Below are 72,089 nucleotides of genomic sequence, written 5' to 3' on the forward strand. Positions count from 1 at the left end.
GTTATAATAGCAAATAATAAAGGCTGGATGGAAGAAGTTTTGATGGTATTGGGAAAGATGCTGAAGGATGGTAGGTTGGAGTTCAGTAAAGAAAAGTGTAAATGTTTGAAGGATGTAATGAGAATAGTGGGAGTTTATTTTCTAGGCCAGTAACATCCACCCAATGGATTCAATTTAGGAAAAGGTAAGTAATGCAAAAACAATGGAAATAAGTATTGGAAAAGTTAAGATAGATAGAAAGAAACATAGATAAATATAGCTATAGATAGGAAAACATTTAGGATGAGTTTCAAAAAGAAGGTGAAGTTAATAAATTCCTTTGTTTTAAGTAAGATATTATATTTGGCAAATGTAAGTATGTTGTCTGGGGGCATTGAAAAATAAATTATGAACATAGTGTTTCATATAAAATGGAAGCTTGGGTTATATCCTGTTAAGAAGAAAGTATTATATTTAAAAGAAAAGGAAATGGGGTTGGGTTTAATAAATCTGGTAATACATGCTGTATTATTACACTTTGCTTTGGGTGTTGAAGGTGAGGGGGTGGTACATATCCTTAGAACAAAATATGAAATGTTTTGGGACAAAATAAACATTCATAAATGGGTGAAAACTTCAGAATTATATCAAGAAATATTTTAACATGGAAAATAAATATATGGAAAGTTAAAATGGCTAGAAAAAATGGTATGAGGAGATTTTAGATAAATTTTATATTGCAAATCCATGGGAAGGTTTAGATAAAAAATATAAAAAATCACATTAAAATAGTGTTTCCAGGAAGTGCTACAAAACAGAGAGATCAAGTGACTACAAGAAATGAAGAGATGGAAGCTCACTGAAAAGATGTATTCTGAGGAAATGAAGTTGAACAGAATTTTAAAATTTCTTTCAAGCTAAGACATAAAGCACTAGAAATGAATAAATCTAAGTAACAGCTGTGTGTTGAATAGGAGAAATATATCAATAAGAAAGACTTCACTCGGCTAGTTAAAGAGGGAGAAGCAGTATCTCAGAGATCTAACATAATTTCTTTTCAGTGCAAAAGAGTAACCTCAAAGGGAAGAGTCTAGGCAGCCAGTATCCATAAGTAAGTAAAAATACAATTGAAGACAAATGCTTTGCAAAGAGAGTAAAATAAAGAGATAGACAAAGAAAACAATCTGGGACAGATAAAGAAATCAAAAGTGTGATGTTCATTTCCCCTAAAATAGGAGAAGATCAACAGAGTCAACAAGAGAAAGGAGGAAGTAGTGTATACTAACCACCAAAATAACCTTAGAAAGTCACAAAGATAGTCCTGCGTAGCAAAAATACAGGGCATTTAATCAAAACGAATAGGGTTAAATGTGCCAGGTTTAAAAAGAAAGGAAGCAACATAAATTATATAAATTATTGACATCAGCTGACACTAAACAATACTGGTATGAGTTGACATTTCTTGGAGAAGAACTAGACACTGAGATTTCAGTGTGTATGTGGGTAGGGGAAGAAGCAATGCCTTCTACTTCTTAACAGGCTGGCCTTGAGGAAAAGACAGAGTTAGCTAACCTTCAGGTAAGCCAGTGACATTTTAAAAAGACACGCTGGAAGGTGACATTTTCAGCAGACCAAGGGAAAACACAGTGAAATTTGTAGATGAAGAAGCTGTACAAGATGTTACAAATTCTTACCTATATGATGAATTAAAAAGTGACTTGTTATACAGAACTGAGTTAAAAACTGACTTGTTATACAGAATAAGTAAGGAAAGAGAGGAAATGGTTTACCAACTGTTGGTGCCCAAGCCTGGGGACAGGATTATCACTAGCTATATGCAAAGGAGGCACAGAAATTGACAAGACTAAAACACAGTTTCTAACAAAGTTTTACTCTTCAGGAATTATGAGCGAAATTGAGAATTTTTATGCTGGGCACCATGAGTGCCAGAAGACAGCCCCTCATCCAGGATTTAAAATTCCTTTGATTTCATTGTCTATCATACAGGTATCATTCAAACACATTGTGATGGATATTGTTGAACCGTTAGTAAAATTAAGCAATGGATTGCAATATATTTTGGTAATTTTGGACTATGCAACACTTAGTACCCTAAAGCTATCCCACTAGGGAAAGTTAATGATAAACCTATAGGCAGGGAGCTATTACATTCCAGGTTAGGCATGCTAAAGAAAATACTAACTGATCAGGGACTTCCTTTATGTCCAAAAAAAATGCATCAACTGTGTCAATGTTTTAAGGCTATATAACTAAAATCTAAAACCCCTAGTGTACCATGTCCAGAATAATGGATCAATGGAGTGTTTTAATCAAACACTGAAGTCCAGGATAAGAAGAGTTATTGAGAAAGACAGCAAGATATTAGACCGGTTAATACCACACTTCCTATTTGCCATTACAGTGCCAGGTTTAGCCCTTTTGAGTTATTATGGCAGGCAATCTCATAAACTATTAGATATTCTAAAGAAGTTTGAAAAGAAGAGAAAAAGCATTTAAAGGTGTCACAGAACAACTTGCAAGATGTGTGTGTGTGTGTGTGTGTGTGTGTGTGTGTGTGTGTGTGTGTGTGTGTGTGTGTGTGTATGTGTATATATACGTGTGTATACACGTATGGATGTGTATATGTGCATGTATGTATGTATATATATATTCATGTGTCTGTGTGCACGTGTGTGCATGCATGTGTGTATGCATGTTTGTGTGTGTGCATGTGTGTATACATGTATAGGTGTGTATGTATGTGCATATATGTGTATACATTTGTGCACACATGTATGTGTATAAATGTATATGTGTGTGTGTGTGTGTGTGTGTGTGTGTGTGTGTGTGTGTGTGTGTGTGTGTGTGTATGCATATGGATGTATATATGTGCATGTGTGTGTATATATAAGGATGGGCAGTCTAAGAAATACAAATAAACCTCATTACATCAAACATCAGAAGGATCAGTCGTAAAGATTATATCAAAGTGTTCATTTTAATGAGGCTTCCTGCTTCAGACACTGAGCTGTCAAATGATCACCATTTAGTGATAAGTTGGATCAGATGGCTTGGGAATGCAGCTGGACAGAACTGTGAAACCCAAAAATGCAGTAATGCCATCATGGGAGCACTTTGCTGATGTTTTGCTGTGTGATGAGTTCAACTCCCATCTCCAGAACACTTTCTCCCTTATACCTGGAGGGGTTGGGTGATTGGATTCCGAATGGATACTGTTCAAGATTTCAACAACAGAGACAGAAGCAAGGAGCTATGGAAAAAGAGTCACTGTGTATAATGAAAGTAGTCCTAACAATCACTGGTAGACACCATCTTTCATATTAAAGATGCCTTTCACGCAGTGCTAGATGGGGGAGTGTTCAGGTCTGGCTGACAAGTACCAGTAAGCCAGGCCTGGGTGTTGAAGGAGTTTGGAGAGGTCTTGTTAAAAAAAGAAAAAACTTCCAGATGACCTCAAAGATGCTATGTGCAATTATCCATTAGCACAGGAGAGGGAGCAAGTATACTGCCCAGGCAGTTGTCAGAAATGTTAGCTTTGACCCAGAGAAGTATAAAGACTACCTTGAGAAACTCCTGAATTCAGTGGATGTGCCTTTCTCTGAGGAAGCATTACTTAAACCTGGCAGTGGAACTGGATCCATTTCAGGAGATGAGGTCAGTGTGATATTAAAAGTGTTCCACTGTAGGATTAAGTGAGATCTAGCCAGAAATGTTAAATAAATGTGCATGCCTGTTCAATGCTATGTCGAAGGCTGGGACAGTACTTCTGGAATAGCAAACTAGGGTAGTGGTCCCCATTTTCAAAAGGATGGCAGACGTTTATGGTACAGATATACTAGAATCACACTCCTTAGCCTTCATAAGAAAACATATGCAAGGGTGAAGGAAAGAAGACTTCATTCAATAGTCAAACTGCTGATTCAGAAGGAATGTAGATTCTATCCTGGCCTGGAACAGTGCTGCAATTCTTTGCCCTTTCACAGGCATTAAATGGTTCATGTCTATATACGTTTTGCTGATTTGAAGAAGGCATATGGCTGTATTTTTGAAATGTCTTGTGGAAAATGTTACAACAGGACAGGGTCCATAGATCAATGTTGCATGCTTTGTGGTCTCTCTATTTGAGAAATAAAAGTCCTTATTCTTAGCATAAGGATGAACATTTTCAAGGTAAATAGGAGACTACTAAGAGATTGAATTGTTTCTCTTCCTGGTTACCACTTTCACTGAAATGATGTCAAAGCGCAGGCAAGGTTTAAAGATGTCTATTTTGGGGAATGTGATGGCTGCATCTGTGCTGCTTAAACACAATGTTTTTTTCTGTTTGTTTCACTTTTAAGTGAAATGCAAATGATATGAAAGTCAATATTTCTCAGTCAGAGGTCATGGTTCTCTCCCAGAAAGAATAGATTGTTCTCTTTAGGTGAGGGGAATCAGACACCTCAGGTAAGGAGATGAAGTGTCTTGGAATCTTGCTCACATCTGAAAGTAAAGGAGATCAGAGGATTGACCAGTGGATGGGTGCAGTTGTAGCAATATTGCAATCATTGCACTGCAATATGGTGGTGAAGAGAAAACTGTTTCATAAGACAAAGCTCCCGAGTTTTATTTCAGTCCATGTGACTATCCTCAACTATGGCCATGAGTTAGTGACTGAATGGATAAGATTATGGACATAAGCAGCAGAAATGAAATTCTTTTGCAAGGAAGTTGGACTATCTATGAAACAGGGAAGAAATGGAAATCACGGATGCTCTCTTTGTGTAGAGAAGAATCAGTTGAGGTGGTCTAGACATCTTGTGAGGGCTACCCCAGACATGTTTCACACGTGTATCAGGCATGACCCACAGCAAGGAGACTCTGGTGTGACCCAGGATGTATTAGTGGATTATAATGATGCACAGTTAAACAGAATTTAATGAGGCACAGAGAGTGCGATGGCAAAGAGGGATAAAGTCCGATCTACTGCCTATGTTAACCAGGTTTGATTAGTGACTCAGGCATCTGAGGCACTGGTAGGGAGGGATAGGCATGCCCATCCAGGGTGGAGGGCATTTGCCAAAGGCACTCCCTGAGGGGAGGTGTGGTTCACAAAGGGAACTAGCCCTCAGATATTGTTGATGGATGGGGGGGACAAGGAAACAAGGGTAGGTCATGAAAACCACTCCTCAGCAGCAGAAATAGTTTCCAGCACTGCCTCCAAAGATGCCCTTAAGATCCAGCTCAGACAGAGAAGGTCGAGGAAGGAGGAGGATCAGGTAGACTTGGTTTTGGACAGAGGCACTGAGATGGCCAGAATGAATGAAGCAGAGGGGGGGGGAGAATTCAGTGATGCACATTGGAGTGTTTCTTTTTTTGGGTCTCCACTGCCTGACAGCCATCACTGTTTCTTGCAATCTATTGGTCCATTCCTTCTTCACACACTGACAGCCATTCCTGGCTAAGTCATTTCCTGTGAGGTGAGTGTTGATTGCAGAAGCTGTCATTCAAATGCCAACAGTGCTTTTCTGATCATCACTAGCCCCTCCCCCAACAGCTGTCATGAGCATCTGTGTCACCACAGGAGCCTCCTGCACCTTCCCCCAGTGTGTGTGTACTCCCACATGCATGCCTACAAAAGCTACTGTCAGCAAATTGGAGCAACAAGCCCAAAATCCACCAGTTTATAGCCTTTGCAACATGCAAGCCTGTACTTGCACAGAAGCAATCAGTTGAATGGGAAAATTGACATTTCTTCACCACTAGGATGAACAAACTGACACAAGTCTCTCATTCATTCCCTCCCCCACCCAGCTCACCCAGCACCTGAGCTGCTATTTGAATTCTGGTCATCTGGATCACGGACAGGGGTTTATCGCCCTGCACCAAAGATCTGAGCAGGAACACTACTGTGTCTAGACAGGGAGTGTATAAATTATAATTAGAAGGGCTGCCATTGAAACTAAGTCAATTCCCAGTTTTTGCAGCAGTTATTTTCCTTTCTCCCTCCATGTCCTAACATTGATATCCCTGTTGCAATGATGGAGATATGTTTTGTGTGCAGTAACTGTACACATCAAGTTTTCAACTGATGTGTAGTTTACACTTGGTCAGTGAAACTTTTCCCAATCATAGCACAAAAATCTAACACTACTAATTTGGAAGAGCAAGGAACAGGAAGCATAGAGAATGAAGTGGATAGGCCTTATGCCTTAAAGCATGTCTACTTTGACTTATCATCACACAGTTTTTACTCCCAGTGTACTGACAACAATCCCACCACCCAGTGTTCCATCCCAGGATACTTTGAAATGAATCTTAGCAGTCATTTTTTATTGTGGGTACTGTATTCCCTGTACCCACAAATGTGGAGGCACTGTTCTAGTATAATTGTGTTTCCTTTTTCTCTAAGTAAATGTGACCTTTGAAGTAGTCTACATATACACTGGGAGAGTGGAGCAGAGTCTCCACTCTGAATAATGCAACCCCCCCTGCAAAAATACCTTTACATTTCTTTTTGCATTTATAATTGTGGCAGTCCAGTGAGAAGGTAGGACAGTGAGGTCACTGATGTTGGAAACAAAAAGAAAAAAACAGCTATTATTGAGAAGTATATCCCTTAAAACTATAGTAATTCATGCAATTCACACAATCTCCCATGTCTAAATAAAATAAGTGAACAAGCCATCGTTTCATAGCAGGCATATCTTTCCTGTGACTTTACAGGGAATTATTGCTTGTCAGAGACTATTGACTGTTTAAATTATTTTATTTGTTTAACTTTAACATTACCTCTCAAGTTCATAGTGGAAAATATGCCATGCAAATTTAAGGAACCGATTTATAAAGCATAATAATGTGCTTTCAAAAATATATCGCTGAAATAACTCTAAAAAAATAAACTTTCAAGACCGGAAAAACAAACTAGTGAAAACCACCGCTAATTCAAAAGCCAGTCCAAACGTAAAAAACATGAAAAACAACAAATTTTATTAAGCCACTATAAAAGCTTTTCATTAGTACCTTGCACTAACTTCTTCAGACAAGCAAAACATTGACATTGACATTGACATTTTAGCCAAGGGCTTAACTTTTATACCCTCTAGACGTGCTACTGTTGATAAGGCAATTTTAGACCTCAAACTCTTTGTGAGAAAGTTGAACTTGGCCCTTTTATTGGGAGAGTCGGTCCAACCAAGGCCTATGTATCACATTCCAAGTACATATAATCCACCTTTGGCCCCTTGCTTGGGAGTGTTTGAACACATGTATGATGTGGACATTAGGAATTTGCTTAAGTGTAAATGACAGACCCACTTCAACATTTCCAAGATTGAATTGGACTCATTGGAAGCTCTCAGTTCTTCTTCTATCAGAATAATGAAACCTGACAAGGGAGGTGGATTAGTAGCTATGGAACAGGATGAATATACAGATAGACTTTTAGCGATACTTTCTACAGAGACCTATAGAGAAGTATCTAAGAATGAATTGAATATTAGTATGAACCGTGTGCGGTCATACTTTGAAGACATGTTCATTAGCGGGTCTCTGGATATGGACATTTACAATTTTATTTCAGTACCCTCACCACGCATTCCAGCATTATTTGGGAATCCTAAGATTCATAAACGTATTGGTGATCCCCCTATGCGCCAATTAGTGAACGCGAGGGGTAGTATTACCTATGCAGCAGCGAAGGTAGTAGACACAATCCTCAAACAATATGTATCGCAGGTACCACACATAGCCAGAGATTCTTGGTCCTTTTTGGAAAAAGTTAGACTAGCTACCTTTGAAGGAAATGCCTATTTTCTGACCATTGACGTCATTGATTTATATTCTTCAATTCCCAATGAGGTAGCACTTGAAGGGATTCAATTGGAGATGATTTATTACCAAGCTCCACCCAAAGAGATATCTATGGTGAGCGAATTGTTGAATATTATTTTGACATGTAACTATTTCACATTCAATAACAGATGGTTCCATCAGCTGATTGGTGTTCCTATGGGGTCTCCGTGTGGCGCCAGTGTAGCTAATTTGGTCATGACTCATTGGGAAAGAACGTTTGCCTTTCCCAATAATATTATTCAAGAGAAAGTCGCTCTGTATATAAGATTCTTGGACGACATTTTTATCTTGTTTAATGGCTCACTGGAAGAAGCCCAAGACCTAGTGATCGGCTTCAATAATTCGTCTGACTTTTTGAAATTTACTTGTACAATAGACATGGAGAAGATATCCTATTTGGATGTGGAACTTTACAAAGACAGAAGTCTAGGTCAGTTTGGAGCCAGAATCCATCAGAAATCAACTTTCTCAACTTTCTCTAATTCTTATCTACATTATGATAGTGACCATCTGCTTCATCAGAAAAAGGCTATAGTCAAAGGACAACTTGTAAGAGCAGCTAGGATGGTGTCAAGGGATAGTGAATTTTTGGAAGAGTGTGATTTCATAGCCAATTTATTTATGGATTGAGGTTATCCGGAAACCTTGATTGATGAGTTGTGTCTTGAAGTTAAGACCAAGAGAGCTAATGGCTATTTTTCTTCTATCTTGAGTCATGTTGTTTCTGAATTGAGTCATTCACCATCACCTGTATGCCCTGATTTCCAGGGAAACATGTCCAGGTCCAATTTTATTTTAACTTTTAATACAGATGCCAATGACATAGTTACTATAATTAAGAGGAACTGGCGATTACTATCCCCTGAGTTACTTGGAGGTCCAATTTTTGATAAAGCCCCATTGATAACATACAGAAGGGGCCCTAACATCAAAGATATTCTGGAATCTACGCGAAATTTAGTAACACCAAGATCAGGGATGTATAAATGTAATATGTGCAAGTATTGCAGATTTGTTCAGGCAGGTACAGCCTTTACAGTTAAGAACAGGAAATTTCTCATCAGGGGACGTTTCACTTGTTCCAGTACCCAAGTGGTATACCTTGCTCAATGTTCATCATGTCCCAGTTTTTACATTGGCAAGACTGAGAGAAAACTCCAGGAAAGAATGTACGAGCATTTGTATGCCATAAGAAGAATGAAAATGGACAATGCTTTAGCTATGCACATCCAGAACAACCCAAACCATGAGTTTACATTTATGACTATAGATCAACTGTATAATACTAATTCTTATGGACCTGAGACATATAGATTAGAATGTAAAGAGCTTCTTTGGCAATTAAGATTGGAAGCATATCGCCCCCCTGGTCTTAACAGCTTGTTATCCATTAGTTGTTTTTTAAAACTTAAAAGTTTGAAGAGGTGGCAAGCTGTTTATTCTCACAATTTTTTTAAAATGAGAGTCAAAAAATGAAAAATGAGAGTCGACAAATTAACAGTTTTATAACTCTTTATTAGTCGACAGTGGTGGAGGGTTAATAGTCATTAGTTATTGTTATGATTATACATCATGATTATTATTTTACAATATATATTATTGATTTATATTTTATTATTTAATAATTTTAGGTCTATATACGCCAACTTTTAGACCTGTTTTATTTAATGACAGTTTTAAACCTATACCGAGTAGCCTAAATTTATGTTATATTTTATGTTATATGTCATATTTTATATTTTTATATTTTATTATTTTTATTATTTAGCGAGATATGATTAATATTATTTTTCTTGGGTAGCTGTTCTAGTTATTTAGATGCTTAGGACAGTATGCATTAATTTCATTATATTTATTTTATTCATTATATTAGTTATTTTATTTGAAAGCAGGCAAGATACAATGTATGCATAGGTAATTTTTGATTAGGAAGCGTCGCGCTTCCATTATTAGTATTTATGCTATAGGTTGAACACTGTCATTATTTTTATGTTATTTTATATATTTAACACATTTATCTACTTTATACAAGTTTAATAATCAAAATATTGGGCTTTTTTCTTTCAGTTTCAAAGCCTGCTACTATTACAGTCTCGGTGTATGAATTTTTTATTATGTTAATAGAGAATTGCAAATGCACCTTAGTTAGTTAGCTGTGATCTGTACCTTTAAGGAGCTAAAGGGAGAGCAAGGGGCGTGGTTAAGTGTTTCAATGCTGGTATTTAAACTCACTTGTAATGGTGTGACTGTTTTGCTTGTCTGAAGAAGTTAGTGCAAGGTACTAACGAAAAGCTTTTATAGTGGCTTAATAAAATTTGTTGTTTTTCATGTTTTTTACGTTTGGACTGGCCTGAGTCGAGTTCTTGGCTTTTGAATTAGCGGTGGTTTTCACTGAAATAACTCTGGCATAACTTTTTTTTCTTAGAGAAAACTGACTAAATATTGTATTTCTTATTTCTTATGCACAGTGAGACACTCCAGACTGCTCAATAGGTATTTTGCATTCTTGGAAAAGAACATAAAGGCACAGTCTTCTACTTCGTGTCTAGCTATGCAAACAGTCTTACAAAGAAACTGGCTAATGATCAGCCAGTTGTGTTATTTTACTTACCTTTTTGAGCAAAATCAACCCTTATTAACTATTCTTGCCTTAATACACATACATAGTTTAGCCACCAAGGAAGTAATACACTAATCCAAAATACATCATTTATTTTAAAAATATTTTTTCAATGTGTTTTTCTGCCTTCTAGCCTGCTTTTCGTCAAACCTTCATACCATATGTCTCACTCCCCTTGTACTGAGTGGTAGCTAACTGGAGGGAATGTCATCCATGCAGCCATAAAGGAATTATGCCCCTGCCATCATGAAAAGGCCCCCTTGTCCTCCAGCCCAGGGTTTGGCCTAACCCTTCCTGGGTGAAGCCATAGGGAGACCACATTCTTAGTTCCCTAGATCAGAGAATTACTTGGCACTCATCTCCCCCTTCTGGCGACCTGCATCGCACCATATGAAGGTCCTGAAAATATTTTTACAGTAGATCTCTAACATCACCCTCAGGAGGCTGAGTGAACACCTGCATCACCAAAGAGGCATGTTACCCCTTCACTTTTGCATGCATAATCATCAGACAGAAGAAGTGTGCATGTTTTTAATGAATACAAGTACATACTTGTATTGTTTTTATAACTGGTATTATTCAAAGGTTCCTATAGTATGACACCTTTTTCTATATTTATTTTTTTAAGCCAAGTAAAGGCAATGAAAATATAAAAGTTAAACAACAGAATATAGAATTATCAATAATGATGAAGATAATGATGATAATAATATTATTATTATTAATATTATTAATATTATTGATGAAGATAATGATGATAATAATATTATTATTATTAATATTATTAATATTATTGATGAAGATAATGATGATAATAATATTATTATTATTAATATTATTAATATTATTGATGAAGATAATGATAATAATAATATGTAGAGTATACAACTGAAGTCCATTAAATAAGTAACAACAATTAGCTGAAACTTGTATATGCCCTATATAAAAGGTATTAGAAGATGATTAGATAAATAAAACATGGTCAGGAACAACAAAGGGAATGCACAGAATAACAAGTAATAATAATAATAATAATCATAATAACATGTCATTACTTCATGGCTTTTTGAGCTAGATATAAATTAATATATCTGAAGCTAATCATGCAGCCCAATGGAATAATAAGCCAAACATTTAAATATTGATTTAAAACATGACCCAAACCAATTTCGTTTCGTCAAGGCAGGTTCTGCCTCCTCAACCTGATGGACTTCTTTGAGAAGGTCACCAAAGCAATGGATGAGATCAAAAAGTTCACACTGCCTACCTTGACCTGATTAAGGCATTTGACACAATACCCCACTTAGGCATTGTTGACAAACTCAGAAAGTTAGGTATAAACCCTTATGTCACCCAGTGGATAGCTAGCTTGCTTAAAGACAGGACCTAGGAATTTAGAATTGGGGAGTCCACCTCCACAAAGAGACCAGTCACAACTGGAGTTCCTCAGGGATCAGTCCTGGAACTGCTTCTTTTTGACATTTACTTCTCTAAAGTCAAGACCAATATCAAGAGCCTCTGGCTGACCAAATTTGCAGATGATTGCAAATTAAGAGCAGTCACAGAATCACCCACCATCAGTAATGTTCTCCAGGAAGAGCTGACACAGACAAATAACTTGTGTCACAGCCATGGACTACAGCTAAATGCCAAGAAATGCATAACAGTATCCTGTGGGAAGTCACTCATCCCTAGTAACTTTCATATTTGCAACACATACCTAAGAGTCAACCCAGTAGTCAGGAACTTAGGGACACTCTTAAACTGTAATCTAACCTTTGACCATCACATGTCTACAGTAGTGAGGAAATCATTCTATGCTGCACAACTTACAAACAAATGTATGTCATCTAGGTCCTAGGAGGTCTTTGTTCCACTGTATTTTGCATTCATCAGACCTGTCATTTAGTGCAATGCCCCCTTTGGTATGTACTTAACCAGGCACATCCAACAACTGGAATGCCCACAAAGGTTCTTCACTAAAATAATACAGGGAGTAAGTAACACATCCTTTGCTGATCACCTCAAATCCCTCTCCCTGTATTCTGTCTTCTACACACTGTTGAGGGGAGATATATGTCTGGCATAGAAGACATTGTCAGACCGCACCCTGATGGACCTTCTGAATATCTACAAATCAAACAGCACCAGAATTGCCCATTCTACAGTCTTATACCATGCCTGTGATATAAATAGGACCTGCTGTAGAGACAGGTATGTATCCCAGAGACTACCCCTTCATTGGAACAGGCTCCCCTTCCATTTCAAGCAAAGTTCCTCCCTAACCCAATTTAAGTATAACTTGGACAATTGGATAGGGAACAGGAAATTCAACCCTGGTTTGGCACCTATGTCTCTAATGGACACAGCAGCCTGTAAATGGGTCATCTCCCAGGCCCCTGTTTGTAAATCTTTCATCTTCCAAGCCCCTGCTTACACTTATCAATGGTATCAGAACTTAACAGAGATTTGGGATGAATGGCTAGGCTTAAAAAGGCCCTAGCTGTCATTAGCCTAGTACACACCTCTTAACATATGAACCTCTGACTTAATCAGTTAGTCTAAAATTCAGTATTCAGTACAGAAAAATGTTCTACACTGTTCAGTGAAGGATGACTAATTAATGACTGGAAACAGGCAGCAGCATGATGCCAGTCAACAATGCATTTGTATGATCAGTACAGCATCGACTAAGGAAAGTGTCTAACTTAAGGAATGACTGTGAAAAACAGCACTACAAATATCTGATCCACTGACTGAAAATGAAAGTTATTATAGCATCACCAGTGTCACTGACAAAGAAGCAGTATGATCCCCAAAACACACCAACAGCTAGCAGGATGAGCACCCAACAAGAAACAGTGACAGGACATGAGTCTGGCTGAGAAATTAATAAAAGTCATCCAGAGACACTCTGGAGATCATGTCCCACTTCGCTATGTAGTGAAACCGAAGAACAGCTTTCAGGTATGAACAGTACAATGATTAAAACTGCCTCTTGAGAGGAATGTCACCAAAAAGCAAAGTCAAAAAAGTTAGACCAACTACCTCTCAAAAAGTAGAAATAGGAGGACCGGAGACTGATAGACAACTAAAACTTATATACTGTGAGGGCTCATCCAATCAAAACTATACTGATTAAACTCAGGTGAGCCAGCAACAACTACTTTGATGAACTATGCAATTTAACAAATGGTGATTTAAGTAAACCAATGACATATGATCCCATATGTCTAGACACAGATGATTTCTGAACTTGCAATGATCCAGGCACATTTCAGAAGTGATCAGAGGGAGGAACAGAAAGGACAGCAGATGTGAGGATTTGCTATATAAATGTGTAGATTAGTGTAGGACAAATGATCTCTGTTAATATTGTGAATTGAAGCAGAATAAAAAAAGTCCTAACTGTGCTGACAATTTGATGACAAATATCATGGAAGAATATAACACCAAACATTGCTTCTAGTAAATAGGGAATGTATATAGTTCAATATTTGCCTCAAAAACAAAACTCAGACTGCAACACATTACGCATTATTGATATCCAGTGGTGGAATATATACATATAAACATACATATATGATGTATTACTAAACATGTGCACACATCACTGAATAACAATTAACAGATAAAACATCAAACTTATCTTTAATCAAAATACATTAGATCAAACAGAAAAAAATCAGCTTCTGCATCAACTTTCTCATGTGTGCTAACCCTAAATGTATTCCCTCCTCCTAACCCCAACTTACACATTAGTGTACTAAACACCCTTTCTCTAACAGTACCACTTAACAAGGCAGGCATAGACACATAAACCCACCTTCCAAATATACTACTTCCTGGACACAACACACATCTATTTCCTTTCTTAGCTCTTACTCTAACCCTAACTTACAAAGAGTCACAGACATACATGTGCAAGCGTGCACACCCAAAAACAAACACCCATACACAATCGAAACACAACATATATCTCTCTCCTTCCATAGCCCTTATTCTAACCCTGATCTACAAGCACACACACACACAGCCCTTATTCTAACCCTGATCTACAAGCACACACACACACACACACACACACACACACACACACACACACACACACACACACACACACACACACACAAACTCAACCCCAATTCTGAAACTTTCAATCCAAATGAAAGTTTATGCACTACTATACATTTCTATTTACTTTATATTTGATAATCCAAAATTTGACTAACCATTTGATAAATGTGACTATTCAACCATTTTTATCATCAAAACATTTTTGTGACAAAACAAACCTGAGACCAAATGTACTGTACCGATACATAGACAGATATACAGACAGAATGAGTCCAATAAGCTCTGTTGAATATGCTTTTGATATACAGAGTTTACCACTGTCTTTTATGTGAAAAGTACTCATCATACCTCTCGACAACTCCACATTCGTCAGAGTCGTCCATTTTCACTTCCTGAATCTGTGTCCACTATACTCTTCCACTTTGATACAAGACAGTTTTGATTCCTTAACTTTCATTGTCTCCATTTAAGAGACAATGAGTGAAACACTTCTGTAGCTTCTTGTGGTCAAAACAGACCAGTAGCGATGAAGGTCTCTAGCACTGATCCTTTTTAACATAAAGCTAACTCTGCTTTCAGATGCCCATGATTTTGCAGAATGTCCTTTGATTGTGGCTCATATTTTCATTCTGTCGCTCATAAAACTTTGATGGTAAATCAAACTACAACTACAGCCAGTCAATAATAATCAAAAATGCCAGTAACTAAGAGTTTCATACCTTTTATTGTTCAGAAAATGCAAGTTGATGCAGCACCTGTTGTTCTACTACAATATCAAAAGAACAAGAATAATATTTAAAAAAACTGTTGCTTTTTAGGTCCTTTATCTCCCTGTATGTGTATAAATAGTGAGATGTGAGATATGTTGGTCTAGTCATCATAAAATGTCTAATTTTCTAGCAAATTGTTATAGATTGTAGTAATTAAATAATGACAGACACATGAGTTGCAGATTTCATAACCTTCAGAAAATGTTTGCTTATGAAAAGCTTGTCATTCTAGCATATTTCTAAGTAAATATTTAAAATCTATTCCTGAGTTTGGGTCTTTGTCTGTAATTCTTGAACTAAAAAGGTTGAGAGGCAGTCCACTGTGTAATTCTGACAGCAGTGTAGTGAAATACATATCTTGGCTATTATTTATTTATTTATGCATTCATCTGATTTTAACCAGGCAAGTAAGATGTATACAGTCATGTAAGTGGCTGCATTTGCTGGTTTTGTGTGTATGTGTGTGTGTGTGTGTGTGTGTGTGTGTGTGTGTGTGTGTGTGTGTGTTGATGCAAAGAGGGCATAGCTCTCAAATGTACCCAATTTTGCCTCATATTTTTGGTCTGATCCTCATAAATCTGTGTTTTCCTAGAAAATTGTTGTTGATTGCAGTCATCAAATAATGGCAGATGTGAGTTTCAGACTTCATCTGTCCATCTGTCCATCTATCCATCCATCCATCCATCCATCCATCCATCCATCCATCCATCCACAACCCCTTTTCCCATTTTTGCACATGCTGTTGGGGTGTCACTTCAGCAATGACAATCATCTAGAGACAGGGTTCACACTGTCGGGTGGCTATATCTTTCAGAAAATTCTTGCTAATACAAAACCTGTTATACTTGCAACTTTGGATGTAATTGAGGAGTGTGGATATGTGTACATATTATAAACTGCAATGCGTTTATAATGTTATTACAAGTATGAATGACACAGGGCTATGAAAAAAAACTCTATGTTTTATACAAAAAATGAAAGCGTTAATAGGCAATATTTTGGTCAAATGGATCTACTAATTATATTGAACTAGAATGAGCAAAATCATTTAAGATAGTACTGAATTTTTTTTTTCTGTTTGTTTCATTGAATATTGTGTTAAAAATAGTACTGCATTTATCTGCCTATTTGTTTACTGAAAATTGGAAGCTGTCTCTCTGTCTCTCGCTGTCTGCACTTAGTTTATTCATCTCACGTCATTGTTATTCGGTGTAGAAGTCTTAGCCTAGAGGGATTCTTGGTGCCTTAAAGTCTTAGTCCCTTATCTCTGAAATTATTTCTGCTGAATAGTTGCATACTGGAGCTGTTTGGTGTACCCTACATCAACTTTATTACAAGCTGAGATAAGTACAAACTTGCAGTGTTATAACATAGTATTTTCTGAAGAATGAAGTAATCACATTGAAAATGGCCAAAATGAGCAAGAAATTTTAGGCTGTGTGACTTTGTTAGCCCTCAAGTTAAAAATCTAGGCTGAGATATTATTCATCTGCAATACGAATGTATGTGTTTAATGAAAGTTCTGCAGCCATGTTGTGACAAATAAAAATATACAAAGTTTATACCAGTTCTGATAACTAAACTATAGTTGTGACTAGCACATATAGCAAGTCAAGGTTATAGGCGTGTGTCTTTTTACAGTGCAGTGAGGACATATTTTTTTACTACAGGTCCATAGGTGTGCAACCTTTAAAATGACAAGGGTTCTAATTTTATAGGTTGCACCTGGTAAAAGGGTAAATGTACACATTTATCCCCCCACCCAAAGGATAGCAAATTTAGGCATATGTATATTTTGAATGCTATGATTTTGGACCGTCTGCTATGATTTTTGATGACCCCCTGTTATGATTTTGAAAGCTGAGAGGTATGTCATTCAATTTATGTGCCAAAAATATTTAAGATAGGAACATCGTGTTTCTTTGTTTGTGTGCTGAGGATATGTGTGAAGGTAAGTGGGATGTTATGTTAACGATGAAGCTTTCATATGTCCATGAAGAGGAAATGGGGTGGGTGTGTGTGTGTGTGTGTGTGTGTGTGTGTGTGTGTGTGTGTGTGTGTGTGTGTGTGTGTGTGTGTGTGTGTGTGTGTGTGTGTGTGTGTGTGTGTGTGTATGGATCCCTATCTAAACCTTGAAAGTTCACAGCACAGAATGTGGGAATATCAAAATCCCAGAACATCGAAACCTAAACAAGAAACACAAAACCTGCTTTTTCGCAGATGGGCAAGCCACCCTGCACCCCCCACACCCCAAACATTATTTTACTTTTTTCTTTGTTTTTTTTTTTTTTTAAGTAGTATATTTTTGAACAGTTTAGTTAGGTGAAACAGACCTTACATAGGTATTCATTATGTAACCATATTATATATATAGCTATATATATATATATATATATATATATATATATATATATATATATCTATATATATGGATCTATCTATGTATCTGTCTATCTATAGACATACACGTATATTTAATCAAATTCCAGAGAAGTGTCAGTGTGATTAAAATAGAGGACAGACAGCTAATGCTTAGTTTATGTTAAAATGCTTTCTTTAGAGAGAGGGTCTATATAGTCCACAGTATTTCCTTCTAATAAGGCAACTTTACAGTTTTTTCAGAAATTATTAGTTCATACCTAGGCTGGGGTGCCTTCTGTGCGGAGTCTGCATGTCCTCCCTGTGGTCGCGTGGGTTTCCTCCGGGTGCTCCAGTTTCCTCCCACATCCCAAAGACATGCAGTAGGTGGATTGGACACTCTAAACTGGCTCTAGGTGTGAGTGTGTGTGTGCCTTCTGTGGAAGGCTGGGCGCCGGGCTGGCAACTCGACACTGTAAAACACCACTGCCAATCATGAGCGGACAGATGATCCACTGTGGTGACCCTTAACCAGGAAAAGCCAAAAGAAGAAGAAGAAGAAAGAAGATTAGTTCATACCTAGTTCTGTTCAGATACCAGGCAAGCAAGGAATATAACTTTTTTTCTGCCTTACCTTAATACCATAAGTTAAAAAAACGAGGGAATGAAAGGCGTGAATAATATGTTTAATCTTTGCAAATGTTGGACACTTACCGTAAATCAGAAAAAGTCTACAAATCTAAATCACAACACAGAACAAAATTGTCCATTCTGTAAGACACTAGAATGTGATTTTTTCCCTATATATTTATTTATTTGTTTAGCATTTGTTAACTGTGTAGGTTAGCTGCACAAAAGCCATTTCATCCACAAACCATGACAGAGACAAAAAACAGACGTGCATGATAAGAAGGGAGACAGAACTGAAGAGGATGTGTGCGCATCTAGCCAAGCCAGTAACTGTAGCCCTTGTTGCTTTGTACAAAGAAGCATGCATGTGCAGATACAGGGGAGTTGGTAGTCCCTGCCAAAAGACATGTGCTGACATTGCCACCAGGGGTGGGTCAGGGCTAGTAAATATGGGATTATGGTGAATGCACAAACAAATCTCATGGCTGCCTGAGTGGCAGTCCCTCCAGGTAGTTGTTGTTCTGGTAATGTACTGGGTTTGCCCTTAGTGAAGCAAATGGACTGAGACTGATTATGCAAGGCTTGATTGCTGATAAGCATGGAGGAAACAATGTAGACAGAAACTGTGATTAATTAGATGACATGTACAATTTAAAAATGCATAGGCTCATAGGATCGCAGGATGTACAAAGCAATTTAACCAAAATGTCGTGTGTGCTTTACCAATTACCACCGTCATGCTCTGCCACCCCTTCCAAGGAGATCAAAGCCTTAAGTCTCAGTGCAAATGTATGGGTGCCAATCTAGTTGTCATAGCTATGTTTGAAGGACGATGGTGAATCACATTGCTTGGCCTGTAGGGAGAACCAATTCTAGAACAGAGGGAGGTGCTGGTGATGATCCTTTCACTCCATCTAGTTTTATTTATTTCCTGATGTAGAGTAAGATCTATTGTTCAAGTAAATGGCTTACTATCAGACATCAGAGCAATATCAAACCACAAAAATTTCAAACTTACACTAAAAAAACTCCTACACGATACAAGCATCTGTCCCTGCTCCAAATAGACCTAGAAACTCTGTTTCCAGTCCACCTAACCCCCACCCCACCTTCCACTCCCTAAACTCTTCTATACTCTCCTCCTCCCCTCTTTTAAGTTACCCCTTTTTTCTCTTCCCTAATCATCTCCTAATCCTACTAATACTCATCTAAGTCGACCTTTGCATTCTTTTATCTTCACTTTACAAATGTCTACCTGCATATTACCTAAATACCACTGTAAACATCTACCTCAACTAGATTAACTCTCTTTACAACCATACCATTAGCCTACCAACATTTCAAATTAGACATACTAACTGAACCAGCCAACTTGTATCTCTTGGCTGCTCAATGACTGCAGACATTGAAACATAACTGCTTTTATGCCATGCAGGCTATCTTGTAACAATACAAATGATGCACCTATATGTAAATGAAATGACCATTTTACCTACACTTGTCAAATGTTACTTTATATTTCTCAAATGTAAATGTAAATGAAATGACCTTTGTACCTATGCTTTGTCAAATGTTTTACTTCATATTTTGTTAATTGTTTCTAGTTTGTGGAGCTTTTCTCCCTGCGCTTCCTCTGAAAATGGGTTCCTGACCCAGTCGGACTTTTCCAGTTGTCAAATAAATAAATAAATAAATATTGGCTGCACTATTTGATTTAGTGATAAAAGTGAGGTCAAGGATAGCAGGATCCCTGAGGGTATGGTAAGCGAGGCACAGTGCCACCCTGGATCCTAAATGTAAATGATTGCACAGACAGAGATTACAGTCTCTTCAACTAGCTAAGATTTTTGAGTTCAAAGATCATTTTTGTTAGGAATCTCTGCGTTTTTTCATGTTTTTGATTTATCTAGCAAGATAAATGCCAATAGGTACATTATATTTTATAATGGTTCTATCCAAGGCAGAGTATAAGAGAACAATGACTTCCTTAGTTTTAGAAGAGATACTTTTGGCAATTAGCTACAAGGTATACAAGGATTTCCTAACAACAGTTGCTACATAGTGATCAAAGGAAAGGGAAATATCGACCCAGGTGTCCAGGTCTCTAATCGTTTACTCGCTTTGCAGTGAGGTGACACTGTGATAGGACTCAGGATGTACTCTATAGATAGACTTAGGTTAAACAGTTTAAGGAGGGGATCAGTGTATGCATGTTTGTCTCTGTTTATTAGGCAGCAGTGTATTTTTTTGGGACCCACAGAAAAAGTATTTTTGGCCCTTTAGAGTACCTTAAGGACATGATCCTTGTTGATAATAGTGGGAAAGTGACGCACTGATGACTGTAACTGGAATGGTAGTTCCAGGGGAAGAAGATGGCCACAGGCGTGTTAACTAGTATGTTAGCAATGTCTTTTGAGTTCAGTTGGGAGGCACTATTAAGGAGAAGTATGAAGCAGTGTTAATTCTTTCATTTTGTATTGTTCCCTAAAGGACTTGTAGTTATCCTTTGCCTCAGTTGCTAGCCAGACCTCATGAGATGGTTTGCTAGGTTTTGATTGCCTTCATTTTCCTACTGAGCTTTTTTATATTATTTCATGCAGGGGGATTATGATCTTTCATGGTAATTTGAGCAGTCCCTTCCTTCTGTTATACAATTGATTTATATATTTTTCTCCATCTCCCCTATTAGCTGACCAGTTTATTTTTTGTCAAGCCTCTACAGTCTTACTGGCTTGGATATTGTCTGGGGATTTGATCTCGCGCATCCACTTGTTTGCAATTGTGCCCACAGGCTTGGGTCATACATCAGACATGTGGCTCTGTGGAAGGTTTTGGCTTTTGTCCCCAGCCGGATGTGCAGGCAAGATAACCTAGCAATTTGGAATACTTTAACAGTGATCAGCAGGACACTACTGGTAAGTTCTTACATTACTTTATTTTCATATAGTTTTTTGAACAGACTGAAATGATTTAGGCTTTTTTGAGGTTGAAAGCTCCTGTAAGAAGGAATTTCTCATTGTATGTATTTATGAAATTTGTTTTTTTTAAAGAGTTGGGATGACTCCACCCCATCTCTTGGGTAATGTAAGATGTCTTGTTCATTTTTAGATGTAGTAATTGGTAAGTTTTTAAGTATTTCTGCCAGTTGGCAGCACATTTGCAGAATGTCTGAAGTGTTTGGGATCCAGTGTGTTAAGGATTTTTTTTAGTAGAGTGATTTTAACAGTTTTCTAGAATGTCAGGTTACAGTCTGTAGTCAAGGTGTAGGTATAGGTAAGAGGTTTGGACTTTATGAAGTATCTGTCTTTCAGAAATGTTGGATATAGTTCTGTGATGGAATGCATGGGTTTGCCATTCAGTTTAGTGACTGCAAACCTCAAAAGTGGATTTGTGTGTAAAGTGAAATGTTAGTAGGTGTTCAGTGGAGGAATTTATCAACAAACAAGGTTGACCTCTCGTTACCAGATCTGCAGAGTGGTCATGACTGAATGGAATCTAACAACCATGTTGATCTTACATATGCTCTTTATGTAAGCCACTGCTGCAGTCATAACTTCAGCGAGCTCTGCTGCAGGCAGAGTCCTACATCTGGTAAGAATTTTGGACCTCATCCCTCTCCCTCCCTCCTATGCCTAACTTAACATCTTCCACCCCCAGACATCTCCATGTTATGGTGTAAAGGTAGATGTATGGTTGTCTGTTTCCATTTTCTTGCCACATAATGAATGGATCGCGCCTTGGTCGACAGCTAAGTGTTCATTATTTTTTATGATCATTTGCAAAATTAGAGACAGATTTTATAATCTTGGAATTTAATTTATAATGTTACTAACTTTATTTTTTTTCAGCTGTCATTTGGTAATCCTTGACCTTGGCTTCTTTCTGTACTTAGACAGCGGATTAGTGTCTTTTCTCAAGGTTATATATTTTTTTAGTGTTACTTAGCAATTTAATAATTACACATAGTTTTGTTATTTGGATAGCCTTAAGATTGTTTTACATTTATAGCTTATTCCTGTTGGATATGAATAAGACTTAAAAAGTACAGCAGTTGTGAGAATAAACTCCCATCCCAAAATGTATGCAATTCATGTGTAGTTTGCATAGGTCCGGAACATCTAAAAGTAGACTGCTGCATTTGTAGAGGCTTTGATTCTACGGCCTTAGTGGACAGAAAAAATATGTTCATTATCAAGGATCTCCTTCCTTCAGACTCCTCTTACAAAGTGGAACAGAAAGAGGCAGACAAGGAGCAGTAGAAACACAAGGCTAATGAGCCAAGATCATCCTCTTCTCCCATGTACTCAGAAAGGCCTGTCTTCCCCCTTCATTACAAAACCTAAGTTGTCATTGATGGAAACTATAATAATCAGAGATAAGTCTCCCTCTAAGTCAGGCAACAGACATTCGTCAGGAATGGCGTTATCTCACTTCATGACATCAAGACCTCATTCTTCCTCCTCATTAATGTCATTGCACTCCTTTAGAAGGGCATCCAAAATTGATTGGGAACCGATCTTGAGGGCCTTGTGAAGATAAGTGTCACCCCATCCTCTTCTCTTATTAGGGCATATCGGACTGACCCCCCCACCCACTACTTTTAGCCCTTTCCCCACTGACAGTGTTTGCATTAATCATTTTGGAGCTGGCTATCCATCTGGATCCTGTCAAATTGACCGATAGGTTTCCCTACACTGATGCTGACATTGTTACATTCGACAGACTTGATTCCCACTCTTTCAGGGTCAAGTGTGTCTTGGACTTTGCCACTCAGTACTGAAGCTTCAGCACCATCCTTAGGGGCTACATGCTTGGAACAGTTTACAGTGTCTGGAATGTTGGTGCTTGAGCTACAAGATATACAAAGCAATTTAACCAAAATGCCATGTGATTCCCCTAGGAGTTCATTGCATCCAACACTGACTTGGATGACAGAGAGGATTCCCCCCATTCCCCTCCTGAAGATGTTATTTTTGACCAAGTCCTAGAAGTGATAAAATAGAGAAGATCTTGTCCATCTGTCTCACTCTCTCAGGATGAGGAAATGCTCTTTGAAGAATATGGCTCACCCCCTTCTTCCTCTCGGATGGTTCTTCCTGTGGAACATCTGATAGTTTTGGTCACCAGTAGGCATGGCAGGAACCTGATATTAGCTGAAGCCACTTCATAAAAACTTGATAACGTCTTATGTTTTCTAAGGCTAGGAAGTTTTGGGCAGAAATACCTCTGGAGAATTCGATGGTTGTTGCAGCAGCCATAAAAAGGCAACTCAAGGATGAGTCATCCGTTGTTTATCCCTTGAACAGGAATCCAGGATTATTACTCAGGATACTACCAAGCAGCTACAGAACACCCCAAATACCATGTTCAGCATTACAGCATGTGCATATGTGGTGTATCACAGCATAGCCGATAGAACAGCCAGAGTAGCAGGCAGTGACATAACCCTCTAACATCACACTCAGCAACTCTATTGTGATTTCAAAGACAGCTTTAAGACTTCCTTTTCAGATGCCCCTTTTGATGGATCTACACTCTTTGGTCCTACCATTAAAGTGAAACTGACAAGCTAAGGTGGGATGAAAGTGACTGTCATGGGAGATAGATTTGAAAACCCTTAGATATCCTTCAGTAGGAATCAGAAATCTTCCAAATCCCTTTGGTTCAACAAAATCCCAGCATCAACCCTTTGACTCCTCAACAGACAGAAGTGTTGACCACATTGTTGAAGGGTTCCACAAAATCCAGAGATACTGAGAATCCTTTGGGACTGCTGATTTTAAATCCCTGAGAGGGCTTTCCTGACTATCCATCTCCAAAGGTAGTCAGGGCATGTTTATCTCACCATTCCGCTGCAGGGATGACTATCACACAGGACAGATTTGTGCAAGACATTATATCAGATGATGTTCAATACTGTTTTTACAAAATAAATTTCAGAATGTTGCTACCAAATGTCCCACGTCACCAAATGTCAATGGTTCTTCCAAAGGTCTTTCAGGCTTTTGACTCTCTTGAGTGAACTTTTCTTATCGGGTACTGGAAGAGACTGGGATAAGGCCTAAATGTATGTGCAGGAATAAGGTTTGATATAATAACCCCACTGAACAGCTACTTATTAACTGAGACTTAACAGAGGAGTTTCCAGTCAGTAGGGTACTAGATAGGGCTGTTCCATCTCTCCATTGCTATTTATTCTTGAATTTGAGGTCTTAACTCAAAACACTAAATCCTTTCTTGAGACTATATGCTGGAGTTGGGAAGTCTTTCAGCTTTTTGCCAATGATTTTATATTGCAATAGACAGACTTGATTTGATACTACCTGGTGTTTGGGGAATTTTTGAAGATTTTATGTCTCATTCTGGTCAACAGCGTAATTGCACTAAAACATTTAAAAACATAATAGGTTCTCTGACTAGAAATATCTTTGAATATTTAGTACTCAGGAAGTATTAGGCTATCTTGGCCTACCTGTTTATAAAACAGAAGAGGAAACTATACCAGTGAACTCTGGTCATCTTTTGAGACTCCCTGAGCATTTATTAGAGCATTGGTTGGAAGAATTAATATACTCCAAATGACAGTCATGTCAAGGTTTCTTTATATTGTTTGGCATTCCCTAGGCACTATTTATCTTCTCCCCACACTTCTTTATGGTGCTCCCATTCTTAGTAACCTTCAGGCATCACAAAAATCAAAACTTGAGCAATGCTATAACAAAGTTGCTAAATTTGCAGCAAATACCCCTTTCAGAACCCACCATTGTAAAGCACTAAAAAACCTAAACTGGTTAGAACTGCTCCATCAACTAACATATACACAGCTTCTTCCCACCTATGAAATTATTCAGAATCCATCTGCTTGTCCAGTACTAAATAACATTCTAGACAACTATGTTCCTAGTCAGCCATTAGGATCCAATGACCAAAAACTCCTGTATGTCCAGAAACGTATCAAATCTGCTGGCATTGTCTCTACTCCAGCAGGTCAATATCATCCATCCCATCCTTCAAAACCAGTCTGAAAGACTTCCTAGCCAAAAGATGGCTCTGTTCTTGTTCAACACCGGGATAAACTATATCCCTACATGTGGACAAATATCTACTCATACCTTACATCTCCTTATTCTCCCTTCTCCACTCATTCCCTTACTTCTATCAATTTGTCTCTCCCCCTGACTTTCTGCCTAAATACACCATAATCCTGCTTTTCTCTCACTTGGTATTGAAATTCTTGTTTGTAATATACTAACTTACCTTTAATTTCTCTATAAACTGGCTATACTTTCTCTAACTATTAAATCAATGTCATGTAACTTGTATCTACTCTTAACCAATGTTTTTATATTTTGTCTAATTTGGTATAATTATTTAAACTGTATTTGTGCTTTGTATTATTATTTAAGACTGTAAAATTATTATTCTTACAATATTTTGTAATATTTCTGAGTTTTCCTCCCCGGGCCTCCACTGAAAATGGGCTCATACCCAGTCGGACTTAATTAGTTATCAAATGTCAATAAATAAATAAAATAAATATAGTGAATGAACGTCAAGATGGCTTGTTTTTAAATTTACTACTACATCTGGTTCTAGCTGAAACTGCTACTTCAATGTATTTGTTTAAATGGGCATACAAATCTTTTGTGAAGGTAACTGTGGAGTTTTCATGGAAAAGTATAATTGTAAAAGATTTGTCTTTTTGGAGTCTGTAAAGTGGGTAGTGTTGGTTACCAGGGGAGTGAATGTTTTGAGGATAAATGTAACCAGAAGTTGGTCTGACTTAACTAATGACAGACTGACCAGAAGGAAGGAACAGGCTGGAACTAAGTTTGTCAGAACCAGGTCAAGAATGTTACCTTCTCTGGTGGACTTGAGGACAAGTTGATCTCGGCAGTTCTTGTTAACTCAATCCAAGAAAGCATTGGGTTTACCTTACATTAGTACTGTAGGTACTCTGATCTATGGAGAAGTAGCTGAGGCTGCCAAGGAAAAATGAGCCATTGCTTACAGGGATATTTTCAAGGAATGACAAGAAGTTTTCTTGGTCATGTGGGGCCATGGATTGGGGTCGCTAACATGCCATAACCTTGAAGTTTGACTGCTGTAAGCTGAGCTGGAGTGCTGTGGTCTCACTGGAGGTGTCTCTGTGTATAACCTTTGAAGAGATACTTTCACTGATAAACACTGAAACTCTTCCTGAGTTACCAGTGGGGGTTAAAGACATGGTAGCCATAAAACCCAAGCACAGAGGAGGTGTGCTCTTTACATTCGAACACTGTCTTCTTACTGTTTCAGTCAGAAGCTATTGTATCTAAGTCTATAAATCTGTTAAAAGTCTGCTCAGTCTGTGTCATTTCCACCCCTTATGACACTAATTTCACTTATTGTTATCTGGTCTCATTGGATTTACATGTTTATACTTGTACATAATAAATGCATATTCCCAACTGACCTGTGATTACTTTCCTGATATTGTACCTCATTTCTTTTTCTCCTACGTTTTCCTCCCTTGGTCTGAGACTGAAATTGGTCATTTGTGAACAGTGCTCTATCTTGGTTAACAAATTCAAATAAATAAATAAATATGTTTCAGTATCAACACAAAAGTAGGCATGTTCCAGATGCAGAAGTGTCTCCAAAACAGGCAGTTTATTGCTAAGACTCCTGGTACTGAGAACAGGCAACTTGATGTTGTCAAATTTGGGGTTTTGTTGTGATCTTCATTAGATGGACTCTGCTAAACATGCAGAATTAGTAAGGCAAATGCTTTGCCTAGTATGAAAAAAGCCTTGAATGAGAAGTGCAGACAATTCTTTGCAAACCAAAATGGACTATTGATCATCTTATCCTAAGGTGACAGAGACTGGATCCCCCATTAATGACATCAGCTACTTAGTCAATTGTTGAACCTGATTATCTTTTCCTTGAATCTAGACATCATTCTTAATGAAGGAAGGATACCATTCAGAACCAGGTTCTTACCTTTGACCCTTTGACTGGAGCTTGCGTAGCAAGCTCCAGCATGTCCTTCTGCATTTATTTATTTATTTATTTATTTATTTATTTATTTATTTATTTATTTATTTCAGTTTGATTACCGGGGAAGTCCACTGGGCCAAGAAGTGCCCATTTTCAGTGGAGGCCCAGGGAGAAAAGCTCCATGTACAATAGTAGTATGATAAGGGTTACAAAACAATGAGAAAGGTTACATAATTTTGGAGATGAGATACAGTAGTATGGTTCATACATTCAGTGGAATTACATACATTCAAATGAAAAACGGTAATATTCATTGTGAGACAGTATATAACAAAAACTAAAATTTTTTTTCCGGATTTTTACAATATTTACAAATATGGAGTTTATTTAAGTCTGATAGTTCAGGTTCTTGGAGAAATTAGATGAAGCTTGAGAGTATAGGAGAAATTAGATTAAGCTAAGATTAAGCTAGATAGTATAGTAAAGCAGTAGTATGGAGAGTTTAGTGGGGGGAGTTATGTAGGGTGAAAGCAGGAGCATTTCCATTTGGAAGAGAGATATTGGAAGAGTTGGTTTTTGAAGGATTCAATGTTAGGTATTGTCCTAAGTGAGGGATGGAGGGAGTTCTTTTTTTTACCTAGAGAGAAGGAGAGTAGAAGCTGGCCAGCGGGACATTTTGGTTTGTGAATGGCGATTAGGTTTTGGTGTTCAGACCTCAGAGATCTATTTGGGGTGTAAGGGGGAAGAATGTTTTTTAAGGCTGGGCATTTATCAGGGGAGAATATTAATTTGTGAGCGTTGGTTAGTTGTAGATAGTCTAGGTGGTTAGGTAGTTCTAACCAATTCAGAGATTGAAGGCAGAGGCAGTGGTGAGTTGAAGTTTTGGATTTAGTGGCAAATTTGGATATTTTATTATAACAAGCTTCAAGTTTAGAGGTGTTGGAAGCGGACAGATTGGTTAATAGTGGGGCACCATATAGAAGAGAAGGTAGGAGATTGCCAGGGTAAGCCTAGAGGGGTTGGAGAGAAATTGATTGTTTCTATATAGCATGCCTAGTTTTTGGTGAGTTTTCTTTATGTTTTGTTGTATGTGAAGATCGAATTTGAGGTGTTCGTCTATGGTAATGCCAAGGAGTTTTGCAGAGGAGACTATTTCTATAGTAGTGGAGGATTGGCTAATGACATTGAAAGTGTTTTTGTCAAAGGAGGAAACCTTGGAGGGGAGGAATATTAGAATTTTAGATTTACTGGAGTTGAGGGAAAGGTGATTTTGGTGCATCCAGTTCTCAGTAGTGGAAAAAGCTATTTGGGTTTTGGTCAGTAGTTCAGAAATGTTGGAGGCGGCACAAACCAAGGTAGAGTCATCAGCGTATTGGATGACTGTAGTGTCAGGGATGATGGTGTGAAGGTAATTTATAAAGATGTTGAAGAGCATGGGTCCAAGGATGGACCCTTGAGGAACGCCGGTAGGTGTAGGCAAGAAGGAAGAGGAGGAGTTCTTCCATTTGACAGCTTGAGACCTGTTGGATAGGTAGCTGGAGAACCAGGAAAGAGTATTAGGGGAGAGATTAAGGTTGGTGAGATGATGGAGAAGGTGAGTATGGGAGATGGTGTCGAAGGCTTTAGAAAGATCTAGTAGTATAGTGGATATGATGAGTCCAGAGTCCCGGGCTTGATTGATAGTGTCTAGGAAAGATAGTAGGGCAGTTATGGTACTATGGCCGGGGCGGAAGCCATGCTGGGTGGGTGTTAGAAGTTGATTCTGAATTAGGTAAGGCCAAAGCTGGTGGTGGACACATTTTTCTAGAATTTTAGAAATTGGTGAGAGTAGGGCAATGGGGCGGAAGTTAGAAATAGAGGTGTTTTTGCCTCCTTTGTGGAGAGGAAGAATGTAGGCTGAACGCCAGAGTTTGGGCACATATGATTCAGTTAAGGATCTGTTAATCAGAATGCTGATTGGGAGAGCAATTCCTTTGGCTGCACATTTGAGGAAGGAGGAGGGTATGTTGTCTGGGGCATTAGCGCATGGCCTTAGTTTGGATAGAAGTTTTTTTATAAGATTGGTGGGTACAGGTTTGAGGTGGAATTTAAGGGGATTGTTATTTAGGTAGTTGGGTGTCATGTGGAGGGAGTTGGGTGGGTTATTATTTGGGAATGTTTTAGTTAGGTTAGCTATGGATTCAATAAAGAAGGTGTTGAAATGGGAGCTTAGTTCACTGTCAGTTAAGCTAGGATCAGGGCACGGGTTATTTCTAAATCCAGGATGGAGAAGGGAGTTGATAGAATTCCAGAATTGTTTAGGGTTCTTGTTGTTGTTGGACTGAAGTTTATTATAATAATTTTTCTTATGTTTGGTAATAAGTTTTTTACTTGGTTGTGAAGTTGAGTATATTGGAGCAAGGCAGAGGACTGTTTACTTTTCTGGTAAAGCTTCCAGGATCTGTCTCTGTGATGCATAATTTGTTTAGTTTCTTTGGTGAGCCAGGGAGCAGTATTGGCTTTGATTCATTTTTTTCGTAGAGGGGCTAGGGAGTTAAGAGTATTTAGGAAGATAGAGTTGAAATGCTCTACAGCGCTGTCAAGAGGGAGAGTGTTTAGGATGTGCCAGTTAATTTGTTTAAAGATGTTAGAAAAAATAGAGGGATTGAAATTGCTTAGGTTACGAGTTTGGATATACACGTGTTGATGTTGGATGGAGCTTGACGATCGTTGGATGAAGGCAGGGAGATGGTCACTGAATGTGTCAGGGATGGTGCCAGAGAGAGATTTTGTTTGGGTGGGTGACTAGTATCCAATCTAAGATAGATCCTGGAGGGTGTTTTTTGTTAGGGTGAGTTGTTGAGTGGATTACTTGGGTGAAGTTATAAAGGTTAATGGATAGTGACATCGCCTAGAATATAGGTTTCGTATTTTATTTCAGTTGAGGCCCAGTGAAGAATATCTTCAAGGGTGGAGATATTGTTGCCTGGGGAGATGTATAAGGAAATAATGCAGATATTTTTATGTTTATTCGATCGGAGAAGACTTGTTGTTATTTCTGCATTTTTGAATTGAGGGGTATGGATCTGAAGAGAGAAGATTGGAGTAGATTAGAGCCTCCACCTTTTTTATTTAATCGGTCACTCCTGAGGATGTGGTAACCAGGAGGTAAAATTTCAGAGTCGGTAATATGGGGTTTTAGCCAGGTTTCAGAGATTGCTATTATGTCGGGTTGGTTGTGAGTAATCCAAGCTTGGACAAGGTGAGATTTGTTGCTAAGGCTTTGGGCATTGATAGTGAAGATCTTAAGGGTGCTGAGAGGGGAAGTGGGTGGAGAAGGGAAGGGGGAGGGAGTCTTCTGTGAAGGGGCTGAAGAAGGAGGAGAAGGGATGGAGTAGTTTGTGCAAAGGCTGGGACCAGGGTTTGGGTGAATGTCTCCAGATAAGGGTAGGGGATTAAAGGTGGTAGGTTTAGGCCTATTGAGCTTGCATGGTAAGTGTTTGTGTAGGGTTAGCAGAAATTTAAGAGGGAGGGATTCTATGGAGTCAGGGAATAACTTGAGATGGAACAGGTGTAGAAGATTGGGAAGGAAAAGGGAGGAGGATATGGTGTGGAAATGAGACAGTAGGGAAGATTGAAGTTGGGTGTTAGGGGTAGTTTGGGTAGGGGGTAAGAGTGAGGGAGCTTTATGTGAGTATGATGAAGCGGTGTATAGAGGTATTAGTAAGATGAGAAGGAAGCAGGGGATGGTGGAGGACAATTGGCAGGGCATGGTAGGAAGGGTGGGGTAGTGGAAGGAATGAAGAGTTTACATGCCAGGTAATTTATTCCCAGATGGACTGCTATCATGTCATAGTCATACTTACTGATGGAGATGGTCTTTGTAGCCTTTGATATATCTGCAATACTGGCTCCTGAGAGGCAGATAACTGTACTATATCATTGTCCAGCCTGGGGAACGTAGAGTCTGTGTGTCTAACAAGAGTCACCAATTAATAGGACATTTCCAGTAGCTGATATATGTATAGTAGACATGGGAAAGGTATGCTGTTGGTGTCATGCTGTTTTGTGTGTGTGTGTGTGTGTGTGTGTGTAGTAGGTCTATTTGGGGGGTTTGTTAATGCCTAGTGTTAAGAGTTCGAGGAGGATTGGGTAGTGATTTTTTCATGGCATCATGTATGATAGCTTTGTGTTGTCTGTATGAGGTCATTGTATCCATTGCTTTGAAGACAGATGAAGTCAATTAGAAATTAATGTTTCAAAAAACAGAAATTGGTTATATAGAGCTAATAGCAAAATAAGTGCATTTCAGCCATAAAAGAATTACTGAATAGGTATAAGAGCACAATAATTGAAAAGATAGAAGAAATAGATTATACCAAGCAGGACAGTCCTGAAAGGGAAAAATGAAAGGATACGTTGCAATAGTACTGAAGGCAAATTTGAATTAGTTCTAAAGCAGTTACACTGAAACTGTGTTCAAAGTTGGCACATCAAAATAAGGAAAACTCTCCAGGGCTTCTAATGTCAGATGGTAGAGCTGCAGAAAACAGGTGTTAAGTCCCAAGAAGGTACTTTCAGAGGTGTAAACAGAGAGTATGTTCACTTTAATGTGATGGTCCTTATTGTGACCTAAGAAGGCAGTCATGAGGAATGACAGAGTTTGCAATAGGTAATCAGACATTATTATATATGACTTCAAAATGAGGTTGTAGAGAAGAAATTTGTAAATAAACAGCAGAAAATAGTTGTAAATCAATGACAGCCAACCAGGTTTTAATGTGTAAAACAGAAAAAACTAAAATAATCAACAGTAATATGCTTTAAATATATTTTCAAATGTGTACCAATTGCCTTTGAGGGCTACAAGAAGCAGATCTTTCTCAATTTCGAATCAACCTGCAAGACAGCAGAATGTGAGTTCCACATCAACGGGTTGCAAGCAGCTGTACATTAAACCACCAAATCTAAATTGCATACCTACCGGCAAGTTCTTAATAAGTAACCAAGTCAAAAGTCAATAAAGTTTGCTTAATGGAAACAAAAAGTTAGACAACAAGCAAGCTTATTTCATTTAAAGTGAAAGATGTATGTCATGCCAAGTGAAAACCTTTTCCCTGCCTTGTCTCCTCTCCTGCTGCTGTCTTTCTTTGCTTCATCAGGTTGTGAGATTCCATAACCACTAAAGTTGCCAACAGGTATTATGGTTATCACTGTGGCACAGAATGACAGGTTTCTAATCACGTCTCCTTTATACTGCTTTAGTGATTAAAAATGTTAACAATGTTCCTTCAAAGTCTGTCCCTCTATCCTAACTCAGAACATAAAGTTTTTTCAGAAGTTGAGTTGAAATTATCTGGAACAGAAGCATCTACCACATGTTTCTAATAGACCATCACTGCTCATTGGATGTCCCAGGTCTGTTCAGCTAATGCTTGATGTAACCAAATACAAATCAACACCAAGTGGGCATCAGTTAATAGCCCTGCTCCTTTTCTTCACCAACGTACCTAGATCATATGGCTTCAGGACTAATGACAGAGGGATAAAGCTAATCACTAACCTTTGGCCCAACGTACTCAAATACCAGGTACATTTCTGAGCCTTCTTGTGTTTAAACATGGTGTTTCTTATAGACAACGCACATCTTACAAAGAATTCCAATAATGGCTCATCATTTTGGTGCACATCAAGGAGAAGATCCCTCACAATCATACTCACCCAGGTATCTCCATTTGAAAAACCCCAGTGAGACTACAGGGCCTGTAGGTGTCATCCTGTTTAGTAATCCTCTCCAGGAAAGAGTGTACTGCTCTGTGTTACATAAATACAAAAAGCTGTTAAGAGATTTCATCTCTGAAAGTTATAGCCAGACTGAGGCAAACCTGTCATCTACCTTAAAAGACCTGTAACTGCACTGGGACCCATCAATAACCCTAAAGCCACTACATTTGTCACAGGCATCCACAGAGGTAGGGGTACGTGTTTCAGTCAAATGCAGCTGGAAATGCTAAAGACACCGAACATGACTGTGAACTCCAGCATGCACTGGAGCAACTAGCTGTTAACTGAAAATGAGCTGGGATGTGAATTTACACCCATGAATATGAATCTACTTTATGCATCTGGAAAGGAGTTGACTGTGATCTCCATTGTGGGACAGCTATCTTAAGACAAAAAAAAGTTTAAATACCTGTTTTTTTTTTCATAACAGAAGACAAGGTGGAGAGCTTCACTGACAGGATGGGGTAGCAACTGAGGTCTAGCGTGCACTGAAGCTCTGAATTTATCAGTAGTGTTGAAGCAGAAGATTTTTTTTTGATAAAACTCTTGGTTTACTAGTCAGTCTAAATTCACATTTTCTACTATAACTTTGAGCTACAAGTACTGATTAAAAGAACAAGATGGCAGGTGTATGCACTGGAAATAAGATGTTTTCTGTAAGGCTGTTGGCCTTACCCCCCATGTCAACAGAAGAGTTTTTTTTTAATCCAGGAAAGCCTTATAGTACACCAACTCCTGATTTATATTGTGAGATGCCAAATGTGGAAGTTTGAGTGTTTAATAAGGATGATCCCTAGGCAGCTTCACCTGGAGTTGCTTTGGACATAACTTACTGGGAGAATATGATTGGGCACACACATGGCACCCTGGAAGGATTACATCTGAGGACACTTGCATATTCCCCAAAATGATTTGGAATGAGTGGCTCAGGAAAGACTCATACAAACCCATAAGTCTCACTAGTTTCATATGCAAAGCCATGGAAAGAATTTCCATGGACATGATCAATAATGACATTGAAAACCTCCAGACACTGGACCCAACCCAATATGGTTTCATGAAGGGCAGGTTATGCCTACTCAACTTTGTGGACTTCTTTGAGAATGTCTCCAAATCAAAGGATGAGGGCAAAATGTTTCACACTGTCTACCTTGACCTGGCCAAGTCATTTGCCACAATACCCCACTCTGGCATTGTTGACAAACTCAAGAGATTAGATACAAACCCTTATGTCACCTTGTGGTTAGCCAGCTTGCTCACAAACATGACACAGGAAGTTAGAATTAGGGAGCCCACCTCTACAAAGAGGCCAATCACAAGCGGAGTCCCTCAGGGATTGGTCTTGGGACCTCTCCTTTTTGGCATTTACTTCTCTGAAATCAAGGCCAATGTAAATGTTCTCTGGCTGACTAAATTTGTAGATGACTGGAAAATAGAAGTTGTTATTGAATTCCCCACCAATACAAATGTTCTCCAGGAAGCGCTGACACAGATAAACAAATGGTGTCAGAGCCATGAACTAAAACTTAATGTCAAGAAATGCATAATAGTATACTTTGCGAAGTCATCCATTCCCTGGTAACTATCATGTTGACAAAACACCCCTAAGAGTTGACACAGTAGTCAGGGACTTGGGGAGTGGGGAGAGACATAGACACTAATCTAGTCTTTGACTATCACATGTCTACAGTAGTAAGGAAATCATTCTGTAATGCAACTTGCAAACAAATGTATGGTATCTAGGTCTAAGGAAATCAGTGTTCCATTGTATTCAGCATCCATCAGCCCTATCATTGAGTATTATGCTCCCTTTGGTATGTACCTAACCAGGCATATACAACAATTGGATCATCCACAGAGGCTCCTGACTAAAAGAATACAGGGCATAAGAAACATGCCTGTGCAGACTACCTCAAGGCCCAATCCCTGTATTCTGTCTCCTACAGACTGTTGAAAAGAGACTTATGCCTGCATACAAGGCATTATCAGACCCCACTCTGATGGACCTCCTGCATATCCACAAAACATGTAGCACCAGAATTACCAATTCTAAAGACTTAAACCTTGCCTGTGATATAAATAGGACCTGCTGGAGAGACAGGTATGTATCCCAGACTACCCCTTCTCTGGCACATGCTCCCCATCCATGTCAAGCAGAGTTACTCCCTAACCCAATTAAAGTTTAACTTGGTCAATTGGATGGGGAGCAGTAAATACATCCTTGGTTTGGCACCTATGTCTCTAATAGACACAGGCAGCCTGTAAATGGTTCATCTCCCATGCCCCTGCTTGTAAATGTGTTATCTTCCAAGCCCCTGCTTACACTTATCAATGGCACCAGAATTTATCAGCAATTTGACTTGCATGGCTAGGCTTAAAATGGTCCTTATGGTCATTAACCTAGTAAACGCCTATGAACTAAGAGAAGTTCAATTGTCCTGAATAGTCTGCCCCGCCACCACTGTTGCCTTGCTGAATAAAAGACATGATCCAAATAAAATTAAAACATTTGCAGTAACTTGTCTTAATTTCCTGAATGAGAAATACCTGATTTTACAAAACAATCTAGAATAAGTTTATCTATTTTTTTTTCTTTAATGAGGCTCCATAAGTGATATTCAGATGGCAGCCATTTGAACCTAAAATAAAATTTGCTGATTTAATATGGACAGCACAGTGGGCAGTAATTACTTCTTAACTCGCGATACTTTGTCCTCTTGTTTAGTTCCCATCTGGTTTTTGCACATCTTCCCTTACTCATATGCATTCTATCGGGGGCTCCACTTTCTTCCCACATAGGTTTATATATTCATAGGTGTATACTAGGCTAATGACTGCTAGGGTCTTTATAAGTCTAGCCATGCAAACCAAGTGTGTCCCACAACCTATATGTTACAGATGTTTATATAGGAGGTGATTGTTGGTTATGACATGATTTACTAATTGCCTTTGTCCATCAGACCAGGGGTGACTTTTCGTTTTCCCAGCCAATGGTCCAAGTTTTGCTTAAATAGAGTTAGGGAGGGACTTAGTTTCACATGAATGGGGAGCCTATTTCAGAGAATGGGAATTCTCTGAGTTAAATATCTGTCTCTCACACGTCATATTTATGTCAAAAGCAACATTTAGGTCTTTAGATCAAGTAGTTCTGATTTTGTTTGTTTCACAGGTGTACAAAAGGTTCACCAGAGTGAGGTCCAGAGTTGCCTTGTATGCCAGACATAGATCACCTCTCATAAGTCTGTAGGAGACCAAGTGTAAAGATAGGGCTTTAAGACAATTCTCATAGGATGTTGTGTTTAGGCACTGTATTCTTTTTGTAAGGAATATTTGTGGATGTTCCATTTGCTGCATGTGCTTAGTCCGGTGCCTACCAAAGGTGGCATTATACTCAATGATGGGTCAGATGAGGGCTACGTATACTGGTACGATGACTTCCCTTGACCTAGATGCCATGCTCTTCCTTATAAGTTGAGCAATGCGAAGAATTTACCTACTGCCACTAGATGAATAATCCCATTCCTCCTAATGTAAAAACATAGTAAAAGAGTGTTCCAGCTGCAGTGCTACACAAACAAACTTAAACAACTAGCTAGATAGCCTCTTTGGAAGGCGATTTCAAGGCAAACAGTCTAACAGCAGCAACAACAGCGTGAAATGTATTTTTTACAAGTACAATAACAGTTAAAGGCAAAATTAAAGCAAGGAAACAGTAGTGATTTGTTTAAATAAGTTAAAGAAGTGCAATTTGTTTAACAAAAGTACTTATCTTTGCATGGATGGCAGTAGATGCAAGTAAAATTCTTAAAAATACAGACTGGGATGTCAAGCTTTACTGAGCTCTGCTGAAATGAGCACAGAGACACATAAATGTGCCAAATCTATACCAGCACTGAAAATAAACCTGATTACTGAGCCCTTTGTCCAATAAAATGACTGCACTTAGAGCTGTTTTGTGTATTTCCCAACTGAAATAGGCCTGGCAAACAACAATTGCCATGAGATGAATAATCCCAGTCCTCCTAATGTACAAACATAGTTAAAGAGTGTCCCAGTTGCAATACTACCACAAAGAAAGAGTGCCACAGTTGCAATGCTACCAGAAACAAATTTAAGGAAAAGTGTAAGGAGAGGTAAAAAGTAAATCAAGATATCTACAGCAGAGCTTAGCTCTGGCTGGATGGCACCAGATGCAAGACCAGCACTTTTGAGGCACAGGTGAGGATGCCAAGCTTTGCTGAGATCTGTAGAAATGAGCCAAGAGATGCTCAATTGTGCAGAATATATACAGGCACTTAAAACATGGTAAGCTGACTAATAAGCCCTCTGGCCAATATAACGACTATGCTCAGGGGTTTCTAGTGTGTTTTCCAACTTGGATAGACCAGGCTACCACTTACTGCCACTAGATGGAAAGTCCTCAGTCCTTCTGATGTATAAACAAAAGAAAGAGCTTGCTGGGATGTACACTACTTTATCCAACAAGCTAGCTAGATAATAAACTCAGAGCAAGCAAATCAGCAGAAATCATGATGAGAGGCAAAATGCCTTTTTTTTCAAAATAAGCACAAGGAAAGGCAAATAAATAACTCGAGATATCAGCAAAATCATAGCAAGGAATGGGAGAATGGGTGGCAAAACCACCAGCAGGGAGTCAAACAGCGCTTGCAGTTTTTGCAGGTCTTCAGTCTTATCAGAAAAGACAAGCCACAGACATACTCTGTGTATTTAACTATCACTCAGGAAACAAACTAACCAATTAAAAAGAGAAAAATGTGAAGCCTTGATATTTTAAGTGTCCATCAGACACATAGAACAAAACATCAGGCCAAATACATTTCTCAAAACAGAAACAAAATAGAACAGGTAATACAGAAAGCAGCTCTATCAGTTTACTTTTTTGCTTCAAATCACAAGCAGGGAGTCAAACAGTGCTTGTAGTTTTCTTAGGCCTTGAGTCTTATCAAAGAAGTGTTCGGTACATTAATTGGCAATGTACAAAATTCCATGTAGGTGTATATGCAGTGTGAATGAGTGTGTAGGTGTCCTGCAATGGTCTGGAATCCCATCCAGCATTGTTTAGTCTGTCACCCATTTCTTCCTTGGATAGGCTGTGGCTCACTATGACCCTGAATTTGTTAAAGTGCAATAAATAAATAAATAAATAAACAAACAAATAAATAAACAAACTAACAAAACAAACACATAAATAACTGAATGAATGGTTGAATTATTTATGTCTAAACTTCATTCATTCCTTCCCAGTTATGTTCTCTGTTTTATTAACTCAAAGAGAAGGACAGGAATTGTACAGCAGGAAATGACTAGGTTGTGTGCTCTTATCCCCCAAGTAGTGTGCATACCCTGTAGCTGAATATAGATACATAAGTGTGTGTGCAGCATGCGATTATCAATGGGCAGATTTCATTTTGGCAGCATGCATGCATACATGTTAGGGAAACAGGTAAAACCCTTGATAGATTCGTAATGATGACTTCATCAAGATCAGCCCCCACTCATAGGGAACACAGGGTTTTCATCAGTGATGGGAGGAACTAATGACTAGAAACAAACAGTTTTCATCTATAAGGGGAGAATCTGATGACATGCAACAAATGTGTTTCATCTGTAGTGGGAGAAGCTAATGCTAGGGAACAAATTGGTTTCATCTGTAATGGGAGGAGTTGATAACAAGGAGCAATTGGGTTCCATCCACAATGGGAGGAGCTGATGCTAGGGAACAAATGGGTTTCATCTGTAATAGGAGGAGCCACTGGTCAGCAAGCATGAGGAGAAAAAGACATTTAAAAAGTTCTTGTACTATTCCAATGCAGGTGTGTGTGTGCGCGCGCACGTGCATGTGTGTATCACATCCTTGATTTAATCACAACAACATTTAACACTGCAACATTTAACCTGTAAGGCTGAAGCCTGGGGGGTTAAATGGTGTCAAAATTATTCACGTCACCATTATATTTTGCTATTATAAGTTATTTTTATTTATTTATTGTGTTCTTGTGTGTGTGTGTGTGTGTGTGTGTGTGTGTGTGTGTGTGTGTGTGTGTGTGTGTGTGTGTGTGTGTGTGTGTGTATATCCCTGTGCAACTATGCACATGCATATGTATCTTTTTGTCTTGTCTTGTTTTGTCACTGATTTTGCCAAGTTGTGAACTTTTTTCCATCTTCCTTCATGAACTGAAATCAGTCATGGTATACTGCTGATGATTCTTGTACCTCCTAATAACAGCTTAAATTAAATATAAAATAATGTCACTGTATAAATAAGCAAGAAATATTTAAAAAGCCAGCATCAACAAACTACAGATAAAACGCGATATATCATGTATATAGAGCTAAGAAATCAAAAGTTATAATGCTGAGACAGCTTCCCGTTCATGCAACACATGGTTTGCATATATATATATATATATATATATATATATATATATATATATATATATATATATATATTTACCTTATTTTGTCAAAATGCCAAAACATCGAATCTGATTTCGTCGACTCTCACAATATCGAAGCTGCACTTCATCGACTCACTGGAACTACAAAGACATTCCCACGGTAAGTAAACACTTAGCCAAAAAATAAAAAACCTAACACACACAGGTTGGGGGCTATGCCCCCCACCCCACCCCCATTATGGGGTGCTGTGTCCCCACACCCCCAACTAAATATACCAACCCTGAGATTGCACTACAGTTGGGAAAATGGCAAAATTGAACATCCTGCACAACCAGTTACTTACCAAGGGAAAGTCTTCGAAGTTCTGGTGAGTCGATGAACTGCGGCTTCGATATTGTGACAGTCGACAAAGTCATATTCGATGTTTTGACATTTCGACAAAATAAGGTAGACACACACACACATATATATGTGTGCATGTATATATATTTGTTTGTGTCCTTCGGCTTTTCCCGGCTAGGGGTCGCCACAGCAGAACTCCGGTCTGCTAATGATTGGCAGTTGATTTTTATGTACTGGCTTGCCAGGCCTGACGCACAACCTTCAACGAAGGTACGCCCATTCAAGCATGTCTCCACGCAGAAGACGCTCTAGCTGAGAATCGAACTGGACAGCGTCTTACTGTGAGGCGACAATGCTACCGCAGCACCACCACCACGGGTGTATGTATGTATATATATATATATATATATATATATATATATATATATATATATATATATATAGATAGATATAGATATATACCTATATTGCTATATATCTATATCTATGTAAATATATAAATATGGATCTAGGACTATCTACTGAACGCCCATAACACCAAAACCAAAACGGCCGAACACACTTTAACGAAAGTGCTTTTCACTGAAAAAGGACCTTCGCTAAAGTGTACAAAAAAAAAAAAATTAAAAAAAAAACCCCACAGAACTGACGTTCACATGCCCACATCCCCCCCACTTTTAAATTCTCACTCCAAGATCACACTACAGTGGGGAAAAGAGAATATTCCCTTATCCGCACTGTGCCGCGATCTCACCAACATCCATTTCCCCACATTTTTCCCTCTTTTTAGCACACTGTCACAAAAGTGCTTTTTTCTGTGAAAAGCACTTTCACGAAAGTGTGCTCAGCCGTTTCACTTTCGGTGAAACAGTCTTTCAGTAGACAGTACAGATCCTATATATATATATATATATATATATATATATATATATATATATATATATATATATATATATATATATATATATATATATATATATATATATATAGGACCACTTCATACTGTCAAGATTTCACAATCTTGAAGCTCTGAATACCGATGCTCAGAACTTCGAAACTGCAGAATCTCAAAAACTGTCAATGGAGATTGCCATACAGTGCGGAACGGGAACTTCACCGTTCTTTTCACTGTAGTGCAGTCTTGGAGTTGGTATATTTAAGTTGCAGGGGGTGTGGGGGGCGATTGCACTACAGTGAAGAGAATGGTAAAGTTCCTGATGTTTTGTTGTTTTAGTTTTAGTTTTTTTTTCTGTTTCGAGATTCCGCAATCGAAGTTCTGAGCATTGGTATTCAGAGCTTCGAGATTGTGTCATCTCAACATTATGAAGTGGACCCACATACACACACACACACACAGATATATATATATATATATATATATATATATATATATATATATATATATATATATATAGATAGATAGATATAGATAGATATAGATATAGATAGATACTGTATATAGTTGTTCTCAAGCACATTCTTCGTCCCGTAAATGTGTACAGCTTTGAATAAACTCCCAGCAACCATTCCTCACATGATAATTCAGCCTTTCTTATCATCTTAACTTCATGACATTCCTGGAAGCAATATCATTTAATTTTCTTCTGATAGACAATAGACAGTGCATGAGGAAAAAAGTCTGTCAGTACTTTTATAGCATGACAGAAACTATACTAAACAAACTCCCAAGGGATGGTACAGTTAACGCAGGTGGAGAGATGAACAGTACATAAGAAAGGTGCAGGAAAATACCAGGAAAAAGAAAATAATATACATAGGGCCGGCAACTCGGCATGTAAAAATCTACTGCCAATCATTAGTGGACCGGAGTTCTACTGTGGCGACCCCTAACCGGGAAAAGCCGAAAGATACAACAACAACAACTGAGCTGCTATAACACCCCTAAACAGCAGCAAAACAGACCCAGTATGATGAGTCTTAGATTCACTATCTACTATAAATATTGTACTACCCATATAAGAAATGTCAGAATTATCTCATTTACTATTTAAAACTACCTTGAAAACACACCTTTGAACAAAACAGCCCTGCACTTGTACCCCTCCCATTATTGTCTCCTTCTTAGTCTAATCATCTCCAGTCTTCATTTTAAAATTCCAGTAAAATCACATCTATCAGCAAAATAATCCCGCTCTTGTACCATCAAGTCCACTCCTTAATGCAGCAAAATCAAATAACTATCTTAAAATCCTCACACTTTCTCACCTGCTTACACGTCTCAAGTGAATAACTGGTTGGATAAAACCTGCATACACCTCATTTGTTACCTGTGTACTAAAATTTCAATGTGACTTCATATATAAACTGTAAATTAAGTCTGAATGTTCTTCAGGTATGTTTGACTTTAATATGATGAAAATACTGTAAAGTGTATTTAATGTGGTGGTCATTAGATAAACTATAGTTTATGTAATATACTTTACTCAGCATTATGTAAAATATTTTGCTAGCTCATGCAAATTGCCTGTGAAAACGTATATCATCTTATTTTCACGATAATCAAAGGCTAATGAATAAATAAGTATATGTATCAATGATGAAACAGGTTTGGACATGTTTAATGTGCATGCACACACACACACACACACACACACATATATATATATATATATATATATATATATATATATATATATATATATATATATATATATATATATATATATACACATATATACATACACACACACACACACACACACATATATATATATATATATATATATATATATATACAGTATAAACATATATACATAATTATTGCAATTAAATGAAACTTATTCTCAAGCTAATAGGAGCATAGTGGAATGAAATACATGCCTAATCCTTACCTTTGCAGACTGATGAAGAATATTTATAAGTAAGGAGGAAGGTAGTATGCAGCATGCAGTTTCTCCTTTAGATGGCAAAATAGGACAGCAAATGCTTTTTTGCTGTAGCTCTTTCAGTATTAGAAAAGGCAAGCAATTTGCACAAAAAAGTACACTGGTCATTTTTATAACCTTTTTCATGCACAGACATCTTTGTTTTTCTCTTTCAGTATCTCTCTAATTCCCAAATTCGTTTGTCATAATTTGTGTTTATTCAAGATGTGCACGTTTGGGGATATAATGGTATATAATGGTGTACTCACAGTCATCCTGCAATTTACCCAGAAGCATACAAGTATGTGTATGTTAAGTTTAGCATGTTGCAGCCTTTGTGATGTACCTTGAGGGACAGAGCATTTTAGGTAGCTAGAACATTACTGTTTAATATGAAATTGTCATAAGCTTACATATTTAAAGATACAAAATAAACCTTGGCATGTCATGAGTTTCAGACTATTTTCTTAGAACTCAGAGAAATAAAAATAAATAAATAAGGGACTCTTTTTAAATACTAACAATGGATGTTCTGAAGAATAAGTAAGCTGTACACATATCATGTAGCATTATTTGCCATCAGTTTTCTTTCACAAAATAAAACACGGCAGGTTCAGTACTTTTATCAGCAGGTCTGTATTGTAAATATGTGCGGCAATTATCTAAAAGAGTACAGATGGAATATTGTCATCTCAAAGAATCCCTGTCTCTCATCCTTTTTATACATTTTTAGTTGCTTTTTTCCCTAAAAAGGCAGTCTTATTTTCATATTTATGGTGCAATGAAAACTAAATATAGGATGGCACAGTACTCAGGTCATCTCTTGGTCACTTAACTCTAAGTTTATACTGTAATCACTGATATTAGACTCCTTACTGCCCTAAATTATGCTGCTACAATGACAATAGAGAGCTCTGGTTATGGATGCTTTCAGGACATTTGGCAGCTGTAGTGGGGGATGCTGCAAGGGTGACTTTGAACTGCTCTATTTGCTGTACTGGAGTGAGTTGCCACGGCAACATTGTAGTCTTCTAGTGGGGAATGATGTCAGGGTGATGTTGGGTTACAGTTTTATGGACTGCTGCCAGAGCAACAATGAACCATTGCACTAGTGCATGTTGACAGGATGACAATGGAGTATTGTACTATGGAATTCTGTAAGGGTGGCGATGTGTTAGGGAACGCCATCAGCACAACACCTTATTGTTTTCTTTACCCTGTAAAATGCTTATTGGATAGATTAAAAAGCAATGCAATGTATGTTATTCAGAGCTTTGAAAATGTTAGCAGTTTAGAAAGCACAGTCAAATATATTCTGAGATGCAAGAGTGGATATTCACCATTGCATATCCTGTAAAAACATTCAAACATCAAAAATGTAAGAGCAGTTTTGAAGTGATGTTGCTATATCAGGATACTTGGAGAAATAATATTACTACACCTCAATCAATGGATACAGACATTAGGATAATTCAGAAACAACATTATCATCCTGAATGACTTTGTTAAAAGGGGGAGTTGATAACAGAAATTAAAAAAAAGAGAGTCACCAAGAATAGTCTATATCCCTTGGCTCTTAACTTATCAGTGTTCGACTTGAAGACTGAAAGTTTTCTCCTCACATATATGTGCACTTGGGGCATAGAATGTTCAAGTAATGAATTTCAGTGCAACAAATCACTATAGGCCAAACTGAGACCCCCTAAAAGCAACCAGTAAGGACACATTTGTCTGCCTGTGGAATACCTTATATTTTTTTCTTGAAATCCATTTCTATGACAGGTTAGGGATTCCATTTCCATGCCAATACAGTACCCCTTGTGAACCTCCTATCCCCTCAATCCATACAGTCAATAAGTGTTAACCAGATGGAGGTGAGGAGTCATAAAACTGTCACAGCTAATCACAGAGGAAATGGCCTTGGTCACATTAGTTAAGTTTCTACCTCTTCCCACTTTTTACATGCTGGTATCACATTTTTTGCTACTGGCTGCAGTGAGGTATAGTCTAGATGTGCTTCCACCATCTGGCCCTCATGGTGATGCCTCCCAAATCCACCCATATGCCTAGTTTGCCTGACATTCTAAACTCCCATCGCTGCAAAAAGTGGCCCCACTCCCACCAGAACATCCTTCCCAACCCTCCTCCTAAAAACCTTATCGCTTATCTCTTCCCCCTGCTTGCTCCAGCAGGTGGTGAACCACTAATCAAATTTATGTTGGGAGCTTAGCATAATGGTTAAGGTGTTTACATTACAGACACAAAGGGCAGGGTTTGATTCTCACATGGGGTAAGTGGCTAGGCAAAAAATGGCCTACAAGGGCATGTAGCCTAGTACTAATCTATGAACCTATATAATAAGGGTATTAGTTTGTTGAGGGGACTGCATAATGTTGAGGTACTGGCAGTCTGGCACAATGGTTAAGGTGTTTACCTCATAACCACAAAGTACAGGGTTTGATTCTTACCTTGGGGTTGAGAAATTTGGCTAGGCTTAAAATAGCCCACAAGAGCAGATAGCCTAGTACTATCCTATGAACTTATGTTGCCTTGGTCACTTATAAGGATTTATCCATCTGTTGGAGCAGAGCTGACTAGGGTATACATCACATATCACCCTAAATTAGAGCAGTCACAAAACATGTGGAAGTGGTTAGTGGTTCACCATACATCCATTAGTCTGTACACAATTAGTGATTAGTCTGCTTAGCCTTAAGAGGTTTAGTTCCACCTCCCATGGCTAAAGGCAACAGCACTGTAATAGTTTAAGAGAGCATGGCTATTGCTCACACTGCAGAGCTCTACAGTCAGGGAAGGGTCTTACCTCACCTAATCTTATCACAGCAAAATGGTATTCTGTGTCAGGAGTGGGATGTTTCTCAGACCAAGCATTACTAAGAAACTGAATCTATACCATGTTGTGTTCTATGTGCTTGTTATATTTCTTTGTATGCACTAGGCAGAACTGTATATGTCAAACCTTGTGTGCAGATTGTGGTTAAAAAAGGGTCAATAGACCAGTTCACTCACCTGGTTATCAAATAGCAAGAAATGAATAAATAAGGTTAGACAATGCTGCCTGACCTGTTTAATTCCTTAACTCAGCACTGTAGCTCTGTGGGAGTATCATTAATTAGACGTTTTCCATTCAGGCTGGATATTTTGGTTAATTGCTAAATAACAACACCTGTTAAGCTAATCCTCAGGAAATATTCCTATAAAAACCTTCATGGGGAATATCTTCTTATTTTTGAATCAGTAAGATCCTTGAGTTTGCTGTTTGAGAGATTAATTTCTTCAAGTTCTGCACTCTTGGGCAAGTAAGGATCACAGAGGTGCAAAAGATTCCCATTTCCAACCACTGTGTATCATCTTGACCCATAGCTTTCAACTTTCCATATTTATAATGTAGAACACTGTCTCTCACAATATGGAACAAATGAGAAAAATATGGAACAATTACTAACAGCTCCAAGTAGAAAGATTACAGCATGGTTAATAACCATTTCTTCATACTTTTAAAAAAAATATTTTGATGAATTAATATGATTCAATAGTGTTTTCCATACACACTTGCTAACATTTTTTTAACAATGAATGTGTGACATACCCTTTTAGTCTGTCATAGTGTGGAACATGGAATTTTTTAAACTCAAAATGAGGAACACTCCTTATAATGAGGTAAAATTGAGAGGCATAGCTTCACATTTTCTTGTAAGTCATTTAATGATGTAATAATCTGCATAGTGCCACATACTGGGAGCAAGAAGGAATAACTTGCATATTATTCTGACCTCATGTGGGTGCATTTACACTTTTTACCAAGAGTCAGCTAATAAGAAGTCTGATGACCTAAGAAAGAAGTTCCAATTAACCACTGACCATATTGTTAGAAATAGGGGCACACCTTTCTCCCACAGTTGAAGAACTATGCATTTATTATTTTGGTCAATAATCTTCCAGTAAAGTCAACGTTATGGTCAAGGGGATATGATTAATTTAATGTACCACCAATGAGAGCACCATTACGGAAACAGTTGGCGTAAAACAATTATTTCAGTTTACTTTATGTTTCATATACACATCATTGTCATTTGCCTCAGCATTCATGTCAGTTTGACAAGGAAATCCAAATATTTTTGACTGCCCTCTGTCTGTCAAAAGGGTAGGTAGGTTGTTTATTTCAGGGTCAACATCTGATAAGATTCTCGGTATTTTTTTTACAGTTAACCGTGAAACTTGATCAAATTCTTCAAGATTGAAGCTATTTCTGTCATCTGAAAACATTCCATTTTGCGCTCGACAAACTCTCATATGTAAGCTTCTGAGCCCCCCAAGCCTTTCTGTGTTGGAGGGAAGCCTTCTAGCTTATCAGTGGGAGTGGTAAGCACTAGGTAACCTGTCTACCACATAAGGAGTGGTTCTGGCCCAGAAATTGTAGTTATTGGCCGTTTGGGCAATCTCTTCCATCTCTCTCAACTTTCTGATTTGAAAGCCTGCATTTGCACTTGTTTCTGTCCTGTAACTTGTCTAGTGCAGATACAGATTCTTAGTTTTAGCACTTAAATTTGCTTATTCATGCTCAGCACTTGTTCAGAACTTGTAAGCACTAAATAAGCTACTAATTACTATAGCACTCAGTCTTCCTCATTACCTAGAGGAAAACAGTTTTTGTACTTACTTTTCTCACTTACTTCAAGAAAAACAGCTCTTGTACTCACTTTCCTCACTTATCTAGAGGAAAATAGTTTTTTATTCAGGCATGTCCAAGGGTCAGCTCCCAGTGTTCTCTCCTGTCTATCTGATGAATCTGGGCATCTTGAGGCAATGTAGAAATTGCCTCATGTACACAGACAACCCTCTCCTCCTACCACCCAACACTACAACCTGTGAGAGATGCACTTATCTAGCCAAACTGGAGGTAAAGCTCTCTCCAGCCAAGACTGAACTTGACAGTCATGAGGAGAAGGTAAACATTTGCACCACACCACACTCATCACATAGTCTCACTAAATCTACACCACCAAAATCCATACATAGTAACACAAAAACGTTCACGGAGGCTCTCAATAATAATCTGTCTAAGTAACAGAGACCTCCAAAGCAGAAACACAAGCAACCTCCATCCCCCAACACAACCCAAATGACACATAGCCCACAGACTCAGTGTGCCACTCAACCGCAGCCAATAAAGCAAAACAACGTACCCAACACATTAGCCATAGGTGACTCTATAGTCAGGCACACTGATGTCCCACTCACCAGGCTAAACAAGGAGAAGGTTACTGTCAGCTGCCTGTCGGGTGCCAGGCTCCACCACATAACCCACGCACTCAGGCACTCCACAAGTACAAATATGACTCTGTCATTGTCCATGTTGGTGTGAATGAGCTGAGACGTACCTCCCTGGACTATATGAAAAGAGACATGGAAGAGCTCTCCGATCTTGTAGCCCAGGCAGGTATGACCCTAGCCCTGAGTAGCATTCTGCCATTGCCCCGAATGATACCGCAGTACAAGGACAAAACGATTGACTTCAACAATTGGCTAAGCTTCTGGTGTCATTCTAAGGGGATCCAGTATCTGTCTGCTTGGGATGACATGGTCGACAGACCACAATGCTTTGCCACAGATGGCCTGCACCTGTAGCCCCTGGGATTCCAGATACTGGCTAAGGCTCTTGCTGCCCCTATAGTGCCTTTTTTAGGCAAGGTTCAAATAACAAATTCACCACCATAACAGGAACAGGCAAGCAAAAACTGAGGGTAATGCTACTCAATGCTAGAAGTCTAAATCTCAAAATGCACTCACTCGAGACACTCCTTAAAATGGAGAACATCAATATCTGTGCAGTGACTGAGACCTGGTTCAAGGCTCCAGAGAGCACCCCTGCGCTACCAGGCTATATATAACTCATACCACACTTTTCGGCCATGTAACCTGGACCGAAAAACCAAAGGCGGAGGTGTGTCCATATTCATTAAGGACATCCACACCTCCAGGCTAGTTGCTCAGCATAATGCATCTGAGGTTATCCAAGTGCAACTAACTCTGGGCAAAACTGCAATCCAAATTGTAGCTTGCTACAAATCTCCCACCATGCCCCAGGATTCCCACACCTCTTTTCTTGATGTACTGGAAAATATTAGGGTTCAACCAAACACCCTAATAATGGGCAACTTCAACTACCCCACCATTAACTGGGAAAACTATTCGTGTACCAACTCCTTATCTCAACGCTTTCTGGAATTCATAAACTCCAATGCCCTGGATCAACTTATCCACACCCCCATCAGGGGCAACAATATCCTAGACCTAGTCATTACCAACATGAGTGACCAGTGTTCCACACCTGAAGTAAACTTTTCGTTGGTCCGATCCAACCATAAGCTAATCACCCTTGATATCCGCATCCTGCCCCCACCCCCCATTAAGGAAACCACGGTAAAAAATTTCCCCAAAGCTAACTTCATGCTTCTTAAGACAGAAGTGGTGAACTTCATTACACCCATGCAGTTGGGCTATACAGTTACAACTGCTGAATCCTACACAAATGCACTCTATAAGTACTTACACGAGTGCATGGATCGTGCTATCCTCCAAAAAAAAGGAAGTCAATTTGGTGGTCCCCTGCCATAAACAAACTGTACAACAGAAGGAAGAAACTGTTGCAAAAGAGAGTAAAATCCCATAAGTGGAGGAGCTCCCTGGTCAGCCTCAGTAAGAAGCTGAGATCCCTTATAAGATCCTCCAAAGCTAGCTATGAAAACAAAATTGACACTAATTCTAAGGACAACCACAAAGCATTCTATAGCTATGTCAAGAATCTCGATGGCAACACCCAGATCTGCTCTGAGTTACAGCACAAAGGCACGAAAATTACAGAACCAACTGATATTGCCAACATCCTGGCAGATAGGTTCAGTGCTAACTTTACCCCCTAAAGGGCCCATATCTATACAGGAAGAATGCAATGTCCCTGTAATCACAACTACGCAGGTAAAAGCTGCACTCTCTAAAGCCAAAAACACAGCATCCATGGGACCGGACAACATCCCAGGCTGCGTTTTACAAGAACTTCAGAATGAACTGGCTCCCCACTTAAGCACCAAGTTCAATAATAGCCTCGCATCAGGCTTTGTGCCCACTGAATGGCACACAGTAACAGTTATCCCACTCCACAAAGGGGAAGCCACCACTGATCCCGGGAACTATCGACCTATTAGCCTAACGAGCCAGGTCTGCAAAGCCATGGAACGTATCATCATGGAACTCATAAACAAAGACATTGGTAACCTCCAAACTCTGGATCCCACCCAGTTCGGGTTTGCGAAAGGCAGATTATGCCTCCTGAAACTGATCTACTTCTTTGAGGCAGTCACCAAAGCCGTAGATGAGGTTATGGTGGTTCACACAGCCTATCTTGACCTTGCCAAGGCTTTCGACACCATCCCACATTCCGGAATTATAGCTAAACTCACTAAACTAGGTATAAATCCCTACGTCACAAGATGGGTTGCCAACTGGCTCACTGACAGAACCCACGCTGTAAAAGTTGCAGACTCCAAATCTGACCTCAAAGCAGTGACAAGTGGAGTACCACAGGGTTCCATCCTGGACCTCTCCTGTTTGGTATCTAATTCTCTGAAGTACAGGCTAACACAGAAGGCCTCTGGCTAACGAAGTTCGCAGATGACTGCAAACTAGGAGTCATAGTCAAGTCCCCAAATGATGTGGACATCCTACAGAAGGGCCTCGCTGAGACCGATGCCTGGTGTCAGAGCCATGGCCTCAAGCTCAATGCCAAAAAGTGCAGTGTCATCCCCTTTGGTAAAAACTCTGTACCCATGAACTACCACATAGGCAGCAATCTACTTAACACTGAAAGTGTGATAAGAGACCTTGGGACCCAGGTGGACAGTAGTCTCTCCTTTGATAGTCACATCGCCACAGTAGTCAGGAAGTCCTTCTACATGGCACACCTCATCATAAAAGGGTTCTTATCCAGGAAAAAAGAGGTCATTGTTTCCCTCTACTCGACACTCATTAGACGCATTATAGAGTACAATGCCCCTTTTGGAATGTACCTCATAAGACATCTGCAGCAGCTGGAAAGGCCACAGAAGTACATCACAAAGAGGATTACTGGCCTCAAACAAATGCCCTACACTGACAACCTCAAAAAACTCCAGCTTTACTCCGTAGCATATCGCCTACTACAAGGTGATCTCTGCCTAACATATAAAGCTATATCAAACCCAGAGCTGTTGGACATGCTACACCTAAAGAAATCCTAATCCCTCTGAGCTACACGCTCTAGGGACCTAAACCTTTTCACCACAATAAACTGGACATGCTGGAGGGATAAATTCCTGTCCCAGAGACTTCCCATACTCTGGAACAGGCTACCCATCTATGTCGAGCAAAGTTCTTCATTAGCACTCTTCAAGAAAAATCTTGATGAGTGGATGGGAAATAGGAAATACACCCCGGGGATCACTTCTGTGTCTCTGCTCAACAGTGGCACAGGAAAATAACTTTCTTGGGTGGCGTAAGCCAGGGAACCTTGTTGGCTAGGCTTACGTAGGTCCTTGGGCCGATAGCCTAGTACCTACCTATGAACCTATTCATTGACAACTAATTATGCTCACATCACTTCTGTTGCAGCAAGTAATCTCTGATCCAGTAATCTATGTTGTTCATGCATTAGGATGGTGTTTCTCTGACTAGAATGAACATACAAGGGAAGAAGGGCATCCATATTCCCCAGCTAAATCAAACTGGAGATTAAAGTCCTGATTAATGATGAGTCTATAAGCAGACTTGCTGCAAAGAATAGGAAGCTATCTAGTAAAGGTATATGAGAGTACATTCCTACAGGTAAGCAGTTTCTTTTCAGAGCAGGTTAACATAGGTGTGCCTTGGGGTTACTATTGTGCTTGCTGCTTTTCACTGTTTTCATTAATTTATTCAGTTTCCAAAAAAACACTTATCCAGTTCACAGTCACTGGTTATCTTCATTAATGCCTTTAGCATTACATTTCCCAGCATTCCTGTATTTTTGCATACTGATTAATTGGTAACATGAAACTCTTTTACATCAAAACAAAACATCAGCTCAGTTCTTAGTGTCTGCCCAACACAGGCTCCTTCCTAAAGGATAGAACATCACCTCTAAACCTACACTCATCTCTCTCCAGTCCTTTCACCTGTCCTGTCCTAACTATGCAGCAGAATGCTTCAACAAGCTTTCTGTTACTGAGATATAAAACTATGGAATGCTGCCTTCTACTACAGGGAACTTACTAACTTTTCAAAATTTAATTCCAGTATGACAACCCTCCCACCCCCATCACCAGGAGACTGCTGCATTTAGTGGAAATCATTTGAACTGTTTACTAATCAAAATGCAGAGCAGCCTTTATTATTACATATGTGATTATATAACTCAGTGGTGCTGTACTGTGGTGGGCAGCTTCTACACGAGGACCCCCAAGGATATCTAATCAGACTTGACTTCAGACCTAATCCTCTCTACATCTGGAAAGTACAAGATTTTGTTTTTGCACTTACATTAAGGGTGTGCTAGTTCTGGTTTAAACACTCATCTGAAGTCTTTGTGCTGTGTTAGATTTCTGTATTTAGAAGTAGTTCAGCATCTTATCGACTGGTGAGGAGAGGTGTTATTATTCTGGGTAAAATTTGCTACTGGTTACAAGGACAGTGCATAGTTTGATTGGTCTGTGTGCTCTGGTTTGTTCTTTAAACTCAAGGTGTCAGCAGATGACATTGATCTAATCTGCTGGACTGAGACTGTGCTAAGATGACTGAGGATACCTTTTCAGACATGACCTCAAAACTAAGCCCTACTACATGTGAAAAGTGCTGCGCATTCAGCAGCAGTGTTGTGGACAGTTGAGAACAATTTGCCAAAGTTCCAAGTATTCATACCATCTGGATACTCTGACACTTACTTATTAGGTACTGTACTAAGCACCCAACAGCACTGAATAGGGCACACCCACATACTCCTGCAAATGACTGAGCTCAGAGTCAGAAAGCTACGGTTGCATGAGCACAATTGTGTGCTCCTAAGAACACTTGCAGGGAGCCATATCATTCAGGATTGAGTTCTCTCTCATTGTAGGCATATTGTTTATTTTCTGTTTCACTAATTATAACCAGCTATGTGTTTTCTGACCCTAAGTCTAATCCTTGCTGAGATCTGTAAATTTGTACTAAAATTGCAGTTGTGGCATCTGAGAAAATCTATAGTCATTGTCTTCAAGACACCGTAACTTATTGCAGTCGCCTGTACTGTCTTCAGCACTCATTATTTGCTGTCTGTTGCAGGCATTCTAAGCATTAGTCCAGTTGTAGCTCTAAATTACTGACTGTCTCATCACTGCACTGAGATGTTGTGGTCTCACCTGAGATAAATCACTTGTACTAAGCTGTTGTTGTAGCACTGAGCCAAGCTGGTCATCACTGCTTCACATACCTGTTATTTGTTGCTACACTTTTACTAACATTTGTATCCTTCACTTATTTACATTGTACACATATAACTGTAACTCTGGTGCTTTGACTCATTGTTCATCCTAGTATTCTAGTATATATACCATTCCTATAAATTAATTTCATTAGTACTAATTAATACTCCCTATTTCACCAGGAACTAAATATCATGAAATCACAGTTAACCTTGCTATGTGTTGCCAGCCTGATAGCAGTAGGTGCCTTCAAGCAGTGCAAGAAGTGCTTCATGGTCACTGACATGTCTTTGTTTCTTCCTATAAATGATTCCATATGTGAGACGTGCAAGTATCTGCCAGCCTCTCTTTAAAGACTGCAGACTGTAACCAGCATGTTGTCAGTTCTGACACCCACCTTACACAACAATGCCCACCATGTCCATGACAAACAAATAAGCCATCTTATGCAAAGGTACTTAATAAGTCCTTGCTTAAGCCTCAAAGGCCTTCTAGATGATGGGCTTGGTATACAGGACACTCAGCATCACACTAACAAGCAAGCAGCATACACAGACACTACAGAAAACATAACTACAAAAAAGGGGGTCACTCAGCTAACAGGACAAAACACTTAAAGCAGCATGGTTGATATAAGTCATCAGGGAATGTCTTAGTCACAGTTGACTCCACAGGACTCTTTAATCAGACACACAGATACACCACTCACCAGGCTGAGCAAGGATAGAGTGATGTTCAGCTGCCTCTCAAGTACCAGAATCTGCAGTGCCACTAGGCCCCTAAAGTCCCTTCACCCTAAGTGTACATATGACTTAGTCATTACACATGTAGGAGTGAATAACATAAGACATAACTCCTTAGATCATATGAAGAGGGACATGATGGATCTCTCAGAATATGCATCTGAAATGGATGTGAAACTAACACTGAGCAGTATCCTAACATCACCAAGACTGATAACACAATGCAAACAGAAGGTAACGGATTTCAATTATTGGCTTAGCTACTGATGTCATTCAAAGAGGATCCAATGTGTGTCAGCCTAGAATGAGATGATTGGCAGCCCTGGCTGCTTTGCTAGGGATGGCCTGCACCTCTCTCCTCATGGCTTCCTCATATTGGCCAGGACTATTTCCTTCCCAATAGGACCTTTTTAGGCAAGATTAGTCCTCCCAAATTATTTACATAACCAATCAAAATCAAAACTATATAAAAGGTAGAACTACTCGATACTAAAAGCCTGAACAAGACACTGTACTCCTTACAGGCATTCTTAACTCTTGAGCATGATTTCAGAACAGTGGTGGTGCCCACATAGCGCAGGGTTTCTATGCCTACCACTCTTTCAGACCCAACACAGAAAATGATGGTATCATTGATGATGGCCTGTCTGTATTTCTAAGAAGCCATCTCACTTCCAGACTCATAAGCCAGGACAATGACCCTGAACTCTCCCATATACTTTTCATGGTAAATAAAAGTCTGCATTGTATCATAGCTAACTATTGTATCTCCCCCCATGTCACCTGCAGCCCATAAAGTATATCTAAACAAACTGCCATTTATTTCTCCTTATTAAGCCTAACTCTGTTCTCTTGGAAGACTTCAGCTATCCCTTCATTATTTAGGAAACTTGCCCCATCTCAAATAAATATGTACAAAGATTCCTGGACTTCATTAATACCAGTTCTCTAAATGGTTCACATGCAAACTAGGGGAATACCGGAGCTGGTTCTCAACAATATAACCAACCTATGTTCAATACCTAATGTTACCACATCACTGGTCAAAGCTGACAACCATTTGGTAATACTCACTATGGGGACAAAATGTGACTTATAACAAACCCTTCTCCCTTTAGAGACTACTCTAAGACAAACATGGCCTGTTGAAATGCAAGTGCACCCTTCACTTCACTGACCCCATTTCACATGCTGCTACATTTATGGATAATTTCTATGCCCACCTCAAAGCACACACCAAAGCATCTGTCCTAATAAGATGCCAAATTCAGGATTAAATCCCTATGGTAGAGCCCTAGTGTAAACAAACTATAGAAAAGGAAGAAAACCTCATAGCTCATAACAAAAAACTCAGTACCCCCTCATCTAAACATCATCTAGAGATGAACTCAAAAAGATCACCAAAAACCCGGAAACAAAATCAAATCCTCCAAAATAAGTATGAACTGAGAATTACAACCACTGCAAAGGACAACTGCAAAGCCTTCTTCAGCTGTGTCAGAAAATGTAGAGATAATGCACAGCAATACTCAGAGATAACACATAGCTACAACACTTACTGTTCCCCTGGTGACATAGTCAACATAATAGTGCACAAATTCAAATTGAGTTTTACTGGCCTATCTTACCCCTAACTTTGACTAAATTATTAGCACACCCACATCACCCTGTAATCACCTACAAGTAAGTTCTGAATACTCTTCTTGTGAGCACCAAATGCTATCTGATAGCCTTGCTACTAAGCCTATTCAACCTCAGCCTCTCCACTGGATTTGTGGAAGAGGAATGGAGAACTGTGATGGTTATCCCATGCCACAAGGAGAGATCCACTACTGATCCAGGAAGCTACAGACTTGTAAGCCTCACCAATCTTATCTGCAAAGCAATGGAATGCATCATTATGGAACTTATTAACAAAGACATAAGCAGTCTACAGGCTGTAGTCCCAAGACAGTTTGGATTTGTTAAGGGCAAATCCTGCATCCTGAACCTGGAGGGCTTCTTTGAGGAAGTCACTAATGTATTAGAGCCAGGAAAATCAGTTCACGCAGTCAACTTGGACATGACTGAGGCCTTTGACACCTTCCCACATTGGCATGATCAATAGTCAAACTAAATATAAACCCCATGTGTTACTTGCTGGATAGCAAACTGGCTAACAAACAAAACCCAGTTTATTCTTTCTTCAAAAACAGCAGTTATCAGTGGAGTCTCCCAGGAAATGGTTCTAGGAACATATCTCTTTGGTATTTATTTCTATGATATCAAGGCTGGCATTAAAGACCAGTGGCTGACCAAGTTTGCAGGTTATACCTACTCAACCTAGTCGATTTTTTTGAAAAAGTTACCAAAGCAATAGAAGAAGGCAAAAAGGTACACATCGCATACCTCAACCTGGCAAAAGCTTTTGACACAATTCCCCACTCAGGCATAGTAGAAAAGCTTAATAAACTGGGAATAAACCCCTATATCACCTGCTGAATTGCCAGTTGGCTCCCAGATAGGATGCAGATAATCAAAATAAGGGAAGTTACCACCACAAAGACATCAGTCACCAGTGGAATCCCCCAGGGTTCTGTGTTAGAACCTCTCTGCTTTGACTTCTACTTTTCTAAATCAAAGTCAATACCAAAGGTCCCTGGCTGACTAAGTTTGCAGATAACTGTAAGCTAGGAGCAGTCATTGATATCCTAAATGACTTAGCCATCCTGCAGGAAGATTTGTCCCAAATAAATAACTGGTACCAAAATCTTTGACTAAATGCTAAAAATGCATTATTGTATCCTTTGGGAAGTCATCTATGTCAGGGAACTACCACATTGACAATATGCCCCTAGGCATTGACCTAGTTGTTTGGGATTTGGGAAATTATGTGGACAGTGACCTAACTTTTGACCATGTGTTTATTGTTATAAAAAAGTCCTTCTATATTGCACAACTTATAAACAAAAGGATTGTATCTATATCTAGGGATTTCATTGCCCCCCCTTTACTAAGCCCTCATTAGGCCAGTGATTGAATATAATGCCTCCTTTGGCATGTATCTGTCTAGACTCATGCAACAACTGGAACACCCACGGAGATTCCTTATTGAAAGGATGTAAGGTCTAAACAACATGCCCTACATGGACCAACTCAAATTCCTGTCTCTATACTCGGTATACTGCAGACTGCTAACAGGTGACCTGAGTCTGTTATACAAGACATCCTCTGAACTATTAGTGATAGTTTTATAGCACATAAGCAAGACAATGGCATCAGAAATACTTGGGCTAGGGATCTAAACCTCTTCTGTAACATCAACAGAATGGTTTGGAGGGACAGGTATATCTTGCAGTCAGTAATATATAACTGTAAATCATGGGATGGGTAAGGCCAATGTAAAACCAAATGAGATGGGTTTTTCAAGCACAAAAGGTAAACTGGCTAGGTTTATAATGGCCTACAAGGGCAGCTAGCCTAGTACTTACCTATGACCCTATGAACTTGTAGTTGTCATTAATTCACTTTCTGACTTCCAGATTCTTCTATAGGGGCTAAAGTGCACCAATAAGTGGAGTCTGGATCATGGCCTAAAACTAAATACCAAGCAATTCAGCATTAAGTGCTTTGGCAAAACTACCTAGCACATAGGTGACACCCCTTTGATAAATGACTCAGTCATTAGGAACCAGCACACTTTCATTGAGAATGAACTATCCTTTGATGACCATGTATCCACTACTGTTAGGAAATCCTTTTGTCAAGCCAGACTATTTATCATGAATAATTCTTCCAGACCTAAGGAAGTTATCTTCACTCTACTCCTCCCTCATCAGGGACATAATAAAATGTATTGACCCCTTTAGTATGTACTTGTCTAAGCATATGACCCAGCTTGACAGACTGCAGTATTTCCTCAGTAAGATAATCAAGGGTATGCCTTCCTTGAGCTCCTCTGACCTCCTTAAAGGGCTTTCTCTCTCGTTTGTTTCCTACACATTCTTAAGTGGGGATTTCTGTCCAGCGTACAGAGCCTCAAAGGATCCAGTCGTATGTAACCTCATCCACATCCATAAAACTAATAACACCACAAACACTTGCTCAAGAGATCTTAACTTTCAGCAAAATATAGATAGGCCCTGCTGGTCATTTAGATATATTTCCCAGAAAAATCCCTCATTTATTTATTTATCTTTTGTTTACCAGTCAAAGCCCAGAAAAAACAGCTCCATAGATCGTAAAAAAAAAAAAAAAAGAAAAGAGTACAAAATGAATCAAAAGGTAAAATAAGAAATTTACAAGTTTAAGTGATACTGAGTATAAATATATAGTAAACATTTCAAAACTTATGTTGACAATAGCATAGAATAGTACAGTTTCAAAAAAAAAACAACAAATAAATCAAATTATAGAAAGTACAATAAATAGTGTGTTTGCATGATGCCATTCTGGGGGAGTGTATATACTATTTGTTAGATGACAGAGAAGAAAAAGGCGATTCGTAGGGCAGAAGTAAGGAAGTGGTAATGCTGAGAGAAAATAAGATTAATCAAATGTAATGGTTTAGAAGAAGGAGCATTGGAGAGAGGGTATGTGGAAGTGTATGAGATTATTTGTTACATCTTAGTCAGTGACATTGCATAGGTATTATTTAAGATGTAGGAAATACAGGGGAGGTGTTCTAGATGTACGAACAGGTATAGACTGGAAAGAGTGAAAGAGTCTAGTGAAGTTATACTGGGGATGAACAGGGGTAATTCCAGGAGTCAGTAAGGTGTAGCTGCAGATCACATTTAAAGGAGGATGGATTAGCGGTTTGTTTAAGTTCTAGAGGGATAGAGTTCCAAGGTCTGGTTATTCTGCTAAAGTAAAGAGAGAGAATCAGTTTGTGAATATAAAGGAGTGATTTGTGTTTAGAGCAAAGTGATTTGATGAGTGAGTATGGGAGGAGGATACTATTTAGTTCTGGGGACTGCTGAGGTGTTTGAGTTATCATATGGACTATGAGAAACTGAGAGTACAGGAGACAGTTTGGTAGTTTAAGCCAGTTCACTGTTTTATTGCAATACAAAGATGGGTTCTGTGAAGTTTCCAGGTAGCAAAGTTAGCAATTTTATTATAGCTTTGTTCAAGTTTGTTAATAGGTATAGACTGTAAGTTTGTTAGCACAGGGGAGACATATAGCAGGGAAGGTATTAGATACAGTAGGTAGTGACAATTAGTTTCTGGCTCTTTATACAATTCCCAGTATATGCAGATCAAATTTAAGGCTATCATCAATCATTATATCAAGGAGTTTTGTATGTGAAACAACCTCTAAGGGAGTGTTGTCTGATGATGTGATAGTAAAGTTAGATTTATTGTGTGTGAGCAATAGGGGAAGGAATAGAAGTAGCTTTGTTTTTTTTGTTTTTTTTTGGGGGGGGGGCATTCAGAACCAGTTGAGCATTGCTCAGTTAGGATGTGAAGGATTCCTGGTTCAGTTGTTGAAGTAATGGAAGGTTATCAGCACAGTATATTAGTGTGAAATCTTTATCATATTCAATTAAAGTAGCATGCTTATTGGCAGAATGATGATTCTTAGTGAAGATGTTAAAAAGAAAAAGTATGGAACTTTGTAAAATACTTTTGAAGATAGGTAGAAGGGGGTTGTCATTTTACTGATTGATATCTATCAGACAGATGGATTTGAAACCATAGGAGACAATTGTTAGATGGGTCAAGTAGGGATGGCCGATGAAGATTTTATAGTGAGACACAGTGTCAAAGCTTTTGATATATCGAGAAATACAGCAGCAACTAGTTGGTCTTTATCCCTGGCTTGGTTGACTGCTTTTGGGAAGGTAAGAAGAGCTGTTGTGGTACAATCACCTGGCGGAAACCATGTTGAATGGGAGTGAAGATATAATTGCTATGGAAGTGATGGAGTAGTTACTTATGTATACATTTTTCCATAATGCTTGAGAGTGTTGACAATATAGCAATGAGCCTGAAGTTAGACATATCAGTGGAGTTGCCACCTTTATGGAGTAAGATGATATGAGACCTTTTCCATAGCAAACGTACAGACAACTCTTGAATTAACCTGTTTGTAAGCATACTAACAGGATAGGCCAGGGCATCTGTAGCTATATTTAGACAGTCAGCAAAGACTAGCATCAGCAGCCCATGAGCTAGGTTTGAGTTTTTGTAGATATTTTGTGATACAGTCTGTTGGTATGCTTTGAAAGTAGAAGGTGGTATGGCTGTTTGTAACTTGCAGAGGGGAATCACTTCCTTTGTTGGGTTGCCTTTAATTAAGTTAACTATTCTATTGATGAATTATGTGTTGAATGTTGTAGCTGTATGAAGTGGAGGTTTGTTGGGACTGGGGTTGGGTGGTTCATTAGTGTCTGTATATAAAAGTTGTGATATGGTAGACCATAAACGTGTTTGTTGTGGGTGTCATGCAAGCCATAATGCCTAACAGGGTGTGTGTTATTGTGTAAATAATGCCTGCCCAGGGGTGTTATGAAGCCTGACACAGCAGGAGGAGGGCATCTGCACCCCTAGAAGGGTGTTATTTACACAGTAACACACACATCCTGGAGGGCATTATTGCACTCAGAGAATGGCTGTCTGTAAAATTGTTGTATTTTACTTATTTTTGTTTTATTACTACATTTTTTACATATTTTTGATGTAATATAGTTCCTCCGCCAAATGTTTCAGACTTGCTATAGTACATGTAAATGGTGTTGGAGGAAGCATTTCACATCCAAAATATAACACTTTTAAAAATATCCAGATATTTATTTTTTTGGTCCCTTGCTCCTAAAAAGTTTGGTTTGTTGTCATTAATTGGGGACTGAAGTGACTAATGACATACATTCAAGTTTCAAAATTTTCTTCAGCTAATTCAAATCTTGTCATTTAAGCAATTTTGTAATTTTATAAGAGCAACAATTAAAATCTGGTTCTATTTTTGAGCCTTTGTTCCCCCTTTATTTTAGGTTTATTCTCTCTCTCTCTCACACACACACATGCACTTTGCGCTTCAGAAAATGCATGCTAACTCAAATCCTATTAGTCAAGTAACTTTGTGATTTTTATAACAGCAAGATTTAAAAGAGCCTTTGTTCCACTTTAAGGCTTTATCCAGATATCTTGAACTAAGAGGTCGAGAGGTTTGCAAACCTCTTAACTGCTGCTGTTGCTGCTGCCAGTGCTCAGTTACTTTCGCTCTTCACTCTCTCAATCAGTCTCTCTCACTCTCATACATGCATAGACTCACACACACACATACACACACACATACTTTTTTTATTTTAATTTTTTTTTTTTTTTTACACTCGCTAAACATTAAAGGCACTGATTAGCGAGTGTAAAATAATGTCAGCCTTTAGGTTACTTTTAGTCCAAGCTCCATGGCAGCTTTATATGCTGCTGTGAAGTGGAGGATTCTTCTTTTAGCAGCCATTACCTGTAGCTTAATACCCTGCTGGAGAACATTCATTTTCCAAACAGGCTGCCGATCTACAGGTCCCCCATTCTCTAATATTTTATAAATTGAAATAATACCGTTTCTTGTCCATCTTAACCAGATGCGTAGCTTTGTTGCAGAGATTTTGTATTGGTCTAGGTTTTGTTGAGATTTATTTTTGGTCCATTTTTCAAGCTTTATCATTCTTTAGCATAATGTACCTGATCAGAAGAGGTAGCCATGGAGCAGGATTACATAATATACCTGGTTGTAAGAGGTAGCCGTGGAGCAGGATTACATAATGTATCTGGTCATAAGAGGTAGCTGTGGACCAGGATTACATAATGTACCTTGTCATAAGAGGTAGCTGTGGACCAGGATTACATAATGTACCTTGTCATAAGAGGTAGCCATGGAGCAGACTTACATAATGTACCTCATTGTAAGAGGTAGCCATGGAGTAGGATTACACAATGTACCTGGTTGTAAGAAGTAGCCGTGGAGCAGGCTTACATAATGTACCTGGTTGTAAGAGGTAACCCTGGAGCAGGATTACTTCTGACTCTCACTACCTCACAGATTAAATTGGCCCTTAACTATTTTTCATTATTCTGTGGCCTCTTCCATTTCTTCCTCTTCCCAGTGCTTTTTTCCTGCTTTAACTCTCTCCATCTAATTGCTGCTGCATTATCCATCCCACCTCTCCTTCTACATATCTCTATTCCTATTGGGCCCAGTTTCTCTGTCCACCTTTGCAATTAATTTTGATTCATTACCCTCATCATTCCCTGATACCAATTATCTGTTAACTTAATTTCCACCTGGCTCCAAATTTTGATTCTTTTTTTATCTATGTCTTGCTGTCTTTCCTTGACTAGCATTTGCTTTCATTTTGGCATGTAATTCTCCATCTGCATACTATAGAGCAATGTAACTTAAGTCGCTTCATAATACATTTCTAAGTCAAGCATCTCTAGCCCTTCTTGCTTCACTGGTAGCTTCATCCTCTGCCATCTGTTCTTGCGTCCTTACCTTGCCCAAATAAACTCTTTCAACTTTCAAACACTTGTCATGTTTTCTTTTCAGGGGTTTTTAAATACATCTGCCTCATATATACTATCAGCAGTACCAAGATCATTTTAATGGCCTGTATTTTACTGTCCAGTTCCATTGTGAACAGTTTCTACTTATTACTTTCCGATGATATAGTTGCTACTGTCTCCTGCCACATAGTATTCATGGCTTGTTTTAGATCCTTTTCTATCCAGATCCCTAATTATCTCATTTTATACTCCTCCCAAAGGTATGTATCTCTGCAGTAATTCATTATATGGTATATAATTAAGCACCACTTTTGTTTTTTTGTTCATTCACCTTATAGCCTGTCATAACTTTATATTGGGCTAGTATTTCTAACAATTTTGGGATGTCCCTATGTGGATCCATGATATATCACAAGGTCAGCAAATAGTGCAATTTTTTTCTTTTTTGCTAATTTTTACTGCAGATGTGGGGCAAACTATATGAGAGAATGTGGCCATCCTTGGCATGTACCTGTCAACAGTTCCATTGACTGAAAGTCTCCCCATGACCTTGACATAGGCTATAGCCCCTCTGTGGAATGGCCTACAACCCATCTGTGTATGAGATTTATTTTAAGAAATAAAGGAATGGTTTCAGAAATGCCAGAGAAAACTTATGTGATAACACACTCACAATACCTGGAATGAAAGCTACACTAAGACCTTACAGAGTACCAGAGTAACAAAAACAGCAAGAAAAAGTTAAAAATGTTTAAGTTAGGTGTAAATGAAGTCATAGTGTGAATAGAAGAGTCCAATAATTCTAGCCCCTAAACCTGATGGAAATATCACAGTCAGTGATGACTTTAGGAAACTGAACAGCATTTTCAGGTTTAAGTATCCCATGCCCAGAACTGATAAATTTATACAGAACCTGAGCAATGCTAGATACTTGACATTAGGCTTGACAAATGGATACTGGTAGAGAGTACTCAACCCCTAAACCACAGAAAAAGACATTATTATAACCTTGTTTCCATTTAGCTTAAACAGAGACCAGCTACATTTCAGAGGCTGATGGATAACATACTGAAACCTGATAACATACTGAAACCTCATTTCAGTTATGGTGCAACATGCTGGATAACATGGGTATTAATACAAAAGACTGGGAGTCTCACTTACCTGAAGTGAGGTTTCATTAGAATCCACATGGCAGGTTGGCATGACTGTAAATGCAAAGAAAAGTACTGGGTATGTTGAAAGCCAAGGATTTAGGGAACTTTATAGGAAGAAGGGTAGTAAGACCACAACTAGAAGATAAAGGCCATAAAAGTGTCCTGTACTGTCAGTTAAGAGACAGGTGAAGACTTTTCTTGGACTAGCTGAGTACTACAGAAATTCTGTGCTTAATTTTGTGACTATTGCTTGCTCTTTGACAGACCTCATTGGATGGAAAGCTCCTGTCAATCTGTAATGGTCTCAAGAGGCAGACCATATTTCTCAACTGCCCAGACTTTTGCAGAATGTCCAGATTTTTGCCTCATATTTTTGTTCTTCTCTTCATAACATTTTGGTTTTCTGGCAAATCACTTTGGATTGAAGTCACTAAATAATGAATGGCACTCATTTGAGTTTGTGACTTCATATCCTTCAGAAAATGCATGCTAACACAAATCCTGTTATTCTAGCACATGTCTAAGTTAATAAGAGCAATATTTAAAAAGGTGTCCCCATTTTTGTGCCTTTCTCCAACCCCTTTATTGTAGGCTTTGTCCAGATTTCTTGCACTAAGAGTCTAAGAGATAAGAGAGGCAAACAGAAGATTTATTGACCATAAAAAATGTCCTTTGTTCTAAACTTCTTAGTACTACCTGATTTTATAAAGGAGTTTACCTTCTATGCCAAAGGTAGGTTTGGGAGCAGTGCTATTCCAAGACATTCAAGGTAAGGAACATCCTGTGTGCTATATCAACAGGAAAAAGTAAATGCAGAAAGGACAGACTCTGCTACTGAAAGAATACCTTGTAATAAAATGGACCTTCTGTGCCTGCATATTTGTTAGGAAAACACTGCAGTTTGAAAACAGGTCATTCCTCTTTGCAATGGTTAAATAGGCAAATTGATTGCAATGCAAAGTTGTACACAATGGGCACAATCCCTGCAGCCCTTTCCGTTTACACCTAACCAACAAAATTAATGATTAATTGCCCAGTGCCTACTGCCCATTATTATGATTCCAAAAATCCCTGGCTTTGTGCTGGGACAGGGGTAGTTATAAAATGCTGGATCTGGAAAAGGAGTACTATGCCTTTAAGATATCTGTTTGCGTGGGAATATTGTCATGCCTACACTGCCAGACATGGTTTGTCATAGTTAAATAGTTAACAATGCATTCATTGTCAAGTAATGTTATTTTAAAGGAGGTTGCCTGAAAAGCAGCAAACTAGGTAGCTAGCTCCCAGTTGAAGAATCGTTGGAAGGAAGACTTCAGAAGAGTGAAGTGAGAGCCCAGTCAGGGCTGCATGTAGATTATACCTGTGAGTATACCTAGTTCTTTGAGTTGAAAGCTATGCCTAGTGGAGCCTTGTACCTTCCTTGTGTTTAAAGGCAGCCTGTTTCCTGGATGGGCTGTCTGGACTAACCTCTGCAACTAAGAAACAATTAATGTTCTCTTTATTTTTATTTTGAAGCTGCAAAGCCAAATGGGCAGATATTTTTGGTTATAGGTTACTAAATAAACCTATTTTAATATGTGTCTACATACCAGTAAAACACACACACACACACACACACACACACACACACACACACACACACACACACACACACACTGTGGAAATACTGTTGAAATAGCACAGTGCTAATAACTTTAGGCTGGCGTTTTGTTTTTCTTTTCTAGGTTAATAGAATATATGTAGATATGTGTCTCCGATAAACATGCTTGCACTAATACTTGTTTGAATGGCTTATACATTCTGTTAAACTATTACAGAACAAAACAATGCTTTGTTGTACTTCACACTGTGTTATTGCATTAAATAGCTAAGAATCACACCCTATTTATCCTGTGCTATATTTCTTGTTAAAGCTACAGATCATTCTGTTTACTCATCATCATTTAAGGTAACTTTGCTCCTCTGGTAAGCATCTATTAACAGTTTTTATCAAAACCAGTATTCTTGTTAATATTACTATGTTCATGGCCTTAATAAGCATTCTACCCTCAGTTACCCTGAGTCACACACAGTAAGTTTCATGTATTGTTTATATACCTCCAGACTTTCTTTCATGTAACTTATATATTCACAGTACATAGTACACACCATTTGTGTGTTCTCTACAAAGGGTTCCAACATCTTGACAGACCACTTAAAACCTGCAACAACTTTTTATCATCGCTATCCCAAATGTGAGCAAAGGTTTTACATGGACTTAAAATGTCAGCATCCATGGGATTAGCCTGAACATTCAGGCTTCCATTTCACATTCAGCATCCATGGGATAAGCCTGAACAATTAGGCTCCCATTTCACATGGCATGATTATACAAATGATACACACTGACTAGTATCTCTGATTCCTTTCTGAAATATGTGAGTAAAATATGACCATACTTACAGAAGTTATTCCATCACCCATACTGCAATATTCAAATCTTGTAGCTACTGTTTTGGGGTCCTGGAGCCACTGCTTCTTAAAATATGAATGTAGTTTAATAAAGTTCTTTACAAACTGAAATTCTTCCACATGTCCTTCTCTCCTACACTGTTCCCCAAAAGTCCACACTCCCCCCATGCTTTCCAGATCTTCCACTGAGGATTTCCCATGGCTTTATTACACATTTTGTATATCCAACTCAAAGCTGTCATAGGTTAAAAAACATTCTACCATATTTTGCATCTCCATGGCCCACTTGCCTTCCTTCTGTTTGGTTCTCAGATCTTTCATTACTTAGTTTACAATGATTTGTACCCTATGTCTATGAACTATCACCCATATACAGAGAAAATACCGCAGGGCGCTGTGGTTTAGCTGCTGCTTCCAGGTCTGGTTGCAATTTATTAGCACTATGTTCTGTGATACACCTCTAGACATGCTCCCTAGGACAACCTGAATAAATTAATCTGTTATGCTGTAGTATTTCTATAACTGACTGGATTGCATATTATTCATTATTAATCTGAGAATGCAAGGTAAAAGGAATAAAATGACGATATCAGTAGCACTTACAGTGTTAGAGACAAATAATTGAGATGTTATGAAAAATATGTAAAATGCTCACATCTACAATATTTTCATAATTGACCGCATTACATCTATGTTACTTCTTATGTGCTTTGCATTTTTTTAAATTAAGTACATTTATTTTTTGCCTTGAGTCAGGTCATAGATGAAAAGTGTAATTAAGGCTAGCTCATATACCTAGTTACAAAAACAACAAATGAAATAATTTTTTAGGTAAGTTTTAGCCAGAAAGACTACCAATTCAGCATTAAAATCTCTTTCAGGCTCATTCTCATTCAATACCCCCTCATATAGACATCGGGGAAGAGTCACAAATATGCAGCATGTATTTATTTACTTTCATCTTTTTACCAGGATAGTCTAACTGGACTATGTAAGATTTCTTTTCAGTGGAATGCCAGGCAGAAAAACTCCAAAAAGACATAAAAAACAACAGTAACATAATTAACCAAAACACAATAAAATGACTGAAACTGTAGAACAAGAGCAATATAAAAAGAAAGATACAACACTGTTTTAGTAAAATATGTGGTAGCAATTTCTTAGAAAGAATAGGATGAAAAAAGAAGCTTACTACAAAACAGCTGGATAGAAGTTTGAACAGTGATGAGTAAAAGAACAATAAACAGGTTGGAGTAGTGAAGAGAAGAAAATATAGGATAGGGCACAGAGGGTAAAAAGAAGGGGGTACAGAAAGAAATGAGACAAAATGCTATAGTACAGAGTAAAGGGTGAGGACAGAGAAAGGAACATTTGAAAGAAACTGTTAGAGGAGTATAAAATAGGAAGTTGGAACAGACAATAGTTAAGAAATAACTGGATAAGAAAGAATCAAAGGTGAAGAACTAATATAGTGAATAAAAATTATGGAGTCTTGAGAAAAAAAAAAGAGGTAGATGGCCAAGAGATAGAATATTCAGGGACACAAGCACAAGGACAGAGCCAAGAGTTATAGAAACCAAGGCATCAGGGAACTTTGCCTACTCATTGCATATGGGGATGCTATTGTTGGTAGTGCTTCCAGCTTCCTGTTTCCATTCCAGGCATATGGGCAGCTCGGAGAAGCAGGAAGAAGTGTGGTGAGTGTCTGTGAGACAGAAGTTGGAGTGGAGGGAGAGCAGGACAGTGTAAGCATGGAAGTACTGCACCATTTATGAGAAAGGCTGCTAGATGAAGGATGTATAGTGGAAGGAGTGGAGAAGTCATTTGTATCAGCGGAAAATGGAGAAGTGGATGAGGCAAAGGAAAATAAGGTGGTCAGACATTCAAAAGATTCAGACTGCTTGTTTCAGGAAAGGTTGTTTGAGGGAGATAGCAAAGTACAGCAAGGATGTAATACTGCAACCTTCCAATCAGGAGGATTGCGAGATGTCTATTTAAAATATATTGTAAATCTGAATGAACTGAAGAGTGAGATGGCAGTTTCATGTGGTGAAATTATGGGCAAGATACAAGAGGAGTTGGTGAAAGAGACAGAAACAAAGAAGAAATTGTATGCTCAAAAGGCAAAGGAAGGAGAGAAGAGACCAGATGAAAAGAGAGAGATGACAAGAAGAAAATCGGTGGTAAGGTTGAGCAGCAAAGAAGAAAAATAAATTAAAAGGTATTAGGTTTGGGACACAGTGACTGCAGCTCTGGGTATTTCACCAAAAAAGGTAAGAGCTTTTATACCTATTAATAAAGAGACATATTGTGACATCTTGTTTGAAACGGGATAATATATGGAAGACTTCTTGAAAGTAAGAAAGATTGCAATCCTTGAAATTCATATGTAGTACAAATATTTAATAGAGAGATTACTGTGCAATTTTGAACTGAAGTTGTGAAAGAAGTGTTGAAGGATGAAAGAAGTGTTGAAGGATTATTTAAAGACTGTATGCAGACAAGTGATGGACATTACAAAAGTGTATGATGATATATAGTTATGGACTGGGGGCTTGAATTGTATGATAAGTATGTATGTAATTTCATCAATGTTCACATAAAACAAACTTGATGCTTTAAGTAAGTTAACAAACAAAGTGATTACTTAAATGCTCACAAACAATGAAATATAACTTCTGATATATCCAGCAAAACACATCTTTCATGTAAATATTAATTGCTTATACAATAAGTAGACATTTATATTGTATTAGAATTCTGTCTAATCTACAATAGTACTATATCTGTTCAAAATAATATAAATATTGCTTATTCCTATTACACATATTCTCCATATGATAATTCAATTTAGGGAGCTCAGATGTTCTGGATTGTCATGGAATGAGTGATAATCTGATGGATTTGGGTTTATCCATCAGATTAGGAATGATTTTCATTCCATGGCTAGTGTAGATCTTAGTTTTGTTAACATTTATTAATTTAAATGTGTTATTTCACAAAAACATTTTTAGTATGCCTGACCAAAACATTACTTTATTGGTAAACACTCAAAGTATAAAACTGATAATTTTCTTTAAAAGCTCAAACATATACTTTATAGTTATCAAAGGAAAATGTTTAATATTCACAATAAAACAAAAAATACATAGTCTAAATAACCTAAGATGGATTTAACTTTATTATCTTTAAATACCAATGGCTTAAACAATCCTAGCAAGAGATAAAATCTACTGAAATATTTAAAACTGAACAAAGCACAAATTGTCTTCCTTCAAGAAACTTATTTCATCCTAAGGAATATATGATATTGGTGCAATCCACTTATAAGACAAAGACAAAAGAGGTAACAATTTTATGGAAAACAAATGTGATTAACCCAGAAATCATTTATAAGTATGAAGATAAAAAAAGCCTTATGGCATTAGTAATAGTTAAATATAATAACAGAACATGGACCCTAGCCAATCTATACTGGTTCCCAGGCATTGGAACAGGAACTGTTAAAAAACACTTGGATTTCATTTCCAAATAATTATAAAGGCAACTTAATATTAGGAGGAGATTTTAACTGCATATTTGATATTTCTGAAACTACAAATAAAAGACTGCTGCTTACATCTGCTGTATCAAAAGCTTTAAACAAGTGGGTAGAATCATTTCATCTTGTAGATACTTTCAAATTTAAAGAAGATAAATCTTTGTTGTTTTCCCATCAAAATTACAGATTTGGTACCCAAACTAGAATAGATAAAATATTTGCTGCCCATGACTTACACTATAAAATCATTAATTTCTCAATCACTCCCTGCCCCTTTTCAGACCACAATTCATTGATACTAAAACTTCAAAATGGGTACAAACCATTAATCTTTAACTCCAGAATTCCAGCATATATAACTAAAATTAAAGAGTTCAAACCCTGGTTATCAAAAAAACAGAAAAAATTAAAACTAGATCTGCAAGCACCCATATCCTACAAAGAAATTACAGATACAATAAAAGAGGATAAAAATATTAAAGCTCCAGGTATATATTGCATAATTATGGGAATATATAAACCTTTCCCTTCAAAGATAATATCCCTCTTCCATAAAACTCTATTAGAAATTCAGTCACAAGCTTTAACACCACCCTCTTGGAGATATTCCTTAATCACACCTATCCTAAAGGAAAACAAATCCCCAGACCTCTGTACCTCATGTAGACCTATATCATTATTAAATAGTGACTGTAAGATATTTATGACAATATTAACTAACAGAATGAAAATACCACTATCCAAAACAATAAATAAGGATCAGACTGGATTTATATATCATAGGCACACACGACAATATTAAAAGGATAATTTCTCTTATAGATTATGTTAATAAAGAAAATAAAGAAACACTCTTAATTTTATTAGATATAGAGAAAGCCTTTGAATCCCTAAATTGGGACTATTTATTCAAAATCCTAATGCTATTTGAATTTCCTGCATCCTTTGTTCATCTCCTAAAGAATATATATATAAATAATTTAGCATATGTCAAGTTAGGTCCTTTTACTTCTGAATCTATACATGTAACAAAAGACACTAAACAAGGATGTCCCATGTCACCAATTCTATTTACTCTGGCTATTGAAATATTAGCAGATTCAATTCATAACAATATAAAAATCAAAGGAATAGATGTTTATGAGCAATACAATTCTAAAGTAATGCTATTTGCTGATGACATATTACTAACATTATCTAATACAAAAGAGATATTAGAAGAATTAGATATATTAATTGACAAATTTCACATGACTTCAGGACTCCATTTCAATAAATCAAAATCAAAATTTTTATTTTTATTTTTAAATTAAAAAAAGAACTGCAGGGGAAACAATAATCTACCTTAAAATATCAAGTAATTGAGTTATGCAAGGATAATAATGAATTAGTCTCAAAAAACTACAATATCATCATCAATACATCTCTGTGGAAAAATGGAACAAAATAATATTAACATTTGAAGATAGATTACAGTTAATAAATATGGTTTTACTGCCCAAGATCCTATGTATAGCCTTGGCAATACAACTGTTACCAGACAGGAATATACTTAAAGAAATAAATTCATGCCTAATAACATTTTTATGGTTTCCCAAAAGAAACAGAATAGCTTTAATACATTATATCAGACCATGGAAACAGGGAGGATTAAACTTTCCTGATATAGAAACATATATAAAAGCATCAATATCTAAAACAATCTCAGATTGGATAAGTCCAAATTACTCTGAAAATTGGAAATAATTACTAACTATAATATTAATAAATTAATTTGATTTACAAAAAAAATTCAAATAACAGATAAAAACAATTTGCCGTGGCACATATGTATTAGCAGGCAATACAACATAACTAAATCCACTAAAACTCATATGATTAATTATTACATTGACTCATTTAGGAAAATTATTAATGCAAATATAGATTTAAAAATCTGATTTGATCTTTTAACACCATTTATAGTCACAAAGAACTTTCCACATAAAATATAAAGAAAAATTATTAATTCCTGGGAACAGAAAGGATTTGTTTGTTGGCTCCAATGTATCAAAGAACTAAAAGTTTTAGATATGCAAGTAATAAAAACAGCATACAAAATTCCACAACAGGACTGGCTAACTTTACAGACCATTCTATCATATTTGCAAGATTTAAGTAGAATAATTAACAATTCCTCAATTAAAGAAATACCTAAATTTATAAAATAAATATATGAAATCATATATAATGACGTTGACATGGGAAACAGTATTTCAAAATTTTACAAAATATTGCTAAACTATAAAACAACACCCAAAACCTCATATAGGAAATATATAAAAAAAGGACACTCAATAGATTTAACTGAAGATATTAAAACAAATATCTTATCAATAAAATATACATCTTTTACATAATACTGGAACATTTTTAATTGGAAATGCTTGCACAGAGCATTCTTAATCCCAGGCAGAGTCAGTAAAATTCGTTCTTCCATAAAATGAATATGTTGGAGCTGTGAGCAAGTACATAATGCAGATTGGAACCACAGTTTC

This window comes from Protopterus annectens, chromosome 5.part0 (genome assembly GCF_019279795.1).
Source record: "Protopterus annectens isolate FY-2018-M chromosome 5.part0, PAN1.0, whole genome shotgun sequence".
NCBI classification, from domain to species: Eukaryota; Metazoa; Chordata; order Ceratodontiformes; family Protopteridae; genus Protopterus; species Protopterus annectens.